General features: G+C 42.4%; 3 protein-coding genes and 1 long non-coding RNA gene across 5 annotated transcripts; 2 read left to right on the forward strand and 2 right to left on the reverse strand.

Moving 5' to 3' along the window:
- The first annotated feature begins 7,219 nt into the window (after positions 1 to 7,219).
- On the forward strand, positions 7,220 to 23,381 carry GARIN1B (golgi associated RAB2 interactor 1B). Its single transcript, XM_061165739.1, has 7 exons — positions 7,220 to 7,465; positions 8,671 to 8,855; positions 10,387 to 10,639; positions 15,068 to 15,189; positions 18,238 to 18,275; positions 21,515 to 21,685; positions 22,617 to 23,381. Exons 1-7 carry the CDS (start codon positions 7,220 to 7,222, stop codon positions 22,628 to 22,630), a joined length of 1,029 nt encoding a protein of 342 aa, XP_061021722.1. The 3' UTR covers positions 22,631 to 23,381.
- Positions 14,646 to 30,569, reverse strand: LOC133072460 (uncharacterized). Its single transcript, XR_009696740.1, has 3 exons — positions 30,341 to 30,569; positions 26,620 to 26,786; positions 14,646 to 18,901 (listed from the first exon to the last, which is right to left on the reverse strand). It is a non-coding gene; the product is annotated as an uncharacterized LOC133072460 (long non-coding RNA).
- A 172-nt stretch (positions 30,570 to 30,741) lies between these two features.
- On the forward strand, positions 30,742 to 53,566 carry CALU (calumenin). Of its 2 annotated transcripts, none has more exons than XM_061165742.1 (7): positions 30,742 to 30,848; positions 37,935 to 38,166; positions 43,001 to 43,194; positions 47,196 to 47,362; positions 47,566 to 47,626; positions 49,458 to 49,657; positions 51,170 to 53,566. In XM_061165742.1, the coding sequence occupies exons 2-7, from the start codon at positions 37,946 to 37,948 to the stop codon at positions 51,272 to 51,274; spliced, it is 948 nt and encodes a 315-aa protein (XP_061021725.1). In that variant the 5' UTR covers positions 30,742 to 30,848; positions 37,935 to 37,945; the 3' UTR covers positions 51,275 to 53,566. The 2 variants fall into 2 exon arrangements, with proteins under 2 accessions (XP_061021725.1, XP_061021724.1); XM_061165741.1 differs by lacking the exon at positions 43,001 to 43,194 and adding an exon at positions 43,268 to 43,461.
- Positions 53,567 to 54,583: 1,017 nt separating this feature from the next.
- On the reverse strand, positions 54,584 to 57,677 carry OPN1SW (opsin 1, short wave sensitive). Its single transcript, XM_061165740.1, has 5 exons — positions 57,323 to 57,677; positions 56,859 to 57,027; positions 56,378 to 56,543; positions 55,720 to 55,959; positions 54,584 to 54,790 (listed from the first exon to the last, which is right to left on the reverse strand). The coding sequence occupies exons 1-5, from the start codon at positions 57,675 to 57,677 to the stop codon at positions 54,671 to 54,673; spliced, it is 1,050 nt and encodes a 349-aa protein (XP_061021723.1). The 3' UTR covers positions 54,584 to 54,670.
- Between the last annotated feature and the right edge of the window lie 3,271 nt (positions 57,678 to 60,948).

Consider the following 60,948-nt stretch of genomic DNA (forward strand, 5'->3'; position numbering starts at 1 on the left):
TTATTAAGGCTAAGGGCACTTATTGGAGCTATATCTTGAATGAAAACAACCAGAAATGCAACAATCTAGAAGTATACCGAGTGTTCAGTTCAGGTTTTTGAATCTGTTTCTGACTCCTGTTTTGACTTAGAACAAATCAATTAATTTCCCCATTGGAGAGATACATTTTTCACGATGCTCCCAAACAAAACACTGTTCTTGAATGTTAATAGTTGCAACAGTAACTGGAAACACACCATGTGTCTTCGACAAACAAGTAGTCATAGTTTATTCCGAGTTGGTCTTGTTGTGGTTGTTTAGTTGTGTCCAACTCACTTGCAGTTCCATAGACTGTAGCCCACCAGGCTCCTCTGTCCATGGGATTTCCCAGGCAAGAATCCTGGAGTTGGTTGCTATTTCCTTTTCCAGGGGATCTTTCTGACCTAGGGATCAAACCCATGTCTTCTGCATTAGCAGGCGGATTCTTTACTATTGAGCTATCAGGGAAGCCCTCTTATAGCCCCCTAAAGTCTCCAGTCAAGCATGCTGCCTTGCACAACAAAGGAAAGGAATTTCTGTCACATTCCTCCCTCCCGTCAAGGGCCACATCTGGATGCAAGAAGAACGTGGCCCCTAGTGGTATGAGATCTTCACATACCCATCCTCAGGATGTTCCGTTTGTAAATGCTTTGGATTTTTCAAAAAGTGTCTCCACTTCTACAGTCTAATGTAATTTTCCCAGTTGTGTGAGATGACAGCTGTTATTTTGAACTATACCTTACAGATGAGAAAAGTGAAGCCCAGAAGAGCTTGGCATGAGCTTTGGGCAGCTTGTGAGTCTCAAAGTCCAGAGGGCAATGGGGTCAATGGCCTCTGGGCCTCTTCTCATGAGTGTCAGTCCCTGTTGCGCCTGTTTCTGTTAGTCATCTTCACTGAGACCTTCGGTTGCAGGCTTAGCCCAGCCTAGTTGCTAAACCAGGGGCCCAACCCGAGCCTAAGCCCTGGATTCTTGCCTAGGTAAGCAGGCTGTCACCAGGTGGCACCACACCGCAGCCGGGACCCCAGGGAATCAGATCTGCATCTCCCAGCCCCTTGGCTGGGCAGCCTAGCCCCAGGCATTTTATTAACTTCAGAATAATGCCCCACCACCCAACTGACTATTTGGGACCTCATTTGTCTGTCTATAGTGGAGTTCTACTGCTTTTCAGTACCCAGTTCAATACATCTTCAAGGGTATTTTTTTTGTTGTTACAGCTGCATTCTAAGTCTCTGATTAGATTTCATTATTTTCTGAGTAAAAGTTTCTGATTAGATTTCATTGTGACTTTTGCAAGTTGTATGTGAGAATTTACATATTGGAATATATATTTTTATTATATATTTTTTCCTTTTACATGACAGGATAACACATTGATTTTTTTTCTCTTTTTTTTTTTTTAAGCTTTTTATTTTGAGTTGGAATATAGCCAATTAACAATGTTGTGATAGTTTCAGGTGAAAAGCAAAGAAACTCAGCCATATATATGTATATCCATTCTCCCCCAAACTCCGCTCCCTTCAGGCTGCCACATAAAATTGCAGCACATCGATTTCTTAAAACTACATATGTATATATTTCTATAAGGATATAATCACTGAATTTTATTTGAGAACAGCAAAAGAGGTATTATAAAATATTTACCATGAAAAGGGAACTTGAGTCTGACATGGTTGAGACCATCCTACTGGAATATTGACCTTCCAGATATTTTCTGGTTGACTTGATGATACTTGAACAAATAACAACTTTTAGCTTACTTTGCTATCTCCACTTTCTCCTGCTCTCTCCTCACCCTGGGGCTGCTCCCAGAGGCTCCTTTGCTCTGCTGGTCCCACACCTTCTCTTTACCCATCAGAGAAGCAAGCTCCTGACAGCGTCCCTTGCTCCCTGGTACAATCCCAGGGGGCCATTACTCCCTCCTAGGCTCCCTCCTACCCCTTCCCAGTCCCCCAGCTCCATCTTGCTGGTTCTGCCCTCACTTCAACACACTTTATATCTCCAGTCTCTTCTGGACTGTCTGTCCAGGTGAGATCCTGGACTGTGCTCTCTCTCCTGATGGCCTTTTCAACGTTCTTTTCTCTAGCTGGAGATGCACCCTGTTCTCATGGAACAATCTTTGTCAGTTCAGCCTGGAGATCTGAAAAATGGTGAGCCTAGCTGAGCTTTTCTGCCTCTGCAGAGGCAGTGCTGTGATCCATAAGGGCTTCTCCTCTTGAAGATTTCCTTATTGCTGTGTCCCCTAAGTTTATTACTCCTCTCTCTGGTTGTCTCTCTCCTGTTGGGGGTGGCAGATAATCTGTGAGAACACACACAATCACATTCACTTGCTTTCTTTATTATTAGGCCATACCCAGATTTTATGTTTTCCCTATCCTTTGACCACCATTTAACCTCTTTCCTGGTTAGACTGTCAATAGTTAAAATTTTGCTATTAGAAAATATTATGTATTTACTGTGGGTGTCAGAGGGAGTAATTCTGTGACATGGCTTCTTTGCAGAGGTTGCTGATAATCCATCAATATCCTTCATCTTTAAATAATAAGTAATAGAACTTTCCAGTTCTACATGGACTCACATCCACTCAGCTAAGAAAATCTACATTTCTCAGCTTCCCTTGTAGCTGGGTGTGGTCATGTGACTGAATTCCAACCAATGGGATGTGAGCAAAAGTGATTATGTCATTTCCAGGTCTTGCCCTTAAAAGGAATGAGTGTACACTCCCCTTTTCTCTTCCCCTTCTCAGTGGCCAGGATACAAACATGATGGCAGGAGCTGAAGCAGTCACCTTGGAATTCAGAGATGGAAGTCACCTGTTGAGAATGGCAGAGATACTCTACCGGCTGTAGGCTACATCCCTTTGGACTACTATGTAAGAGAGAATCAAAATTCTACTCAGTTTAAGTCACTGTATTTTGGGGTCTTCTAACTACCTGTTTTATGCTCTAAGCTTCATGTTACTACCATTACCCAGGAACCTGTCCTTCTTACTTATACTTATTTGTGTTTTCTTAGTTCAAGTTTTATGATTTCTGTCTTCTTTTCAAAAATTTAAACTGTTAGCTAGTAGTTCATCTAATTTTTTTTTTTCAAAGAATCAGCTTATGGTTTCCCTTATTCTAGTGTGCTTAGAAGTTTTAAGATTATTTTTGCTACCTTTACACTTGAATTAATTTCTAGCCATTTATGGAATTGTTGAGTCACATCCTTTCCTCCTCAACATTCTTTCTACATTGTTCCATTGTCCTATGCCACCTAAAACTGCTGAAAAGAAGTCCTAGGTCAGTCTCATTTTATTCTTCTTGGTAGACAGTCTGCTGCTTCTGCTGGGATGTTTATAGTAGGAAGATTTTGTTATGCCTAAGATTTAGGAACTTCACAAGAGCTATTCTGATTTCAATGGTTTCTTTACTCAATTTGGTGGACTATAGGAAATTCTGTTCATTTGCCAAGCTGAGTCTTTTTGTTTCAGAAATGGCTTTTCTTTTATGCTTGTGACTACCTTTTCAATTTCATTTGTTCCCTCTTCATCAGGACTCTAGCTGTATGTTGGATCAATATAAACATCTCACAGTTATCACTTTCTTTCTAATCATTTCATCTCTTTGTACTTCTTTTTTGTGTCTGTGTGATATTCTCACACCTGTTATCCATGGCACTGACTCACTTTTCTGTTATAGCAACTCTACTTCTTGTGGTTTCTAATGTGGCTTTCAGATATTTAGTGTGTTTTTCTTCTATTTCTTTCCTTACCTTTCCAAGTCTTCTTTTCATCTAATTTTGGTATCTCTGAAATTTTGTTCCATAGGGTCTCATATTGTATTCAGTTAGAGTGATACTTTTCAAAGAATTTATTCTATTTTCTGATATCATTTTTCTTCTGATGTGTATTCTTTATATGTATTTTTCTACTGACATTCTTTGGGAGAGGAGAATAGTATCTCACGTAGATCCCATGGTAGCTCTTTACTAAGAAATAGTGACTAAAAAAAAATTAAAAAAAAAAAAGAAACAGTGACTAGTACTTTAATCCATCTGCCCTTGAGATATAACTTCTATTTCATAGGAAATACAGTAGCTAGCTAACACAAGGGAAAACCAGAGAAATACAGAAGGGGGACATTCTGTAGGACAACTGACTCAATTGCTTCCACCAGTAAGTGTTCTAAAAAAGGGGCTGGATGAGATTAAGCTTAACAGGTATTATGGTCCTTGACTGGATACTGATATGGATAAACCAGCTAAGAATAACTGGAAAAAATTTTAAATGGTCTGGAAATTAAATGAGATGAGATAAAATAACTAAAACACAAAGGTAGAAAGTGTTGCCTAAACAAAACAGGTGTAAAAATGTTATAAAACCATTTTTATAGTATGATCTCATTTTAGTACACACATAGGTAGCTGTTACAGTGAGTGATGTTCTCTGGGTGGTAGGAATATGCTATTTGTTTTTAAGCTTGTCTGTATTTTCTAATATTCTACAAGTACGTATACTTTTTATGTAATACAGTTTTTTTTTAATAGGGACACATATTTAAAATTGGAGAAGGGAATGGCTACTCACTCCAGTATTCTTACCTGGAGAATTCCATGGATAGAGGAGCCTGGCAGGCTATAGTCCATGAGGTCACAAAGAGTCTAACACAACTAAACAACTAACGCTTTACTTTTATATTTAAAATATTTACCATGAAGATAATAAAGCTTAAGCTTCAAGATCCCTTCTCATGTGCCCTTCCAAGGTCTAGGAGGCCATCCCTCTAGCAATTTTGTACTATACTTCTGTGGGATTTTAAAATTTCATTTTTGATTTCTCTAGCACTTTTAAATTGTGATAAAAGACACATAATGAAAAGTTCACTCTTTTAACCATTTTTAGGTTTACAGTTCAGTGGTAGTACATACATTCACATTGTTGTACAAATATCATCACCACTCATCTCCAAGGCTTGGTCATCTTTCCAAACTCAAACTCTGTACCCATTAAACAATAACTCTTGACTCACCCCTCTTTCCAGTCTTTTTATTTTTAAGAGTCTCCAAAACTGTATAAGCTTTAAACTCCACAAAACCTGGGCCTAGCCTCAACTGACAACCAGATATCCTAGTCATTCTTGAGAAAGCTTTTGAAATGATACCTAACCCTTACAAGGTGACTTTAACCTCAAACCAAAGGACAATCAACACACTCAAGGAAACTCTCACCAAAGTGCTCATCAGTAAATGTGCAAAAGTCAATAATTGTCACAACATCAACAACAGTGTATACACATAAAAATAAAACCAGTGAATGTTACTAGAATATATATTAAACAACTTTTCCCAAAAGTTACTTGTTTGTCATTCTTAAGGTCCAATTTTATTGTAAAGTTAAGCCTATTTTCTCCATTACTTAGAATTATTGGTAAATAATATCATAACTTCCTGTAAAATTAGTCCAGAGGAGTATATAGGCATTTTATATAGTTCTATCAGCTAGTTTTAAGCCTGACTTAAAATCAAAGAAACCTTTATTTCTTTCATACTTAGAAGAACTTCAAGGTAAGAATCCAGCACTAGTATAATTTTATGATCCTCAAGGAACTGGAGCCCTTTTATCTTGCTATGCTACCATCCTTAGCATGCCAATTCATGGCCCAGTAGGGTTGCTCAAGCTCCAGCCATCAAGTCTATATTCTAGTCTGAAGGGAAAAATAAGGAGTGAAAAAGAGCATGCCCCCTTTCCATGATGATTCCTCACAGAAATTTCATCCAACTCTTGAACTTGCATCATTTTTGCCCTATAGCCTTGCTAGCTGAGAGAGAGGCCAGGAAACACAATCTTTATTCCACAAACCTGTGCCAACTAAAAACCAGACACTCTATTACTAGAGACCCAGTGGTCAAATATATCCAAACCATACATCTAAGCTTTACTGCAGCATGGAAGCTTTAGCTGTGAAAAGCATCAGTGTATTAATTATCATCACTTTTTACAGTGTGTTGTTTCCAGGGAAATGGAAACCACAGGATGTGGTCTCTGACTCCATCCTTAGAGAATGTTACCATAGAAGACATTTCCCCAGATGGTAAACAAAGGAAAACAAGGAACGTGAGGGTAGAAGTTGTGCCCACGAGAGAGCTATCTATAGAGCCGGAGCATAATAGAAACAACCAGAGAGGGGGGTGATGGAATCAGCAAAGGAAAGCCTCGTGACCTTTCAGCCTTCTCCCTGACTTGATAATGAAATACAGAAATAAACCTCCCTGCTAGTACTTTGCATATTTTGGTTGTCATATTGCTTTTCTAAATTGATTGCATTTGACCTTGATGGGGGAATTCACCTTGGTGCTTAATAGAGTCTGGAATTTTGTTCAAACTAGAATAGGATTTCTCCCTGAAATAGTGGTAGTGGTCAGTAGGAGTGGTGCTCAGTCTGCTGGGTTCTTTGCCTCTCATCCAGCTGCCCCAAGATCTGGGCTCTTTTTTCCTCTGGCTCAGGGATGAGGCAGACTCACTCTCTGAGAAGAAGCAGGCCGTGCTGATCTAGCAGAGCAGCTCATTGAGATTCTGTTCCTCTCAGCTGGCACCCCCACCCACCCAGCCTCTGGATAAGAAACCACTTATTCCTACTGTTCTTCAGTTTGACTTCCTTAGGGAAATTAGCCCTGCAGAAGTAGCCAGCCAGTGGTAGCAAAGTATAGAGCAGGCACCTACAGTCCTGCAGCTTCTCCCAGAACCAGCAGAGGCTACTGCAGATAGACCAGGGCACATGGGGCCCACACGGTACAGAGCTCAAGAAAGCTGTTTTAAATCAACCACCACCCTTAAAAGTCTTTGGGGGTAGGTCACATTTGGAGTAAGGGAGGCTTGAAAGGCAGGGAGGGGACTTTCCTCTTAACAGCGGAAGGAGCTTCCTAACAGCCTTCCTTCTCTGCTTTGTGCCTGGGTCAGCAAGTTCTAGGGGACCTGTGTCCTCAGGCCCCGAGGGGGGCTGGGGCCTGTCAGGGCACTCAGCAAGCTGTGAAAGCACTCTGGAGGAAAAGGGAGGCTCCTCTACATTTCCCTTTCCCACAGGCCTGCCCTGGTTTTTCATGATGTCATCCATTCATCATTGTGAGCTGATTGGCGGCCCCAGGCCTTGGCTGGCTGCCCAAGGCCAGGAGGGAAGAAAGAGGACCCAGGACAAACGTGCAGCAGGCCCCTGAGTATGTGCGGAAATGTCATCAGTTCCACATAGAAAGACTTGGAACAAATCGAAGAAGACAGCAAAAGTCACAAGATCCTATCCAACCTTCCCTTCCCTGAATGCCTGGGAAGAATTCAGGGGCCTCTTTCCTGTGGATGGGGAACCAAATCCTGGAGTGGGCCTGGGTGTGGAGGAGGGACTGCTCTGCCAGATGGTTCATTCTCCAGAATTCAACCTGTTTCCTGAATCAGTGGTGTTTGAAAGCAACTTTGTCCAGGTACTCTTGGGCCGCTCCGAACGGCACTCCTTGATTCCTCTAAATCTCTTCCCACAATGTGACGGAGAGTCTGTCCCCGGAACTGGAGTGGAGTGACAACTGAGGCAAAGAGAGGAACCGAAGGCAAGGCTACCCACACCTGACCCTGACGTTGCAGAGCCCCAGATAGGCTTTCTCCTGCAGTCACTCTGGGGAGAGAGGTCAAGGGTTCTCTGCTCTGAATGGACGGTTTGATCACTGAATCCCTTAGGTTACTTTAGCCTCCAGGCTGTCAGTTCAAAGCAGATGAACAAAAGAGGCAGTCAAATGAGATGCTATTTAGGGGTTTGGAACAGAAATGCTGATGGGTGAAAGAATAGAAGTCGGGCACCCAGAGTGATCTAGGCTCAGAGTCTGGTTACTTTTTTCTCGTCAGAAGATGTCATGGTGCAGGTGACCTGCACACCAGTTTTCTCTGTTGTAAAGGAGGTGGGACTGACCTGGCTGTTCCATGAAACATGGGGAGCAAAGGCCCCAGTACAGGAGCGCTTGGTGCATTTTGTTTCCTTGCCTGGGCTCTCCTTAGGCCAGACGGGACCCAGAGTAAGCAGCACTTGGGGGTTACAGGGGCCTGACAGTGAAAAAAAAAAAAGATGCAGGAGATAATAGGGCCCCTCAAGAAAGTGCCAAAGGACAGGTTTTTAAAATAAAAGCCAGGAAATAGTCTGGGGAGGATTCATGGAAGTGTGACACATGTCATGGAACTCTTGTGGGCAATTGCTAATATTGGGTTGGTCAAAAAGTTCATTCAATTTTTCCACATCAGCCTAAAAAACCCAAACGAACCTTTTGGTCAACGCACAATAGGCAAAGTAAATACTGTTACAGTTGTTTAACCAACATAGGTTTAACTGTGGTTCCAAACAAGTGATGACTTTGCCCCCACCAGTGGTGGAGCCAAGTCTGAAGCCATTGGCCATGTCTGAATGAAGCATTTTGGACTGTCACAATTTGGGGGTGGGGTTGGGGTGGTCACTGCTATCCGCATCTATTGGGCAGAGGCCATGGATGCTGCTAAACACCTTACAGCACACAGGCGAGCCCGCTCCCCCCAAAGAATCATCCAGCCCCAAATGTGAACAGTGCCGAATTTGAGAAGCTGTCATGTGAAACATGCTGCTGCTCCTGCCAAACGCTCAGACTGTGCCTGGGGGACTGCTTTGCAGGTCAGAAAAGGCAGGAACTGGAGAGACATCTACAAAGCCGCCAACACCATGGCCCTGGGGGTGACCTCCTCCGTGCCCTGCCTGCCTCTTCCCAACATCCTCCTCATGGCCAGTGTCAAATGGCACTACGGGCAGAACCAGACATGGAACAAACCATCCACAGCCCCCAAGATCAACCTGAAGAGGTGAGCATCCTGAAGTGGGGCAAAGGGGGAGGCGCGTAACATGGACAGGAAGGAGGGCCAGTCTACATCCCCACTTCCCTTCTTGTTGCATTCACTGCACTGAATTCCTAGGAAGTCTCTCTATTTGGGGGCAAGGGATAAGGAAGCCAAGGGGTCTAGGAGATGAAGCATTGGTTGGGAGATGCAGGTTCTAAACCTTATGCAACTGACTAGACTCAAAACAATTTTTGAGTCCCAAGTTACTTGATGCATTTCAGTATTCCTACCGGCAAAGTGAATTGAATGAAGTCTTACTTGGATCTGTAATATTATGCTTGTCCAGGATGCAATGGCCCTTTTATTTATTTATTTTTTCAGATTTCCAACTTTTTATTTTGTATGGGGGTATAGCCGATTAACAATGTTGTGGTAGTTTCAGGTGAAGAGCAAAGTGACTCAGCCATACATATACTTATATCCATTCTCCCTCTATATCCTCCTCCCATCCAGGCTGGCACATAACACTGAGTATAGTTCTATGTGCTATACACTTGCTGGTTATCCATTTTGAATACAGCAGTGTGCAATGGCCCTTTTAGATGCTTGAGCCTCTTCAGGTAATTTGCAGGGTATCTCAAGAATCTCTAGATATTCCCAGAAGCCCAAGTTAAACTTTCATTGCTCCATGTTGCTTCAATAATAAACCTCTCCATTAACTTCTAAGCAGCCCCTACAGCAAGTGCATCTCAGTTCAGCTGACTAATCCCAGATCCAAAGCAAGCTCCCTGAACTTTAGTTCCTTTGGGAAGAGTAATTGAGGCCTTAAGGTCAATGAATGGGACAAGCTGGACAGTGGGGCCCAGCTCCCGTTGTTCTATCAAGAAGAAAATTAAAAATCCCTATGATCCCAGCTATCTTACTCCCAGGCTGCCCCTCTCAAGCAGGATTCAGGGAACACCAGCATGAGAATCGTGGCAGGATAGGTGGAGGTTAAAATGCAGATTCCAGGGCCCCACCCCAGACCTACTGAATCTGAATCTTTGGGGGTATCTTCAGGTGTCTGCATTTTAACCAAGCTCCCCAGGTGAATCTGATCTCCCTAAAGTTTGAGAACCACTGTGCTAATTATTCACTCTCCTGCTGCTGCTGCTGCTACTGCTAAGTCGCTTCAGTCGTGTCTGACTCTGTGCGACCCCACAGACGGCAGCCCACCAGGCCCCACCATCCCTGGGATTCTCCAGGCAAGAACACTGGAGTGGGGTTGCCATTTCCTTCTCCTATGCATGAAAGTGAAAAGTGAAAGTGAAGTCACTCAGTCATGTCCGACTCTTAGTGACCCCATGGACTGCAGCCTACCAGGCTCCTCTGTCCATGGGATTTTCCAGGCAAGAGTACTGGAGTGGGTTGCCATTGCCTTCTCCGATTCACTCTCCTACCCACCCACAAAGCCTTGGTCCTAAAGGAGACAGTCTTCATTTTAATGAAGACAGGGTTGGACCATGTGCGTTGTCAATGTGGGGTTGTCAATGTGTGTCTTCCCTTGAGCTTTCAGGATTCTCCCATTGAAGTTTGTGGAGCTTCAGGTCTCTGACCGCCTTCAACGTGTCTTGCGGTTGAGGACAGTCACAGAGAAGATATACTATCTAAAACTCCACCCTGACCATCCTGAGACTGTCTTCCACTTCTGGATCCGGCTCATTCAAATTCTGCAGAAGGGCCTGTCCATCACCACCAAAGACCCCAGGATTCTTGTCACTCACTGCTTGGTACCCAAGAGTAGGTGCAGTCCCTCAGGAGACTCACAGGTAAGTGGACACTATGGCCTCTTCCAGCCAAGGCCAGAGCTGAGCTGTAGAGCTTTGGTAAGCTGATATGGGCGCACCCTGGGAAGGCGATCCCTGCCTTAGGCCTTTTCTAATCACTTTATTGATTAAAATTCACCCAAGTGTACAGTTCAGCAATTTCAATAAATGTATAGAGTTCTGCAACCATCACCATAATACCTATCACCCTAAAAAATTCCCTCATGCCCATTTGCAGTCATTGTGTTCCTACTTTCTGCCCTAGGCAACCACTGATCTGTCTTCAAACTCTACTCATATTTCTGAAACATTTCATATACATGGAATCCTATAATATATAGTGTCTGGCTTCTTTCACTTAGCATAAGGTTTTTCAAGTTCATATCATAGCATGAGGCCAACTCTATGTTAGAGTCACAGATTATCAGTAATTTCTTCCTTTTATTGCTGAATAGTATTCCACTGCATGGATATACCACATTTTGTCTAGTCACCAGTTGGTGGACATTTGGATCATTTTTGTGCATGCATGCTCAGTCCTGTCCAACTTTTTGAGACTCCATGGACTGCATCCCACCAGGCTCCTCTGTCCATGGAATTTTCCAGGCAAGAATACTGGAGTGGGTTGCTCTTTCCTCTAGGGGATCTTCCTGGCCCAGGGATTGAATCTGCATCTCCTGTATCAGCAGGAGGATTCTTTACTGCTGCACCTGGGAAACCTTTGGATTATTTCCAGTTTGGGCCTATTATGAATAATGCTGCTGTGAACATTTGTGTACAAGTTTTTGTATAGATGTATGTTAGGGTTGGAGAAGGCAATGGCACCCCACTCCAGTACTCTTGCCTGGAAAATCCCATGGACGGAGGAGCCTGGTAGGCTGCAGTCCATGGGGTCACTAAGAGTCGGACACGACTGAGCGACTTCGCTTTCACTTTGCACTTTCATGCATTGGAGAAGGAAATGGCAACCCACTCCAGTGTTCTTGCCTGGAGAATCCCAGGGACGGGGGAGCTTGGTGGGTTGCTGTCCATGGGGTCGCACAGAGTCGGACACGACTGAAGTGACTTAGCAGCAGCAGCATGTTAGGGTATGTTTTCATTTGTTGTGGTTGGATTCCAACAATTTGGAATTGCTGAGTCATATGTTAAGTTTATGTTTAAACAGGCAAACCTTTTTCCAAAATGACTGTACCATTTACATTCCCACCAGGAATGTGGGAGGGTTTCACTTTCTCCACATCTTCACCAACAATGGTATTATCTTAATTAAAGCCATTCTAGGGGATATGTTGTGTTTTTAATTAGGATTTCCTGTCAAGGAACTTTTCATAGACTTGTTAACCATTTACATATCTTCTTGGTGAAATTTCTATTCAAATCTTTTGCTTATTTAAAAAATTTTTTTTTCTCATTGAGTTGTAAGAGCTCTTTGCATATTCTGGATACAAGTCCTTTATCAGAATATGACTTGTAAATATTTTTTCCCAGTCTGTGAGTTGTCTTTTCATTTTCTTAATGATGTTTTCTAAGGAGCAAAACTGCTTCATTTTGATGAAGAGCAGTTTATCAATTTTTTCTTTAATAGATCTGACTTTTGGTGGTGTATCTAAAAATTTTGTTCAACCCAAAGTCACAAAGGTGTTATCCTATATTTTCTTCAAGAAGTTGTATAGACTTCATTTAAAAAAAAATTTTTTTTTTTTTTTTTGGCCACATCACGTGGCATGTGGGATCTTAGCTCCCCAGCCAAGGATTGAATCTGAGCCCCTGCCATTTGAAACATGGAGTCTTAACCACTGGACCACCAGGGAAGTCCCTAGACTTAGCTCTTACATGTAGGTCTTTGATCCCTTTTGAGTTAATATTTTTGTATGATGTGAGGTAAGGGTACATTTTTAAGTAATTTTTTTTTTTTTTGGCATGTGGATGTTATAACTGTTCTAGTACCATTTGTTAAAAGACTATCCTTCCCATATTGAATTGTTTTGTCATTGGACCATAAACATAAGGATTTATTTCTGGCTTCTCAGTTCTGTTCCATTGATCTGTTTGCCTATTCTTGTGCCAATACCACAATGTCTTGATAAATGAAGCTTTATAGTAAATTTTTTGAAACTTCTGAATTTTAATTTTTGAAATTGGGTGCTGTAAACCTTCCAATTTTGCTCTTTTTCAAATTGTTTTGGAATAGCCAATTCCAGATCCTTTGCATTTCCATGTAAATTTTAGGATCAACTTGCCAATTTCTGTAAAACAAACAAACAAACAAACCTGCTGGAATTTTGATAAGGACATGTCGAATTTATACATCAATTTTGGGAAAACTGCCATCTTGACAATATTGAGTCTTTCAGTACATATGCATACAAAGTCTTTCCATTTATATCAATCTAATTTAATTTCCCTTAACAATGTTTGCAGCTTTCAGTTTATAAGTTCCGCACTTCTTTTGTTCAATATATTCCTAAGTAATTGATTGTTGATATTACTGTGAATGGAACTGTGTTGTCTTAATTTTGTATCACTTATTGAAAGTATATAGAAATACAGTCAACTTTTGTGTATTGTTTATTAGCTGTAGTAGTTTTCATGGATTCCTTAGGATTTTCTACATATATGCATACATTCTTGTTATCTGCAAATAAATATAGCTTAATTTCATTTCTCATTTGGATCCATTTATTTGTTTATTGCTTACTGAATTAGTTAGAACCTTCAGTACAATGTTTAAAAGTAACAAAAGCAGACATCCTTGCCTCATTCCAGGTATTAGGGTGAAAATATCCAGTCTTTCATTAAGTATGATATTAACTCTGGGATTTTTGTAGATGCCCTTTATAAGATAGAGGAAATTCCTTTCTATTCCTTGTTTATTAAGAGTTTTTATCATGAATGGTGTTAGATTTTGCCAAATGCTTTTTCTCTGTCTACTAAGATGATCATATTGTTCTTTATTCTATTAATATAGTATATTATTGTTTAGTTGCTAAGTTGTGTCCAACTCTTTGCAACCCCATGGACTGTAGCCTGCCAGACTCCTTTGTCCACATCCATAGGATTTCCCAGGCAAGAATACTGGAATGGGTTGCCATTTTCTTCTCCAGGGAATCTTCCCCACCCAGGGATGGAACCCAGGTCTTCTACACTGGCAGGCAGATTCTTTACCATTGAGCCAACAGGGAAGCCCATATATTATATTACTTTGATTTTTAGATGTTAAACCAGCCTTGTGTTCCTGCAATAAATTCTGTTACCTTACGATGTATATGATCCTTTCTATATAGTTTGATTTGGTTTGCTAGCATTTTGTTAAAAGAGTTTTGCACCTACATTCATTAGAGATATTGGTCTGTAGTGTTCTTGTGAGAGGCTGGCTTTGGTATCAGAGTAATACTTGCCTTATTGAGTAATTTAAAAAGTGTTCCCTCCTCCTCTGTTTCTGAGTTTTTGAAGAATTGATGTTACTACTTCTTTAAATATTTGATAGAAATCAGGGAAGCCACCTGGGCCTTTTTGCCTCAGGCCTTAGAGTCTAACTCTGAAGCCTGACGTGAGCTACAACATAAGCTCCACAATGGCTGAGATTTTCATCTGTTTTTTTCACTGAAATTCCCCAGTGCCTGGCAAATAGTTGATATTCAGTAAATATTAATATTAAATGAACATGAGCAGCATGCACAACTAGGGGGCATCCCAGGTGGTGCAGTGGTAAAGAATCTGCCTGCCAATGTGGGAGCTGCAAGAGATATGGGTTTGATCCCTGGGTCAGGAAGATCCCCTGAAGGAGGAAATGGCAACTCGCTCCAGTATTCTTGCCGGGAAAGTTCTATGGACGGAGGAGCCTGGTGGGCTACAGTTCATGGGGTCTCAAAGAGTCTAACATGACTGAGCATGTGCACACACACACACACACACACACCCGCACAACTAGAACATCTGAGGGGTATCACAGGCAACAAGCAAAAAAGGCAATTTTACTGTAGCATAAAAAGCATCTCAGCACAGGATATTTCTTAGAGAAATGAATTTTAAAAACATTAAATTTCTACAATAGACATTTAACCCCCTCTATGTAAATATAAAACCAAGTATGGTAAGTTTTATTAAAGTTTATATTAACAGACTGTTCAATAACATAGTAAGGTATGTTAAGAATAGCTTAGGTACACTAAATTATGTTTAAAGTTTTCAATAACAGTATTATTCTTAAAAAAAACAATATTATTCTTAGGACATCAAAGGAAATTTATAACAATAGAGATCAAAACGAACAGATGCAGCCTCAGAATTGCCTCTCTCAGCTGCTGGCATGGCTCTGTCTGATGGAACACTTTAGGTTCTAACACTTCACGGTCTAGACCATGATATTAGGAAAATGCAGAGATGCTAAGACCTTAACAACCTGGCCTTGTTTTTCTTTCCTCCATCTAGTTAGTACAGAAGAAACCCCAAGCTTCCCAGCCCAGCGAGAGCCTCATGCAGCTGATGGCCAAAGGGGAGAGTGAGGCCCTCTGTCAGATCTTTGCGGACTTGCATCAGCACAACCTGTTCAGGTACATGACTCAAATCCAGCCAGCTTGATGTCCCCAGGTGGTCTGTCCCAGAGACCCAGAAACCAAGTAATCTGGTTAAGGGGCACAAGGAAGTACATGAAATACTGCCCTTCCATATCCAATCCAGTCTGTATTCTTGACTCAGGGAAACCTTTTCCTGGTCTCTTTGCCTGATTGTCCTTCTCCACAAGCACTGTGGGCTTGACTTCAGAGGAGGATATTCATAAAAAATGAAAAGTAACTTCTTTAATATTAAGAATAAATTAGTAACACAGTGGAAAAGTAAAACCTAATTTCTAATCTAGTTCCTAGATTTCCTACTGAGAAATAATCAAGACATTGTTTAAAACATCCTCTATCACTGAGTTCCTTTACCTACATACTTGGCCTCTGCTTGGACTTTATGGAGCTTCTGTGGTCACTTTTTAAGTGTTTTCTGGAAAGCTCCCTCATGTAGGCCTGTCTGCTCCATGTCTGAGGAAATGTCATTGTAGGTACAGATGACTTAGGGTTGACTCTTAGGACTGGCTGGTATTAGAGAGACAAAAGTAGAGAGCACTTAGACATCAGGGTACCATGGCCAGAGAGCGAAGATCCAGTGGGAACCAGGGTCCTAGTGAACTTGACATGTGGTTTCAAAGAATAGGGAGAACAGAAATAAATTAGTAAATGTCACCAGAAGAGAAAAACACCAGAGAAGGAGATTTTGTCATAACAGGGACCAGCAACTCAGAGACAGAATTTAAAAAAAAAAAAAAAGAAAGTTTTTTTGTGTGTATGAGGGCCAGTAATAAGCTGAAAATCAGGAGAGCTCAGAGGAGGCAAAGTTTCATAGTGGGTAAGTACTCACATAGCTTTGGACCCAAGTCACCGCTCTGACTATGAGCCCTTGGGCACATTGCTTAACTCTTCTGGGCCTCAGTTTTCAGATCTGTAAAGTGGAAATTATGATAATGCCAAGCTCATCCAGATAGTGTCAGTATAAAATGAACCATATGCATCAAGTGCTTGGCTGGTCCTCAGCAAATTTAGAGGCAGATAAGTTAACTCTCAATAAATATTAACTTGTATTCTAACTTGGGCTGAAAGTAGAAAAGTGATAACACAAGAAAAAGACTCATTAGTTGCCCACTGTTGAAGAATTTTTTATACTGGGGTTGTCACTTGGTATATCACACAGAGATCTGTAATGAAGAAGTTCCAGGGTGTAAGATATCACATTCTGAACAGGAGAGCTCTGGACTTAATACAGCATTTTTTTTTTTTTTTTTTGACCACGCCACTCAGCTTTCGAGCTCTTAGCTCACTGACCAAGGGTGGAACTCCCGACTCCAGGCAGTGGAAGTGCAGAGTTCTAACCATTGAACCATCAGGGAATTCCCAGAACAAGATATTCTGAAGCAATTTTTAGATTGTCTCAAAATGTTAACTCACAGATTTTATTACTCTTAGGACAGCCTCTGTTTATACCTCATTAGCCACACCTATATTTAGTCAAAGCTATGGTTTTTCCAGTAGTCATGTATGGATGTGAGAGTTGGACCAGAAAGAAAGCTAAGCACCAAAGAATTGATACTTTCAAATTGTGGTACTGGAGAAGACTCTTGAGAGTCCTTTGGACTGCAAGATCAAACCAGTCAATTCTAAAGGAAATCAACCCTCAATATTCATTGGAAGAACTGCTGCTGAAGCTGAAGCTCCAATACTTTGGTCACCTTATGTGATGAATCGACTCATTGGAAAAGACCCTGATGCTGGGAAAGATCGAAGGCAGGAGGAGAAGGGGTGGCAGAGGATGAGATGGTTAGATAGCATGACCGACTCAATGAACATGAATTTGAACAAAGTCCAGGAGATAGTGGAAAGCAGAGGAGCCTGGTGTGCTGCAGTCTACGGAATTGCAAAGAGTGGGACACGACTTAGACACTGAATAACGATAGTCACATCCGGTTGCAAAGGAGGCCGGGAAATGAAGCCTCCACTCGGCATAGCCATGGGCCCAACACAAAATTAGACGCTCTGCCTTAGCAGGAGAAGGGAAGAAGGGATGCTGGGGGGCTACTGGTACTGGCACAGAGAGATTTTAACATCTCTGAAAGGTCAGAGAAGTTGAAGACCTGAAGGAAAAACTCACAGAAGTCAGATAAAGGATGGGGAAAGCTGTGCAGGCTAAGGGAACAAATGGGTATAAGACTGAGGCTTCGCCCTGAGTAAGAAGCTTACTGAGTCAGTGTAAAGAAAGGGACAGAATATCAGTGGGGAACTGGGGATGTTGGTAGGAGGACATATGTAGAAGTGGGCAGGGCCCAAGCCAGGCAGGGCCTGGGAAGCCACGCGAATGGATTTAAGCTTTAACTGTAATGGGAACCTTAGCAGCATTTTAAACAGGGAAGTGATGTGATCCCATTTACATTTTTAAAAGGTCAAGCTGGCTGCTGCTGTGACAAAGATTTGAAGAGAGGGAGGCTAGGTGTGGAGGGACCAGCCCGGGAGCCATGGCAACCGAGTCCAGGCTGTCATATGCAAGACGGATCAGAGGGATGCGAGAAACAGGGAACATTTAATTTTTGCTTCCCTATCTCAAACAATTACTTTGTACAGACGTTTAGTTTCTTTTCTTTCATTTCCCAGCATGAAGCCCTGGAGTGATGATTTTTGTCCTCATTTAGGCAGGTTCTGGTCTGGCTGCAGTTTTAGCACATCAACAACAATATGCAACTTACAGCAAATAAAATAAATGGCTGAGATGCCAAACAGATGGAGTCACGCCCACTCCACCTCAGCAAAATCAGCATCAAGGGTTCTGCTCCCCAAACCCCTACCCCATCCTACCTCCCCCTTCTTTAGTTTTCCTTCTGGTGCTTTAATATGGGTCACATCCACCCAATATAGCCACAGCTGTCCTTTTTCATATTTATATCTGCCTCTAAAGCTTTTGTTGCATCAGGAAAAATATAACGAGAAACAAGATTTAAAACAAGAGTCTCATGCTCTATTCTTTTCCTTCTGACCTTCATTTCCTTGATCCTGAAATGACTGGAGTTCCAGGAGCAGCAAAAAGACAGAGAACAAAAAGGACAGCTCAGGTAAGGGAGGGCACAGGGTACCTGCATCTTGGAGAATTTTTCTGCTCTGCAGACATAGGAATAAAATTCCCTCCAGTCCCCCACCCCAACTTCCCTGAGCTGTCAGAATCACCATTATCCTCCTGTACCTTGGTTCTAGTTCTTCTGGCATCTGTGGTCACCATAGTCTATTTGGCACCACATCACCCCAGTTTCTTTCTTTGAAATATTCTTTACATTCTTGAGTTCATTTCCAAGCCCACAGAACCTACTCTAATCCACTTTATCATCTCTTGCCTGGGCCACTGCAGCAGTCTCCTGTTAGTTCATTCATTCATTCAAAAACACATGTTGAGCACTTGGTAAGTGTCAAACACTGTTGAAGGCTTTGGAGTCACAGTGAAGAAAAACACAGTACCCCATTCAGGCGTTTATAGTCTTTGGAGTCAAATGGGTAAGTTCCCAAATCACATAACCTCTCCTTCCAGGCAACATTCAAAGCTCAAGACTGGGGTGCTCCTGTCTTGAGGGCACAAAGGCAGAGCTCCCTCACTCCTTCCAGGAAGCTGTCCCGGAAGACCTGGGGTCTGTGCTGAGTCACAGAGGATGAGTACAAGTGGGCTGGCGAGGCAGATGAGGCAGGGATCCTAGAAAGAGACACAGAGTCTGTGTGAGACAGCGTGACACATTCTGGAAACAGCAGCCAGTTCCCTATGTATTCTCAGGTTCCAGTTTACCTCAAATCCACTCATTTTGGCATGGCTGATCCTGCATGAACTTTCCATCATACCCATCTCACCTGATTACTCTCTCCTCCTTAATAGGGAGCTCTTTGCCTCCTTTTCTCCAGCTCAAATCTTCTGCTTTGGTCAAACCTCAGCTATCCTTCACCATGACTTATTTATCCTTCTCTGCTCCCTTCTTCCTGACGCCATTCTAAATCCTGCCTAATCATACAACTGGGGATTCCCCGGTGACTCAGCATTAGGAATCTGCAATGCAGGAGACACGGGTTCAATCCCTGGGTCAGGAAGGTCCCCTAGAGAAAGAAATGGCAACCCACTCCAGTATTCTTGCCTGGAGAATTCCATGGACAGAAGAGCCTGAAGGGCTACAGTCCATGGGGTCGCAAAGAGTCAGACACAACTTAGAGACTAAATGACGACACTCACAACACCTTCCTGTCCAGGCACATCTTGCCTTGCTCATAACCTCTCTTTTATAACATAAGTTCCCTAATTGTTTCATAGGTTTAAGTCTTATTTCTTCAACCAATACTAAACTTTTTTTGTGTGCCTCTGAATTCCTACAGTGGGAAGCACAGGTCTGAGAATGCAATAGGAGCTCAATAAATATTCATGTACCACCTCCCTAAGAAATCATTCCTCCAAATCAGCTCATAAGGCGGCCAGAATATCATGTTATATTTAGAAATTTGGAGGAGTATGTAGATCCTAGAGGAGCTGTGCCAACTTTTATCCAAACCAGGGACTCAAACTCAAACATCTGCAGGTGTTATAAAGGAGTAAAGAGTCCATGTGTCATATATATAAGAAATGGCTAATTTTTCTCCCATCCCTGTTATTCATAAAACAACAGCTGGGCTGACACAGTTTAGCACTGAAGAGACAGTAGCGAGTGATGGGGACTGTGGCAATGAAAAAGTGAATGTTTCAAAGTTTCATTAATGGTTGCCATGCTGCAACACAGGCCTGGCATTGCCAGATAATCTGATTTTTCAAGAAAAAAACAAAAATCTGAATTTTTGTATCACATACACCCCCACCCCCCACTTCATAAAAATCTAAAGTGTGAAAGTGATAGTTGTTCAGTCGTGTCTGATTCTTTGTGAACCCATGGACTGTAGCCCTCCAGGCTCCTCGGTTCTTGGAATTCTCCAGGCAAGACTACTCCAGTGGGTTCCTACCATTCCCTTTTCCAGGGGATCTTCCCAACCCAGAGACTGAACTCGAGTCTCCCGCATCACAGGCCAATCCTTTACCATCTGAGCCACCAGGGAAGCCCAACAAAGTACCGTATAGGCCAAAACTTGGTGGGCAAACAAAAGGTACCTGCAGACCAAAGTGAGCCTGGAGGCTGCCAGTTCTCAGCCCCTGTTCTCTATGGTAAGCAGAGGTGACTGCTGGCCCACATTTTCCGCAAGTCCAGGATTGCTTTCTCATATTATGTGACTGCTAATAACAGTGGTGAGTCATTAATGTTTTTACACATACATTCAAATACACATACATGTACATACACTCAAAACATATCCCATGAGATTAGTGTTGAAGAAGGCAGAGCTAGAGAATATTTCAAACTTATTTTAGGACTTGAGAAAACAGCTAGAATTTCAGAGTCACAGGACATCTGTGTCATGGGAACTGTTGCTCCCGAGATGTCCCTAGGCTGATTGCAATTAATGATCCTGGGATTTCCTTGGGACCCTGTTCTTTCCTTGGACCTGAAGAAACCCCTCTTTTCTCTTTGGGCCAAGTAGCGTACACTTTCAGTTTGGAAGGATGCTCACACCCCAGACTCTTAAAACTTTTGGATGATGAGAGGGAGAGAGAGAGGGAGCTACATTTGGAAAAGCCAGCGTCCCCAAGTCTACCTGTGTTGTTGAACATGTCACTTCCCCATTTGTGGGTGATGTGATCTATATGGTCCTTCCCAAACTTTAATGTGCAAATGCCCCCCTAGGGATCTTGTTAACATGCAGATTCTGATTCAGAGCATCCAGGCAGACCTGAGACTGCATTTCTCACATGCTCTGGGTGATGCCAAAGCTGCTGGGCTGTGAGCCACTCTTAAGTAGGCTCTGGCTTCAGGCCATCTGGGTTCAAGGGCACTGCCTGTTCAGCTAGCTGAATCTCCTGGGGACATTCACTCGGTTAACCTCTCCAAGCCATGTTGGTTGCCTCGCTTGATGGGTACTGCCTGTTGACATGATGTAATGGTAAAAACACAGGCTTTGTGTTGCCCGGCTATCTGGCTTGGGATTCTGGCCTTGCCTCCTCACGATGTGACCATGGGTAAGTGACTTCACCTTGCTGGGCCCCAAAATCCTCACACATCAAATGGGGACTATGGCAGCACTGACCTCTCGGAGGTTGTTGTGAGGGTTAAAAGAGCATTAATGCATGTAATTGTTTGGAACAGTGCCTGGCCAATAATAAGCACCTTACAAATGTTGGCTGGAACCTGTGAGTGTGCTCTGTGAATTAAAGTACAAACAACTGCATTCCTTTCTGACCTAGGAAAAAAAACCTCTCTGAATGAAGACTCCATCCCTTGCACCCGTGACCTCAGTTGGAGGGATTCGTTCACCTATGGGGAGTGGGAAAGAGAGAACCCCTCTGGACCGCAGTCCCTCTCACTCCTCAGCACTCTGGCAGCCTCCACTGGGCCCCAGCTGGCCCCACTCATAGGTATGGTGACGGCATTCATCCACTGCCTTCCTGGGACAGGCCTGGGTTCAGGTTCTAGGGTCTTGGGAATTATTCCAGGAGGCTGTGGTTTGGGAGTGGGGGACTAGCCACAGCTACCTCAACCCTCTTTGTTCTTGCCCTGTTCTTCTCTACCTCCAACTGGGCTGAGTGAAAGCCTGGGTGGCACCTCCAGAGCTACCAGAGGCCCCTGGGCATTCCTGCAAGTGGCTCAAAAGAGACAGATACTGGCAGGACACGGATGTCACTAGAGCTGCCTCCTTCGTGCTGTGCAGGAAGCACGACGGGCTGCCTCTGCAGAGGGAGGAGCTCCTTTTCCTTCTCTGGCCTCCACGGGAGTCCCAACCTTCTGCTGTGTAGAGTGGGAAGGAGGAAGTCCATGAGGAGTCAAAGTGAAAGTCGCTCTGTCACCTCTGACTCTTTATGACGCCACTGGGCTCCTCTGTCCATGGGATTCTCCAGGCAAGAATACTGGAGTGGGTAGCTGATCCCTTCTCCAGGGGATCTTCTTGAGCCAGGGATCGAACCCGAGTCTCCTTCATGGCAGGCAGATTCTTTACCATCTGAGGCACCAGGGAAGCCCGGGAGGGATGAGGTGTGGGGATCAAATTTCTCTGAGGCCCAGCCTTTATCTTTCCATGCACCAAGGCTCATCTGTCCATCCATGTATTCATTTAACACTCATTAAGTATTTCCTGTGTGCCTCTGTTTGACCAGAGAGAGATCCTTAAAGAAGGTACAGTGGTTTATGTTTTCTAGAGTAAAATATAATCAATAAGCCACTAACTCTTGTAAGTTACCTATTATCAATAGTTGACAATTTAAAAAACTAACAGAAGTATCTAGGTACCTATAGAAGAGCTCATAAGGCAAGCTATATCTTATTGAAAGTTTTTCTCTCCTATATTCACAGGAAATTCTATTTGAGCCACCCTTTCACAGTAGAGAGAATCATACGACCTTTGCCAACACCACTCTGCAGCATTCAGCTTTCTGTGGGATACTGTCCTTATGGGGGGGAGGAGAAAAGCTGCACCTAAGGAAAAACTAGAATCATCTCACGCTGACAGCATAGCCTTTCCCTGGAGAATCGCTTGGGAGCATGGCTCCTAGACAAGAAGCATTATTCCAGCATTATTCTGGTCCGTAACTCTGCATCCTCACCACCACACATCACCACACCTCACCTCCCTTCCAGCACAAGAACATATGCTCGCAGAAGGACCAGGATCGAGAGAGAGAGCGAGAGAAGGAAGGAAAAAGAACCAGAACCAGAAAAGAAGTGGAAGAGAACAAAACGGGGCTGAAGAGGAAGGTGGAGGGCAGAAATCAGGGAAGAGGGGAGATGCAGAAAAGTGGTAACAGAAGGAAACAGAAAAGAGGACAAGAGAAGCACACTAGAGATGCATCGCCAAGCTTCTATTTATCTAATTTAAAACGTCAAAATAAGGCCATATACCAAAAGAGACATGTGTTTTCCTCTCTGCTCAGACTCCTCTGGACAAGGATACGGGGACAGAAATGAATTCTAGCCAAAGGCCTCTCCTTAAATGTTCCTTTTTGCCAATTTTTCTCCTTAGTCCTTCTGTTTTGATTCAAGCCTTAGACCTTCTTCCTTAGTGCATTTCCTGACTTGGACCTGCTAGCCTGGCCCTGCTGTTCCAAATGGTGGTTTGGGTCTGAGGCTACACAAGTTTCCTGCGGGAGGTTGTAAGACAAGGTGCGTGTGGTAGGGGGAGTTTCTCTTTCTGAGTTTCAGAAATAAGGCTTTCTATTGTCTCAGCCCTACAAACACTGGCTCAATTTCTTTTGCATACCATACCCCCTTGAAATAGAGTATCTTGTTAGTACTTATTAGATATTCAAAGAGAGGAGACACAGGCTCAAGCTACAGGTAAATCAGAGGTTCCAGGCTCAAAGTATAGGTAAAATCAAGGGTTCACAAATTATAGATGAAGACAGTCACTAAGGTGGGTCTGCTAGAGAGACCATGGACTGGTCTCTATTTAAAATGCACAATATTGCACATTCAATAAAAGCCAGATAATGAGTATTTCAGAAAAGGTACCCAACCTTCCAGTTGGAAAGCTTTTCTGGACATCTTGCTTTAATTTAGGCTATCCTAGGGGAGGGTATTTTTCTTCACTGAAGTGGTTTTCAGACTGAAATGGTTGGAGGGCTAAAAAGTAAGTTCCTCAATCATCATTGCTCTTGCCAAGGATGAGTTATGTCCTAATTCTTGGTGATTTCAGTATCCACATAGATGATCCTTCCCATACCCTAGTCGCTCTCTGACCCCCCTCCCCAATTTACCCTAGAGTTTGCCATTAACAACTGCACCCCACCCCATCATTTTTATTCTTCAACTATATACCATCTCCTATCTTTCCCTGAGTCTGATAATCCTTCGACCCCACCAATCCTGCAATTTCTTGCTCCTTCTGGGTTTTTATTATCCCTTCCTGTCCTCACATCTTCATTCCCTCCCCCTCCAGCCTAGATTCCATGATCCATCCTGAATATCATCACTCTCTTGCAAGTACCCTCAGCGCCTTTGTACCTCTCCCACTTTATTAACTGACCAGATCGAACTCTCCACCAACCGCACCATGACACTAAACTTTTTTTTGGTTGCACTAGGTCTTAGTTGTGGTAGCTGGGATCTTGGATCTTAGTTGAGGCATGCAGGATCTTTAGTTTTCAGCATTCAGACTCTTAGTTGCAGGATCTAGTTCCCTGACAAGGGGTCGAACCCAGGGCCCCTGCATTAGGATCACGGAGTCTTAGCCATTGGACCACTAGGGAGGTCCCCACACCACTAAACTTGCCTGGAGAAAAACCACATGACATACTATCCAGTTTCACCTCAACATTATCTCAGTTCTCAAGAGGGTCCTTAATATTGCCTGGAGCTCATACTATGTTCCCCTCATCTGCTCTCTCTGCTGAATGGCTATTCCACATCTTCTCCTTCTTTGGGTGGAAGGCTCCCCCAGTGCCTCCTGACGACCCAGCTTCCTATTTCACTGGGAACATAGTAGCAATTGAAAGAGAACTCCAAGTTCTCATGACCACCCCTACCACTCACCTAGAACCAGACCAGTAGATCTAGATTCTCTCCTTGTTAATATAAAAGAACCGCCTAGCTCTAAGGAAAGTCCAAATCTTCCTCTTTTGTACTGGGTCCCTTCCCACCTCACCTACTCAAGGCCATTGCTCCAGCAACTCTCCCTTCTCCCTTCATCATCAATTTGATTCTCTCTCTTAGAGGCTTCCCATCACTAACAAACACGCTGGTATTTTTCCTTAATATAACTGCTATTTCTTCCATTTAAAAATATGAAAAAAATAAAACAAAACAAAACCTCTCTTGGGCTCTCTGCCCACTCTGTTCCCCTTTAATAAACTCCCTAAAAGGGTTTCCAATGTCTTGCTTCCCATTTTCTCTTGAACACTTCCACTAAACACCAAACCTGATCTTCACATTGCTAATGCCAATGGTCAATGAGTCCTCACCCCTCTGTTAGCATGTAACATATGTGATTTCTCCTGGAAACACTTCCTTCACTTGGCTTCTAGAACATTATTCTCTCCTCTTTCACTGGCTTTTCTTCTCAGTTTCCTTTGCTAATTCATTCTCATCAACACCCCTCCACCACCACCATCACCACCATCTCCAAACACTAGAAATTTCCAGGACTGAGTCTTGGGTCTCTTCTAATCAAACCTCATGGTTCATACCACACATAAACCAGTTACTCCTAAATGTATCTCTCTAGTCCAGAACACTGATCACCAACTGCCTACTCGACAACTCCATTTGAATTTCTAATAGGCATCTCAACATGTCCAAAAAAAAAATCTCTCAATACTGACTTGCTCTTTTCTATCCTTGACTTCTATCCAAGACTTGCTCCCCACAAGGTCTTTTCTATCCTTGACTTCTATCCAAGACTTGCTCCCCACAAGGTCTTTTCTATCCTTGTACATGGAAGCTCCATATTTCTACTTACTCAAACCTTGGAATCATCCTTGACTCCTCTTTCTCTCCATCTCATTTCCAACCCATCAGGAAACACCTTTAAATTGCTTTCAAAATATACACACAATCTGACACTTCTCAGAATTTCTACTGTTATCACCCTGGACCAAGCCATCATCATCTGTATTGTTGTAAAAGTCACCTAAATGAGTGGCTTGTTTCTAATCTTACCCTTTTCAATTTCATGTGACCCCCTTTTTTTAAAGGTTCGCTTGATTTTTTTTTTTCTTCTATTGATGGTAACCTACTTTTCCATGACTCAGATGGTAAAGAATCCGCCTGAAATACAAGAGACCCTGGTTCGATCCCTGGATCAGGGAGATCCCCTGGAGAAGGGAATGGCTAACCATTCCACTATTCTTGCCTGGAGAACCCCATGGACAGAGAAGCCTGGAAGGCTACAGTCCATGGGATCACAAAGATTTGAACACGACTGGGTGACTAATGCTACTATTTCTACAGAACGTTATTTTATTTTTTAAAAACGTATCTATTTGGCTGAACCAGGTCTTTGTTGCAGCACACAGGATCTTTAATCTTTAGTTGCAGCATGCGGGATCTAGTTCCCTGACCAGGGATGGAACCTGGGCCCCCTGCATTGGGAACATGGAGTCTGAGCCACTGGGCCACCACAGAAGTCCCTAATGTGACCCTTTTAAGATCTTAGGCATGTCACTTTTCTGCTTAAAACCTTCAAATGACTTCCCATCTGCAGTAAGGTAATGCTACTTCTGTAAGAAATAAGCCCCAATATATCAACGGCATAAAATAATCAACAGAACTTCATTTCTCACAGAAAAAGTTCAAGAAGGGTGTCCTGTTCAGGGAGTAGCTCTTTAACAGGACCCTGGGCTCCTTCCATCTTGTGACTTACCACCTGTGCTACTCGGCTCCCAAGGTTGCCATAGAAAGAGCAAGAGCTTGGAGAATGGCTTGTGGCAGGTTTGCATGGCCAGTACTGGAAGTAGTGGACGTCATCTGGCCCGAGCTCTGTCACATTGCCATATCCCGGGAGGGGGGATGCTGGGAAATGTGGTACAGCTGTGTCACAGGATGAAGAGAAAACAGTTCGGTAAACAGCCAGTCTTTTCCACATTACTTCAATCATAGTAGCAGCTAAAGACTTTAAAATGGTCTAAAGCCCTCCATGGTGTCCCTCTCATCTTCACCCCCATCCTTGCTATGACCTCCCTGACCTCATATCCTCTACTCTCCTAAATTACTTTACCCAGCCACACTGACTTCCTGCTGTTGCTCAAACACTCCAAGCAGGCTTCAGCAGCTCAGGACCTTTGCTCTCACTGTTGCCTTTTCCTGGGATGTTCTTCACCAAATTCAGATGTTCACTCATACTCATGTGTCATCCTCTTCACGAGCCTTCTCTGGCTACCCCCTCTTGAAGACTGCAAACCACTCCTGATGGTCCTAACGTTTCCTTTTTCCTTTCCTGTCTTATTTTTTGAAAAATAATTTATTTGGCTGCATTGGGCCTTAGTTGCACCATGAGGGAGCTTCCATTGTGGCCCACAGACTCTCGAATTGTGGTGTGCAGGCTCTGGAGCAACTGAGGCTCAGTAGTTTCAGCAACAGGCTTTAGTTACTCCTCAGCATGTAGGATCTTAGCTCCCTGACCAGGGATCGAACCCACATCCCCTGTATTGCAAGATGGATTCTTAACCACTGAGCCACTAGGGAAGTCTCCTTTCCAGCCTTATTTTATTCTAAGGCATCTATCACCACCTCTCATTCTATATATTTTGCTTTTTTATATGGTTTATAGGCCACATTCCAGAATATAGACACCATGAGAGAGTTTGGGGCTCCCCTGCTGACTTAGATGGTAAAGAATCTGCCTGCAATGCAGCAGACCTGGGTTTGATCCCTGGGTCAGGGAAGATGCCCTGGAGAAGGGAATGGCTACCCACTCCAGTATTCTTGCCTGGAGAATTCCATAGAGAGAGTTTTGTCCATTCACTGCTGTACCTCCAGTGCCTAGAACAGTGTCTTGCATACAGGAAATAATACATTTGCAGAGTGAATGTTCAGTAGCACCATATGAGAACAGCTAGGATGTTTGAAGAACATTATCAGCCTTCTGAGGTTGACATTATTCTATTTGCCATAAACAGTCCTTTGGTGCTTCCCCCCCAGTTAGATGGACCTTGGGTATGGCTATGGTGATATTTCTTAACGTGTGTCAGCCCTCCTGTCCTTTTCCTCTTCTACCTGCTTTCTAACTCGAGGGCTCCCCGGAGGCTTAATCTGCTTTTCTCTCCTCAGAAACCTCATGTGTTCTCATGGCTCCACCAGCTGCTGCCTGGCCAATGACCTTAAGCATCTCCTCCAGCCTACTGGTTCATTCGTTTTAGCTGTTCTCCTATTACCTTAGATTCATCTTGTCTTTAATTCAACTCTGTTCCCCTATCATCCATGTACCTAGCTCATTCTCCCAGTTTCCTACAATTAAAACTTTAAATTTTCAAGTGCTCCTTTTTCATTTCTTTCTTCCAAGCAGTCACCAAGTCCAAGAAATTCTTATTCCCACTTTTTAAAATTCTTTTGTATACAAGTGTTCATTTGCATTTCTCTTGCTCTGCCTAGGCCAAACCCTCATTCACAGGGAACCTCAGGGTTAAAGAGTGCCCCATCTCTGGCAGAGTCCCACTACCTTATCCAGCCTCTTCTAGGACACTTCCAAGATGGTGGCATTTCCACTAGGCAGCTGTTCCTTGAGGGCAGGGGCCATGTCCTATTCTTTGTGGGTTTACCAGCACCTAGTACAGTGCCTGACTTCAAGGAGGCATTTTCAAAATAATTTTTAAAGTGGCTCCTGATGCAGCCTATTCCATAGTTAACCTGTATGGAGATGCATCTCCCTGAGAGAACACTTTCAACCTCATTCCACTTGCCACAAAGGCACAAGTTTAGAAACCTTCAGAGGAAGACCCACAATTCCCACTGCCTTCAGCTCAGGCTCCTCAGAACTCAGGCTCTCCCCTCCCCATCCCCTCTTTTAATCTCCCTCCTCCCCAACCTGACCCAAGAATTTACCTCCTACTCGGTCCCCCACATGCCCTTTTCCGGTTATTCCTTTTGCTAAATCGTGCTCAGGAATTTTTTAGTCCAGCCTGAGTCACACCTTCTTCAGAAGCCCTCTCTGGCTGTTACCAAGGGTTATGGCCACGCCTTCCCAAAGCATTGGTCAACCTCTCACCTTGATGTTTAAAGTAAACTAAGTTGCTTTGTATTTAACTTTCTCATGAGCACACTACTTGTCTCAACTGGATTTTAAACTATAGAGGCTATATGTGCTAAGAACACAGTAGGTTTATATTCCATTGACATTGCAAAGGTAGTAGCCCTTAGAGAAGCAAGTGAAAGTCGCTTAGTCATGTCTGACTTTTTGAGAGACCCATGGACTGTACAGTCCATGGAATTCTCTAGGCCAGAATACTGGAGTGGGTAGCCTATCACTTCTCCAAGGGAACTTCCAAACCCAGGGATCGAACCCAGGTTTCCCGCATTACAGGCAGATTCTTTACCAGCTGAACCACAAGGGAAGCCCAAGAATACTGGAGTGCATAGACTATCACTTCTCCAGGGGATCTTCCCAACCCAGGAATCGAACTGGGCTCTCCAGCATTGCAGGTGGATTCTTTACCAACTGAGCTATCCTTATTTAATTCTAATTTCATGACTTGAAAATGAATAAGTTCATGGTTTCCTGTGTTCTTCTTCAATTGGGGACATCATATGGGTTCCACCCATTCAGTTCACTCAACATTATTAAGCATTTACTTTGATCTGGGCAGTAAGCTGAAAGCTTCAGGTACAAAGATGAATAAAGGCAGATCTCTCTGATGGAGCTTAGTCTGGAGGACAAACGGATAAACAGCGTTTTATAGCAAAATTTGTTCTTACCCGGTGGCTCTAGTGGTAAAGAACCCACCTGCCAATGCAGGAGGTGTAAGAGAGGAGGGTTCCATCTCTGGGTCAGGAAGATACCCTGGAGGAGGAAATGGCAGCCCACTCCAGTATTCTTGCCTGGGAAATCCCATGGATAGAGGAGCTTGGCAGGCTATACTCCATGGGGTTGCAAAGAGTCCAACATGACTGAGCATGCATGAACATACATACCAAAGATACAAACTGTTTTAAGGTAAATAAAGGAGGAATTGCTATGCCTAGCAAGGTCAGGAAAGGCTTCCAGAGCTAACATCAAACTGGGATTTCTGTGAACTGGGGACTTGTATTGTCATTCACAAGGCAGAGGATTTGGAAAACGAGCTCACTGTCGGTTCATGATGAAAGACTGTAGAGATATGAAGGGCTTCCCTGATGGTTCAGACAGTAAAGGATCTGCCTACAATGCCCTGGGCTCGATCCCAGGGTTGGGAAGATTCCCTGGAGGAGGGCATGGTAACCCAGTCCAGTATCTTGCTTGGAGAATCCCCATGGACAGAGGAGCCTGACAGGCTACAGTCCATGGGGTCGCAAACAGTCGGACAGGACTGAGCGACTAAGCACAGGACAGAGAGATATGAAAGGGCGGGTAGTTGGAAACATCTAGATGATGGTAGTCACAGGGTACGTACCCATCTAGGCGGCAGAGCTGAAGGGAAAGAAGTGGGCCTACCCACTTGGCGACTGATTCAATTAATTCGGCCCTGGTTTCTTGTGGGCATGAAGATAACTAGGATAATTTAAGAAGCCCTGCGGAGGCCGAGTCATGCTCTGCGAACCGGTACGTAGCGGCCAGACAGCCGCGCCCACACGTCAACCTGAGCAAGGGGTTACAACCCGCCAACTGCACCCGGCCCAGGACAGGAGTTGGGCGGGAATCCTGTCCACGCAACCCGGCGCGCTCGCGGAGACGTGGCGCTTTCCAGCCAATCCCCACTACGCAAACGTGGGGCCAATGGCCGCCTGGGGAAGCTGCGCGTAGGCGGCGGGCTGGCTGATGATTGGTCTGGAGGCTGCCGTCGTGGAGGACAGCGGCGGGGCGCGGAGCCGCTTCCGGTTGGGCGGGGCTTGCGCGCCAGAGCTAAGCCGGTGGCAGAGCGGCGGCAGCGGCAACCTGGGCTGTGGGTGCGACGGAGGGAGGTAGGTACCACGGTGCACAGTCTCTCCGCCGCCGCCGCCTCCCTTTTCACTTTCTTTCTGTCTTTTGGGCCTCGCTCCCGGCGCGGCAAGGCTTCTTTGGCGCGGGGTCCCGGTTTCTGCCCTCTCGGGGTTCTGAGGCCTGAGACTGCTCGTGACTGCCCGGCCTTCGGCGTGCAGCCTGGGTTGGAGGCCGCCGCTCGCCTTCCCGCGCGCTCTGGGAAGGGGCCAGGGGCCCCGAGAGCTCCGGCTTCCCTCGCTGCGTCCTGTGGGGGTAGTGTTTTGTTCCTGGCTTGCCACGTCCTCTGGCCTTGAGCCCCGCCAGTCACCAGGTCCCTCATCCTAAAGGGTCACGCTTGTTTGTCTCCTGAAGGTCGGAGGGCAGTCACATAGCGTTATTGTTACAGCTCCCTGCCACTTCCCACGCTTGGGCCTGCTTGTGTCCGCCAGCTCCGCCCCAAGGCCACATCCCGAGAGGACATCTGCATCTGCCAAGAAAGTCGTGTTCGCTGACTTGGAGGGTGTAGAAACGAGGGGGGAAGAAAGCATGCAGACCCTATGTGATTTTTCTAAAAAGTTGTATATAATTTTAAAGAAAAGACGGATATCTCTAGCATGTTTGGCTTCATGCCTCGGTCAGCGACGGAAAATAGTTTTAAAAACTCCAGTAAGGAACTGTATTTTTACATGGTTTCGTTGCTTCTAGCCCCAGATCCTAGTTCTGATTTTTAGCATGCTGAGTTCATAAGTCAACTTAATTCCCTACAGCTACCCTTATCGAGTCGAGTGATTTTCAGTTCCGAAAGCTGCTTTTGCTTCAAGGCAAAAAGCTCCCTGGATCCCCTGCTAAAACTTTAGTAGGAGTTTTGATCTGAAGTCCTAAGTGTATAAAGTCCCAGAATAATGTCCTTGAGAATTGAGTTGCAGTCACTTCCTGGCATGAACCATAAAATAAGCATGAGTTGGAAATAAGGTTTCTTGTGATTTGTTTTTGTAGCTTAGAGATAGAGAACCATAGGATTTCTGACACATAGGATTGTGACACTTGACACAAGGCAAATGCACGTTTGACATCATTTGGTAGATTTAGTTAACCAAGGACGAAACGATGGTCATTGTTGAAGAATTTATATATATCTAGTACTATTGCGGCTCCACAGATAACCTGTAAGTTGTATTTGTGTGGAGAGAAGATGAGTTTGTTTATCTTAGCCTAAATCTGAGATTTACAGGGATTCAGGGGTATCCAACAGGACTGTTTTGAGAATCACTAGGAGAAATACGAGCTAACAAAGATGAATTGAGTATGCCTGAATGGCTGGTAAACTTATAATCATCACTGTTAATGTAATCACTTGCTTCCATTTATCCAGTGATGTGTCAAAAGATACTCAGAGTATTTTCTGTACATTGCATTGGTACAAGAGATCAGTACATTGATTTTAACATACGTTTTCCTCTGTGTGTGGCACATGCATGGTTGTGCCAGGGGTGTTGGAAGCACAGAGGTGTAGCCAGGAATAACCATTGAAGATGCTTGCTAGGCCATAAGGTCCTAGTTCCAGTCTTTCTATGAACTCTTAAATATGGCTGTTGTTGATGTTGTAATTTATGTATTAGAGTTAAGACAGCTGAAATAGCACTTTTTTTGTTGCTGACTGATGACCAGATCCAGTAAGGGGAATTGGGGAATGGGGAGCACTGGTGGCAGGCAGGGGCTATATTGCTGCCAAGTGCAGTCCAACTAGTGCAGTAAAATGTGTTAGTGTACGAACAGCACAAGACACAGTGTTCAAGATTACGATGATGGATGTCTGACTCTTCAGCTGTATCCCACCAGGCTCCTCTGTCCTTGGAATTTTCCAGGGAAGAATTCCAGAGTGGGTTGCCATTTCCTTCTGCAGGAGATCTTCCCGACCCAGGGATCAAACCAGCAACTCCTCCGTCGGCAGGCAGATTCTTCACTACTGAGCCACAGGGAAGTCCATTAGGGATTATAGAAGAGTATTAATTTATATTTAGCTGAGGTCCCTGCCTTCCTAAAGTACATCCATAGAGGAGCTAAGGAGACAACTTAAGATAACCTATGATCATTATTGTGGAGTGGTACAAAGAAGTTCTGTAAAGTTCTTTAGAGGCCTATATACAGACCACTTGCAGCTGGAGTGATCATAGTAGATAGGTCTTTTCATCTAGGATTTTAAATTGTTTATTTACATTTGGCGCTAAAGGAAGATTGAGCTAAAATAACTACCAAATTCCCAAGAATTTTGTGTGTGTTACATATGCACAGCAAAATTACAACCAGGAACCAAAACTCTTGCCCCTACATTTTACATAGCTTTCCTTTGGCAGTTAACAATTTATTGAAGTTTCATCATCCAAAAGGAAACCTTTATTCTCCCAGGGTTTCTCAAATTTATTTCTTAAGGAAATTTTTGTTACTCTGTAGCAAGAAAAATTTTAACTTTGCACTGCGTTGCTTTGGTTATAGAATTAATGAAACCTAAGTAATAGCCATTTCAAAGCTTTTCTCCTACAGCCAAATTTTGCACTTTTATATGCTTGGCTAGCTTATAAATGTATACCCTCAGTCACACAAATGATTTAAATTAGAATGTATTAATGAACAGTTTGTTCCATTGATTGCTAGAGAAATGCTGAATATTAGTTTGTCATTATTATAACTCGCATCAAATCATGAAAGGTGCTGTTATTAACTTAGTATGATCCATTGGTGGTACTAAAGTCTGGAAGTGAAGAATGTCAGGTAGATCCCCAGGTGGCTTTAATTCCTAGACCTTATAACAAGAACTTTTAGTATAGTTAAATTGCTATCAGACTCTTGCCCTCAATTCCCAATTGAAGTAGACACTTAAGCATTGAGATTCCGCTTTTGCTGCACTATAGAGGAATGCTTCCCACCCCGCCCCCCCCAATATCCAACTCACAGAACTGGAATTTTACCACCACGCCCATTTCTCCTACTGTTAACACTGAGCAATGGGTCTTTGGTCAACTGGAATAACTGTGGGTTCACTCATTGTTAATGTTCTTGAGAAGCTGAATTTAATCCAGACCTCTAAATTTCCCTGAAACAACTTACTTTTAACTGTTCTGTGACCAGTGCATTTTTATTAAAAATGATTGGGAGGGAAGGGAGAAATGGCAAGAATTTAAAGCTCTCAGGAAAATTTTTGAATGGGTAAAACTGATTCTTAAGGCTTATCATTGTTACTGAAAGAAATTCAAGTTTATGCTATTACCTTTCCCTCCTTACAAATTTACTGGAACAATTCATGAAAATAACTTTGTAGGAGACCATTATGGCTGATATGGTGCAAAAGTATGGTAATAACTTGGTACCTTTTCTGTTCTAGCCCTTTATTTATGTCTCTAACATGGCACAATGAAATAGAAATATATTACAAGCCACATATGTGGCTTAAATTTACAGGTGAGGGACTTCCCTGGTGGTCCAGTGATTAAGATTCTGCACTTCCACTGCCAGGGGGCATGAGTTCAATCCCCGGTCAGATTCCTGAATATTTAAAACAAGGGCCTTCCCAGGTGGCACAGCAGTAAAGAAGACATGGGTTCCATCCCTGAGTCGGAAAGAGTCCTCTGGAGGACGAAATGGTAACCCACTACAGTATTGCTGCCTGGAAAATCCCGTGGACAGAGGAGCCTGGTGGGCTACAGTCCATGGGGTCACAAAGAGTCAGGCATGACTCAGCGACTCAACAATAACAGTTATTAATAAAGCATGTGAAATTAATTTTAATAGTTTCTTTAATCCACTACATACAAAAGTACCATTCTTTTATCATAAAGTGTAACACACCACATCCTTAATTCACACTAGCCACATTTTTTAAGTGTTTGGTAGCCACATGTAGCTCTCGTCCTGGACAGTGTAGGTCTAGTTTTCTGGTTTTGTTTTTCTTTTAAGAAAAAATATTAAATGTAGTCAGACATGACTTAGCAACTGAACAGTATCAACAATTAAATGTTACCCTTGGTGAGAGAGGGGCAGAATTTGAGTGAGAGAAACTTGCAAGTTATTTGAAAAATGGAAGTGGGGAGATGTATTTTTCACAACCATTGATTTACCTTTAGATCATGTGCTACAGTCCTTTCTCAGAAGAGAAAAAACAAGAAAAATCTCAAGCAACCTAACCTACCACCTAAGATAAGTTAGAAGAAAAAACAAAAGTTAAAGTCAGGAAAGAAAGAAAGAAAGAGTCGATCTGTCGTGTCTGACTCTTTGCAACCGCATGGTCTGTCCTTGGGATTCTCCAGGCAAATATACTGAAGTGGATTGCCATTCCCTTCTCCAGGGGATCGTCCCTGACCCAGGGATTGAACTTGTGTCTCCTGCCTTGCAAGCAGATGCTTCTTTACCATCTGAGCTACCAGGGAGGATGGGTAAAGTCAACCAAAAGGAAGGATATAATAAAGATCAGAGGAAATAGAGATTTAAAAATAGAAGAAACCAAGAGCTTTTTTTTTTTTTTCCTATTCTTTGAAAGGGTAGACAAAATTGATAAACCTCTGGTCAGGCCCATCTAGATCATGCGGTAAAAAGTCATACAAGCAAGCTATCATGATGGAGAAAGAGAAGGGTCTGTTAGCTTTCTATTGGTTTCAGTTTGGTTGAAAAGAGAAAGATGCTTCAGAGATAACTGCTGATGTAGTTCTTCAGGAGCCTTGTATAAGTTGTCCTATACTTTTCTCACATCTTTCGACATTATATGTCCTTTGTCTTGGGAGTTACCCTTTGTTTCTATTTGGACATTTTTATATATATGGATTTAAATAAATTTGGTAGTCTTTTTTAGTGTCTGTATTCATAAAACAAGAGTCCTTTTGTTAAAGTTTCTAACCACCAGTGGGGGCTTCCCAGGTGGCACTAGTGGTAACGAACCTGCCTGCCAATGCAGGAGATGTAAGAGACACAGGTTCAATCCCTGATTTGGGAAGATCCCCTGGAGGAGGAAATGGCAAACCATTCCACTATTCTTGCCCGGAAAATTCCATGGATAGAGGAGCCTGGCGGGCTATAGTCCATGAGAGTCAAATACTACTGGCAGAGTCAAACTCTAGTAAGCACAAGCACGAACAGCCAGGAGTTGATATACGTGGGCACAAAAAGTATATTTTTAAATATCTACTAAAGTACAGATTTTTCATTGCCCATTGCAGAGAGATGAAATTGCTTTGGTAGGTAGTCCTTGGTGATGTTTTTAGGCACTTTGATCAATAGTAGGTAGAAACCCAGATTGCGGGGAGACAGTAGGTGGTGTGGAAACAGAGACAAGTGTTCCTGGACACCGTGTGAGTGAAGGAACAGGGAAGAGCAGACTTGAAGAAACAGTGGGGTCTGAGAAAGACTGATTTTGGATTACGAAGACCTGAGAAGTATTGATTGACAGAATGAAGGAACCTGTTAGGGGGCAGGGTTGAGTTTAATTGTAAAGGGAAAGGATAGAGAGATGGATACATGATAAAACTGAATCACTTGGCTTTTCCTCTGACGTTCTTCTTTTATCACTCTATCAAGATGTTAAGTCTCAATCTTAAATGTAGTTTTTCCTCTAAATCACAGTGAGTCAATCTGTTACATTTCTATATGTTACACAGTATCCCTCCCAGGCCCTGATAGTGTTCCCAGGTTTAAGCATTAATTTATATTATAACAATGGGGGTTTGCAAAAGTTGTCGGGGCATTATGCAAGAATTGGTAGGCTATTATTCTGGGGATGTAATTAGTCATTTATAAAACTTTCCTAGATGTGAGGTCACCTTGTTAATAGGCATAAGGAAGATACTGTTGCTATGACTGTTGATTTTTACTTGATTCTGTAAGCCTTTAACATTATAGATATCATTTGGATATGTCACAATAATAGCATAAAACTCATTTCTTATCTCTAAAGAATTTTATTTATCTAAAGAATTATTTGTAGTTTGCAGTGAAAGTTTCATTTTGTCCTGAAATAAAGACATACTTACTGTGATGTTTGAGAGAGCCACTAAATCTAATTTTGTCTCTACTGTTCCACTGGTCTGATTGATTAGCTCAATTATTGAAGTAGCTTGGAGTGTTTTTCTCCTTGGGCAGTGTTATTTTACTTGAAAAATAGTGTTTGTGTCTTAAGAATAAATATGTTTTTTCCTTAAGAATAAATATGTCTCCTTTTCCAGTCGGGAGAAATGGCTTGAAAATGTATGCTACCTAATAATGAAAATAATTTTTATCATATTGTTTAAAAAAGTACACACAAAAAGGTAACGTACTCATTTAGAAAAAGGAAGATTGCACCACAGAGCACAGTATTAAAGTTCACTTTGTCCCAGCCTCACCACCCCACCCCCATCTCTTCTTCAGCCTAGGGGGTTGTTGCTATTTATAGATAGATGTTTATCTTTCCACACCATTTTCATGCATATATGTTATATTTTATACAAATATAAGCAACCCGGAGAGGTTAGTTGATTTTTGCTTTTTATATAAATGAAATCTTGACATAGTTTTGCAACATGCTTTTGTTGTTTTCATAAACTTTTCTGGAATGTAACAGTCACTATATCTACTTTGTGGTGTTCGTGGTGGTTTAATATGTATTTACTAATTCTTTGATTTAGTTCCTTTTTCATTTTTTAATCATAAAATATCATCATTGATTAAAGCATCTTTGTATATGAATTTGGGTGTTTTGATGGAATAGCGTGAAAAAGAACATTGATAAGCTTTCAGAAGCATGTGCATGCACGCACGCTCAGTTACATCCCCTCTGTGTCCACAGGTTCATTTTCTGTGTCTGCATAAAGGGAGACTGCTTATAAGATGGATGTTCCTTGTAATTCCTTGTTCCTATAATTCCTTGTCAGCCTACAATCAGATGAAGGAAAGTGGTGAAAATTTCTCAGAGTAAAACTAGAAAGTCTTATATTCTAGCATACTTTTTTATGGGTTAAATAATTATATTTAGGATAATGTCAAATTAATAATTTTCCTGGGTCTGAGCTTTTAATTTCCTGTTGAATTATTGCGCATACTGAGGGAACTCCCTTTGTTTCTCTAAGGTTTGATCACCATGGACCTGCGGCAGTTTCTTACGTGCCTGTCCCTGTGCACAGCCGTTGCCTTGAGCAAGCCCACAGAAAAGAAGGACCGTGTACATCATGAACCTCAGCTCAGCGACAAAGTTCACAATGATGCTCAGAGTTTTGATTATGACCACGACGCCTTCTTGGGTGCTGAAGAAGCAAAAACCTTTGATCAGCTGACGCCAGAAGAGAGCAAGGAAAGACTTGGGTAAGGTGCCAGCTCTCAGGGGGCTAGTTAGAATAATGACCTTTCTTTATAAATCAACTCATTCTTTTTTTCTCTTCTATCTAAGTCACCCAGTAAAGCTGTACTGAACTACATCTGCTGAAAGCTAACCACAGAATTGCTACCACTAAAATTTAATCTCTTTCCTCATTTCTCCATTGAATAACAGTTCTTACCTCATTCTACAAAACAAAGTCATTAAAGTGCCAGATACTATAGGGCTCAGCTTAAACCACATCATCTTGATCCCAAAGGAACATTACATGGGGATTTTCTCAACACTGTTGCTTTTAGTTTTTAAAAGCAATCTGTGACCTCTATGTTGTTGACCATGCCAAGTCTTTGAGTGGATAATAAACTGCGAATTAGACCCCTGGACTGGCTAATTTTGGTAGTTTATGATTTCCAAGGATGTCCTTCACCCTGTTTGGTTCATTCTCAGGTATTTGCTTAATGAAAAGCAAAACCAAACCAACCTTGGCTTTCAAAAGGTTGTATTAAGCTGTGATCTTAATGTCAGAGTATGCGTTGCTCTTGGAGTGAACAGCTGGGCCATCGTCAGTTTCTGTGGCTCTCTCCCAAGGCATCTTTTTACCTAAATAGTTGATTTGGTAGAATTCCAGTTGATTATTTCTAACTGAGGGTCTGAGAATGTCTTTTTTAGTTCTTTCAAAGCCTTGCTTTTTAAGGAAATGCAGGTTAATTGGTGAACATTTTCTCCTCAATGAATAGTGACCATCTGTGTCGCTTTCTGAACTAAATTTAACAGAGTTGTCTGAAAAGTTATACCACATAGGAATTTCCAGAAATATTTTTCCCATGGATAGTGCTATGATTAGAAGACATTATAGGGTTTGCTTTGAGTGGTACTTCAAAATAAATTTATTCTTTCAGTGAGTTATCTGCCAACTGAAGGATACAGTATTCTTAAACACTGACAGAGGTAATCAAAAGATTTTGCTGTGTAGAATGAGAAACTTGTCCAAAACGTTGAAAATAGAGAAAACAGGCGTATCAGTTAGTCTTCTGCTAGGTTGTTTTTTGCTGTGAAGGACTGTGCTCACTTTTAATCTCCTAACTGTGCTAACATTCCAAGCTGAAAATAGGGGTGCGTGAGGGTGTTCTCAGTCTTCATGTCTTGCCTGTTAATAGCATGCATGTCCAGCCTAGATTTTGGTCTGCACATGTCTTTGCAGAATTACTGTCAAATGATGAAGGGCCTTTAGGTTTGGTGTCAAGCGGTGTTCTGGCCCTGTGCAGGTATTGGAATTCCTCTGCTAACAGCCTTCAGTAGAGAAAAAAATTTTTCTTTTTAGTCCTCAGTAAACATCAAAAGTTCAGCACATGCACAGACTCCATATTTGATAAGAATAAGATGGTTAAAATGATGTTTTTCATGGAATGTGTGAATGAACCAAGTACTGTTTGCTTCTCCCAGATTTGGAGATAATAACAAATAGCCCGTTAATAAGGTGATATACTGTTGAAAGCAAGAATTCCAAGTGAACTTTTTTTTTCTTTTAAATTAGCTTACTGTGGCATTTTTGAACGTTGTTTGGTATGTGACTCTACACCAGAGGTTGAGTACGACAATTTCCCCTTTCCATCTATCTAGGAGGCCAGTAATTATTAGGAAATAAGATCATTGTTTATACCTCTAGTTGCAAAAATTCACTACTATTTTTAAATCTTTAGTAATAATATCTAAAAAGCTATGGGAAGCACTTAAAAACAATTTTAACATCCAGGTTTTAGTTTCTTTTCCTTATGAATAATGTTGACAAATAGAACATTTTTTCTTGTATGTATATTCTCAACCTTGCCCCACTCCTAAGCAGTTTAAATATACTTAATTTTCATTTATGTGTTCTTCAAATGTTGATTTATCCGTTTTGAGGTGGTGGTCCTTAGTAAAATTTTCATTTATTTTGATACAGAAATGAAGTAGAGTGGTTTTTTGGGTCACAGGCCCAATTCCTTTGGCAGTCTAATGAAAGCTAAAGTGCAAATGTATGAATATGTATAAGATTTTGCATGCTGAAAATTTCTGGAATATTTTGAACCCTCCTGGAATCCTTTTATTGACCCAGGTTCTTAAAAAGCCAAAGGATTTGTTTGGCTTTACGCCTTTTGAAATGTAGAGGCTTATGTCACCTCTTAGAAATGACATAATACTCACTTAAGTGCATAGTGTCTGTCCTAGAGTAAATGCTTATTTAGTGGCATCATGCATTTGTAGGGTTCTCCAGTGTCATAGAAATACCATACCATTAGCTTTATAAATTAACATGGAGTTTTTTTAAAGATCAGAGTTTAGAGCTTCATGCCAAAAATAAGCCGTGCCCATTTCCAGTGTACTTTGACAACTGCCTGCAGGCTGAATAACTAGAAAGATAAGGATAGCTTTTTTATATTTAAATGGTTGCGTGGTTATTTTTATTGTTGTTTTTAAAATATGAGACAGACGATATGTGGCCCACAAAGTGAAAAATATTTATCTGACTCTTTCAGAAAAAGTTTGCTAACATCTGAATTGAACCATTTGGGATATTTCTGTTGGTATGAATAGAATAGTATTCAGCCAACTTCATTAGGAAAAGCCCATCTTAAAGAGTCATATGCCTTTTTATCTAAGTGATCCTTCTCTTTAGGCTATTAATAATAGTTTAAAATTTTCTTTTGGGAAAAAGTACCTTGCCTTTTTTTTTTGTCTTAATAGGACAGTGGAACTCTTGGTAGCCAATGCCTTTCAGACACAAACTGGATTCTATTATAGATAATGCAGAGGTTTTTGAACAGGTAGAACTTAATCTGTTGGGGCTTCCCTGGTGTTCCTGTGGTTAAGATGTCACACTCCAGTGCAGGGGTCATGGGTTCTATTCCTGGTCAGGGAACTCAGACCTTGCATGCTGCACAGCACAGCCCCCCAAAAAGTAAGAAAAGCTGATTTATTAGTATTGTTAAGAGTCTACAGATTCAGGTTGCAAAAAAATTTTTGTCCCATGTACATGTAGATACAGAAGGACATTTGAGGTAACTTCTTACTATTTTAGGGGGCTTCCCTGGTAGCTCAGACCATAGTCTGCCTGCAATGCAGGAGATCCAGGTTTGATCCCTGGGTCGGGAAGATCCCCTGGAGAAGGGAATGACAATCCACTCCAGTATTCTTGCCTGGAGAATCCCATGGACGGAGGAGACTGGCAAGCTACAGTCCATGGGGTTGCAATGAGTCAGACACGACTGAGTGACTAACACGTACTTACTGCTTTACCTTTTTAAAAAAATATTTTAGAGTAAAAATTATAAGATTCTCTGAAGGGAAATGCTTGTTAATTACAGGATTTAAGTAATAGACAATCATGGCTAACAATGTATCAATCAATATCAAAGTGAATTTGTGTCACTTATATTCTCTGATTCTAATCACTTTCCAATGTTGTATTCATAAGAAGAACACAGACTGGGAAACGACATTAGCTACCAAATGACAGTCTTTTTCAGTCCTACAAATAATAGAGCATAGGAGAATCCCAAGATTTCAATTCCATTAGAAGTTTTTTTTTTAACAGTAAAAAAATTATTTATTAATTCTTGACCCTTGAATTCTTTCTAAAATATTCCATGTGATGAAATAAGTATGCATAATGGACTTCTACTGTGTCAATTCCATTAGAAGTTTTGATTTAAAGTTCTTGTGACTTGATCCTCCCTACAAAGGGCCAAGGGGCATTTACCTGATCTTTTCCTGGCTCTCTTAAAGAATGTAGTCAGTGAATGTTGCTGCTCTTAGGACATTAAATAATTGGTGTGTAAAATTAAAAAAAAAAAAAAAGTTCTTATGACTTTACATAGGCAGTCTTAGCTTCTATAAGTAAGCAATTGCATCTTTAAACAGAAGTTTTCAATCATGCACATATTTTGAAATCCTTAAATAAGTCTTTTAAAAATGTCTGTCATTAATATGACAGCACTGGAAGAAGCTTATGAAGAGCAAAGTATATTCATTCTTTAGCTTTGTAGTTTGGTTTATCATCTGCACCCTAACCCTCTCAGCTTATTAACATTCTCATAATCAAGGATGTACATTCTTACCACATTACTTCTTCAGAGCTCTCTGTTTTTGTGGTTATATGTAAAAATCCAATTCAATATAGTGTATAATAACTGCTAGCCTTTTGTTTTTTTAAATATGTATAAGCATGCTTATGTCTCTGTACCTATTTTGGGGTTTAAAAAAAATCTTGACTTTAGGTTTAAGTGATCCTGGAACTATTTTTGATATCTTTATATTTTTAACAAAAGTGTTTTGGTTGTTTTTTGGAAAAAAAAAAAAAAAAAAACTGAACTTTTTAAAAAGTCTGGTTACAATTTCTGAATTTTTAGAAAACCAAGTCAGTGGTTGTGATTATTTACCCAGAAATCGAGATTCTCCTAAGAGCAATAAAGAACAAATATAAAAATTTGCATGTTGTTTGATACTAAGAGTGGAGAACGCAGATAGGAGAGGATATTCACTCCAAAATTCTGACCACTGGCTGAAACCTACGTCTAAAGGGATAGTCCGTAGTTTGCTTTTGGTTCCAAGTACACCAGCCGTGGACTGTGCTTGTCTTATCTGGATGACTCATTTCAGACCAGCAACAGGCACTCAAGAGAAAAATTTTCAGTTGCCCTTCTGGCAGTTTTGTTTTGGAGACAATTTTTATTTCCATCCTTTAGCCCTGGGCAACACCCGTGGCCAGCAGCACACATCTGGCTAAGTCCAGAGCCTTGTGTCCTTTTAACCTCTTGCTGGATTTCTCTGCATTTTCTACAGAAAGATTGTAAGTAAAATAGATGGCGACAAGGACGGGTTTGTCACTGTGGATGAGCTCAAAGACTGGATTAAATTTGCACAAAAGCGCTGGATTTACGAGGACGTAGAGCGGCAGTGGAAGGGGCATGACCTCAATGAGGACGGCCTCGTTTCCTGGGAGGAGTATAAAAATGCCACCTACGGCTACGTTTTAGGTAGGTCCCTACTCTCTGGGGGAAAAAGCCTTGTGGAGCCGGCACCTTGAAACGTAACTGTTTTGTCTTGTAGAATGATTGTAGATAAAATAGACGCGGATAAAGATGGGTTTGTGACGGAGGGGGAGCTGAAATCCTGGATTAAGCACGCCCAGAAGAAATACATATATGACAATGTTGAAAACCAATGGCAGGAGTTTGATTTGAATCAAGACGGCTTAATCTCCTGGGATGAGTACAGAAACGTGACTTATGGCACTTACCTGGGTAAGGGGCAAGGTGTCAGCCTGGTGGAGACCATGGTCTTGAGTCAAAGAAACAAATGGGTCAAGCAGTGAAGGAAAGGAAGAAATTATGCTTATCTTAGTTTGCTGTGCTGATTCTCCTTCACTTTATTTATTTTGAATTTGTATATTATGTATTTTTTAAAATTTGTTTTATTTTGATTTTCTAAGGTCTGACATCTTTTATGTCTTTTAGCATTTCAGATATATTTCCCCATTTTTTTCCTGCTGTCATCCCTCAAAGAGACCATTTTTGGAGTAAATTCTCGTTCAAAAGGCTGCATTGTCCCAACAATGCAAAGCAGGAGGCTTTGAGATGTCTCTTGACATGGTCACATTAAAGTGTTGGACCTGAAATTTAAAGCAAATTAGATTTCTTTGTAACTGGTGAGAATAGGAGGAAAATTACTGTTTTCCCTTGCTAAAGTAAAGATCAAATCTAATGGCTTTCCTTGATGAAATTTAACTATTTCAGTATGTCTGCTTACTGAAGTTTAGAAATGAGTATTTCCCATTTGTTTTCTCTGACACATGAGTTTATTAGCCTGCTTTGCAAATACTTCGAGGCAAATCAATGTGACTTTGATTGCTTTTTGTTGATTTGGTAGCTTGTATGCTTGGGCCACCTGTTAGTAATTTTCTTTTACTTATTCCACTTGCCTGCTGTTAAATGCTAGGTGGCGATCTTACCGAGTTGATGACTTAGGGTGTTTTTGTTAGTGATAGTCCTCTTTTGTACGTGGTCACAGTTTGAGATGAGATAAGAATGTATAAATGTTACTTCTTGCGTTTTTATTCTGGAAATTAAGTAAATTTCTGGGTGGAAGCAGGCGTTCTCCATCACTGACTAACAGGCAATGAATGTATGGTGGTCTGTTCCCCCCCACTGGATAACCAGCTGTCCGTGTTAATTACAGGACTGCATGCATTTCTGGTGAACAGATTTTTATTTCTATATGGGGCTTGTTCTCATTCCTGAGACTAGAGTGGCCATCTCTCTCATGCTTGACACTTAGCCAAGAACCAAACATATCCTTCTCCCAATTAAGAACATGTGTATTAAAAAGTCAGTGCAGATAGAGAGATACCCATGCTTCTTGCTCTCTGGCTGAGACCCAGAGCTTCCTGATTTGTTTGGAATTAATTATAAATACAAAGCACTGGGTAGGCTATTGGTGATCTCAACAGAATGATGTGTTAATAAATCTCAGCTCAGACCTAGGCACTCACTGCCCAGAAGGAGTTTTAAACTCTTTTTATGATTATGTGCATACAAATCTGTTGAGAACTTTGTTACCTCACAGGGCCAATGATTCAATGTAATGAGTATTTCTACTCACTGAGACTCTGCATAAGCTGAAGCACTGGCTGGAGAAACAATGTCTTTATAAGGCATCTTTCCCTGGCGGCCTAGGGGTGGACAGTGCTGGGGTAAGGAGGCGCCTTCCAAAAGTGCTGAGGAGTTTTTTGTAAAAATGTGTTCTCGACTCAGTTGAGTTAAGGTATAAATCAGCTTCTACTTAGGGTCTACCTTAATGAATATCTGCTTTCCACAAAAGGAACATTAACCCCATCTCTGCCACAAGTAAAATATGAGATGCTAAGATATGCCCTGCCTACACCAAAACCGAAACTAGATCACGAACCTACCCTTCACTGTGTGCAAGCCAGCTGGCCCAGTAAACTGGTGCTTAGGATAGATAGGGCACTCTGAGCAGTGATGATAGGCATGCCAGTTTAGTCATTAAATACAGTTCTGTAGCTTTCTTCTTCATCCTTATATATGTGCATGTGATTCTAGTCACCAAGTTTTACCTAAGGAAAGAAAGGCTCAGCTAAGAATCTACTCTTAATATGTAAGTTGCCTTCTGTTATCTTATTTATGTTACATAGTTTGTATTGATTATTTGTTTAGAAGAAATGACTTAGTATCTGAGTAAGGTAGTATTTTCCTTAAATTCTCTGTCTCTAATCTATTATGGCTTTGAGTATACACACATAGGGTCCCCAAAGCCCCAGTTTAATCAGTAAACTGTATTATTGAATTTTGACCCTCATCAAAGAATGAAGCTTCAAGTTGCTCAACTCTCAAAATAGAGCAGTAGTTTATTGTTGTTGTTTTTTTTACTGTACTTAAAAGTATGGAAAGATTGAACTACAATATCAAAAGTCAATAGTGTAGTGTTAGTAAGGGGCCCTGTGGGTTTGTTTGTTTGTTTGTTAATAAAAACTAGTGCTATATCCTTTTTTATTTGATCAATATGTTTTGAGAACAATCATTTCTTACCTTTAATGTGGTGTCTTTTACTTTTCAAAATACCTTTACATGTTATCTTATTTTGGTCCATATAGCAACTCAGATTGAAAAGTTGTTTTGTTTTTTTTTCCCCCCTTTTTGCCATTAACTCCTTCACATTTTTGGCAACTTAAAGTTCATTTTTCTAGATTCTTATGAAGTGAAGTGAAAGTCGCTCAGTCGTGTCCGACTCTTTGTGACCCCAAGGACTACACAGTTCATGGAATTCTCCAGACCAGAATACTGGCATGGGTAGCCTTTACCTTCTCTAGGGCATCTTCCCAACCCAGGAATCGATCCCAGGTCTCCCACATTGCAGGCAGATTCTTTACCAGCTGAGCCACAATAACTATTGCTTGTGCAGTTCAACATCTTAACAGATAGGTCCAAATTCAATTTGGTTGTAATCTAATATTTATCTTCTGTAACAGATTTATTGAAGTATAATTGACATACAATTTATTGCACTGCACATATTTAAAATGCACAGTTGATGAGTTTTGTCATATGTGTATGCATCAGTGAGCCCCTCACTGTAATTAAATACTTCCATCACCCACAAAAGCTTCCTTGTGTCCCTTTATAGTCCTCACCTTCCTCGTGCCCTGTCCCGTGGCATCCGCTGATCCCTCTTCTGTAACTTGATTTGTTTGCATTTTCTAGAATTTTATAAAAATGAAGGAAGTGGGGGTAGTGAACAGAACTTGTATCTCATGGTATGTTTCTGAATTTACCAAAGAAACTAAAATGTGACCTTTCAGAGTGGCACTGTTCTGGTATTGAATCCAAATGGCTTGTAATGGGATAGAAGGCCTTTGATATCTGGCTTCTTAATGAGAGCCTAAATTTTAATAAATATTTAAATAATGTTTCATAAACAGCAATAGTTAATATATATTAAAAGTCAGCTCTGTGCCAAGCACTGTTTGAGGCACTTAACTTCTATTTATTTGCTTATTTAACCTCGTAACAATCCTGTGAGGCCAACTCTGTTACTGTCTCCATTCTGCAGATGAGTAAATTGAAGCACAGTTAAGTTACTTGTCCAAGGTCACATGACTAAGAAGAGGTAGAGTTAGGATTCAAACCCAGACCATGTGACTTAAGAGCCACCACTGCCCCTTGGATATAACTAGAAAACTGAATCCCTCTACTAGCCTTAATATCAATAACAATAAAGCATTTATGTAACGGATCACATAGTCCAAGAGCCAGGGTTCCATGTTGAATTTACATTCAACTCAGACCTGACTTTGTAGTCTTTGATCACCAAACCTGAATGTCTTTATACTGCTGTAGTTTTCCTGAGTAACCAAGTTAATTCTTCCATGCTAGGTTTATTATTCTTGGAAATTTATTTCCATACATTTTCATGTTTTCTGGAAGTCTTTTAAGATTTGACCTAAATTTTTGTTTCCTAGATGATCCAGACCCTGATGATGGATTTAACTATAAGCAGATGATGGTTAGAGATGAGCGGAGGTTTAAAATGGCAGACAAGGATGGAGACCTCATTGCCACAAAGGAGGAATTCACAGCTTTTCTGCACCCTGAGGAGTATGACTACATGAAGGATATAGTAGTACAGGTGGGTGAGAGCGAGGATTCTCACTGGAAACTTTCTCTTTTTGTTGCTTACACGCTTTGCTATGGTTTAACCATACTTGATTGTATATACATAAACACATATATGTGTGTGTGTTTACTTTAATGAAGCACAGTTACTTGTCCTAAATTATTGCCTGAACTAATTTATCCAGATATCAGATCTAATTATTCTCTTCTGTCTAGGAAACAATGGAAGATATAGATAAGAATGCTGATGGTTTCATTGATCTGGAGGAGTATATTGGTGAGTCTGTTTCTAGTGTTTTTCTTAGAAGAAGCTGGGAAACTTTGAAAGATATGTTCACCAATAAAAACAATCTACCCCATGGGTCAACTCTTAGCACATCATTAACTCAGACCAGCGTGGGGAATGGTGGGTCATGATAAAGTATTGAGTAGCACTGGCCAATCAAAATGTGAATGTGAGCCCCAAATGTAATTTTAACTTTTCTATTAGCCACATCAAAAACAATGAAAAGAAACAGATGAAATTTACTTCAGAAGTGTATTTTATTTAATCTAATATTCCAAAATACTACAGTTTCCACATTATCAAGGGTTATTTTTTTTCTTTTTTCACACAAGTCTTCAAAAGTTTATTTGACATTGTAGCACATCTCAGTTTGGACTAGCCGCATTTCCTTTCCTCATAGCCTGATGTGGCCAGCGGCTGCTGTAGTGGACTGCACTAAAATAGTGCATCCCAGAGGCCCTGTGGAATTGACACTGAGGAGTTGTAGGGAACCTAGACTGGTATTAGGAAACTAGGGAACAGAACAGAAGAGACACTTGGGTGAATAAGTAACCAGGAGTTGCTGATTCCTCTTAGTCTTTCCTTTTCACTGTATTCTATTCATATTTTCTGTTGAGGTTTTTAAATTTGTTTCCTTTTGTCCTTTTTTTTTTTTTTCAACCATGCCATGCAGTTTGTGAGATCTTAGTTCCCCAACCAGGGATCGAACCCCACCCTTAGCAGTGAAAATGTGGAGTCCTAACCACTGGACTGCCAGGGAATTCCCAGTTGTTTGTTTTAGATGCTGTACCTTCAAGGCAGTTTCTCTCAAATACAGCTTTTTTCTTTTTTTTTTTTTTGCCTTGCTGTTGTTGGCGTGTGGAATCTTAGTTCCCCAGTCAGAGATTGAACCTACATCCCCAGTATGGAATCTGAACCACTGGACCACCAGGGAAGTCCCTAAAGTTATTTTTATTATCCTCAAAAATAATTTCAAGATTTTCCCATTGCTTTAAAAAAAAGAGCTGCCTCTTACCAAGTAGTTGACCAAATTGTTTCACAGTTCATGTGATGGGAAGTAGCATAAGACAATGCCCATCATTTTAAGAGATACATTATAAAGTATACTTAGACATTGGTTGTAGACAGTTTGACTGTTATACATTTACAGACACTTTTACATCTCTCAGGTTTTCCTGAGGATTTACAACCACATCTTTCTAAAACTAGTGGTCAGGTTAATTAGCTGCCTTGTAGTGAAGTGGAACACAGGGAACAGCTGTCTTTATCAAAGTTGGTCTTTACCTTTCTTGACGCTAGTCATCTCCCTTTGTTTCTGCATTTTGAAAAATATTTATTTATGGCTGTGTTGAGTCCTCACTGCTGCACGCAGGCCCTCTCTAGTTGCAGTGCACGGGCTTCTCACTGTGGTGACTCTCCTCCCATTGGGGAGCACAGGCTTTAGGCAGGCGGGCTTCAGCAGTTCGGCTCTCAGGCTTAGTTCCCCCGTAGTAGCACATGGGATCTCAGGAGTCAAACCCACGTCCCCTGCATTGGTAGATGGACTCCTAACTACTGGACCACCTGAAAATCCCAGTTTCTGCCTTTTTTTAAAACAGTTTTCTTTGCTTATATCATTCAAGACCAATAGCTTGAAATATTCTTTCTGTAAGATCATCAGGAAAATGCCTCACTTCATAAAGTCTCTCCAACCTAAAATACCCGTATAACTTCTGTGAGGTTCCAAACTAATGAGTGAGGAAGAAAGGTCAGATCAGCTTTGCATGGGGCAGGCTTTGAGAGAAGACACACCCATCTTATGTATGGATGTCTGTTCATACAGGTGATATGTATAGCCACGACGGAAACGCTGATGAGCCAGAGTGGGTCAAGACGGAGAGAGAACAGTTTGTTGAGTTTCGAGATAAGAACCGTGATGGGAAGATGGATAAGGAAGAGACCAAAGACTGGATACTCCCCTCAGATTATGACCATGCTGAGGCAGAAGCCAGGCACCTGGTCTATGAATCAGACCAAAACAAGGTAAGTCTGACCAGGCCCAAGCAATCTAGCAGTGGTCCAAGTCTGTCTCTAGGGGATTGCTTAAAAAATTCCTATTAATGTACATAGAGCATGTAAGATTTTAATTAGTCTAAGCCTGCTATGGAGTTAAGTTGGCGACTTAAACTTACAGGGCAGCACTAGCTCTGTGATCTCTCATTTTAGAAATCCCTTTGCCCAATGTTCTTAGCATTGGAGGAATTTAGGCCTCAGCAAGAGCCTCTGGATATAGCCTGTGCCCAGCATGCTTCATCCACTATCTTTGGAACTCCAGGAAATTTTCTTTGCCTTTTTGTTGTTATTTCCTTTGTTCTTTTACCTTTTACAGGCTCACTTTGCCTACTCAAAGCTGATTATTTCCTTCTTAAATTAAGCATGCTTGTTGTAGCTTATAAATCATTTTTTCTCTATTATAATTTCTCTATTATAATTCAGTTCAGTCACTCAGTTGTATCTGACTTTGCAACCCCGTGGACTGCAGCACGCCAGGCTTCCCTGTCCATCACCAGCTCCCAGAGCTTGCTCAAATTCATGTCCATCGAGTCAGTGATGCCATCCAACCATCTCATCCTCTGTCGTCCCCTTCTCCTGCCTTCAGTCTTTCCCAGCATCAGGGTTTTTTCCGATGAGTCCATTCTTCACATCAGGTGGTCAAAGTAATGGAGCTTCAGCATCAGTCCTTGACCAGTTATCTCAGATGGCATTTGGTTCATTGAAAGAGTGTTGTTACTACCGAGCCCTGTCACCTTTTTCAGAGAATGTTGTCCTTAAAGCAGACTGAAAATCAGTCTATGGGGGATTTTAGAATTCTGATGTCCTTTTATTTAGATTAATCTTTGGTTTTTATGTAGTTTCTTATCATTGACCCTTTTTAAGGGTCAATCTGTTTTGAGTTCTTGCTCAGTCTCTTCAGTAGCCAGGTGCTGAGACATGAGGAAAAAAAGCTCATATAGTCATCCTTTGGGAACCTGGCCTAGATAATTCTTGAGATAAGATCTGGACCTCCATTAGGGGTTCTGTCTGGAATCTGATTGGTAGCTAGGGCATTTTGGAGTTGAAAACTGTGCTTGATAGTAACAGATTTCATTGTCCCTGTTAGACAGTGACTTGATTCACTTTGAAGTATTTTTCCTGGCTCTTATTAACTATCTCTTACCCGTATCTGGGAGGTGTCCCACATTTTGCTGAAAAGGGAGCATTTTCTTCCCAAGAAATAAACCCATACTGCTGGCATTGACCTGTTCAGCTGTATTATTTTCATCCTTTCAACTTTCTTGATAAGGAAATAGATTAATTGCTCTTTTCTTCCATGTGTGTATATGTGTGTATTGGGGATGGGCCATGAGTACTGAGTTCAGATTTAATTAGAATTAAATTAGAATTAGAATCTTAAACCTTGGCAAGTCTTAGATCCCCTATTATATGATAGCAGTGTTTCTAAATTTGAAGTGGGAACTTTATTTTGCCTCAGTTCACTGTTCTTTCTGCTTTCAGGATGGCAAGCTTACCAAGGAGGAGATTGTTGACAAGTATGATTTATTTGTGGGCAGCCAGGCCACAGATTTTGGTGAGGCCTTAGTACGACATGATGAGTTTTGAGCTCCAGACAGAGGAACCCACATTTCTTCAAAAGTAATTTATTTTTACAGCTTCTGGTTTCACATGAAATTGCGCTACTGAGACTGTTATTACAAACTTTTTAAGACATGAAAAGTTGTAACAGAAATGATCCCGTCCCCATTCCTCCTCCTCTCTGAGGGACAGGAGGGAAACCGTGCTTCTGAGGAACAACTCTAATTAGTACACTTGTGTTTGTAGATTTACACTTTGTATTATGTATAACATGTGTGTTTATTTTTGTATTTGTTCTCTGGTTGGGAGTATGATATGAAGGATCAACATCCTTAACTTACACTTGTAGGCAAACATTAGCCCTTCACTCTTTCTCAACCCTTACCATGTAATTTTTTTTTATAATTTTGACTTAAGTTTAAGCCTGAGATCAATAAGAAATGTTCAGGAGAGAGAAAAGGGAAGAAATATTCCCCACAATTTCTATTTAGAGAGATAACACTTAAACTTGCCTATTGAAAAGTATATTTCATAAGTAGTAGGGGCCATATGTTCTATTCAGTTGCTTCATGTCCAGGTCCTAGCGTTATCTGGGCAAAGACAGATCCCTATGCCATAAGAAACCTTGACTCAACTTGACTTCATTCATCCTTTTTTTTTTTCCCTCCCCCTCCCTGTAGGACTAGCTGTTTGCTAATTTTGTCAAGCACAGCTGTGGTGGGAAAAGTTGGGGCCAGTGTCTTGAATATCAATCAAGTAGTGAGTGTGATCTCTTTACAGAGATATAAATAGAAACAGCTGGAAAACTAAAGAAAAAATCCAAGTGTTCTTAGGGCACATGACTTTTTCTGGGTGTGCATCTACTGAAGTGCTCAAGCCTGTCTTTATTCAATCAGTAAGTGCCCCATTCAGCTCCTATTTCCCCAGGTGTTCCAAGGAACTAATCTTGCTTTCACTGCAGTCAAAATGTGCTCCTTTCCTATCATGTCATTGAAAGTGCCTTTAATGAGAGAAACGGTCACTGAATGAGGATTCTCTTAAGAAACCCTGAGATAAAGTAGATGATTTGGACCACCCTAAAGCTTAGAACCTCCTGTTGTGGTGGGGATTTTTTTCTTCCCTTTCTCTTTTGGACAGTGGTTCAATAGCAGTATTAGTTAGGGGCTTGGTTGCAGTGTTCTTATCTTGTGGGCTGATTTCTGAAAACCACATGCTGCTGAATTTACCAGGGATCCTCATACCTCAGAATGCTAACCACTTACTACCAGGCCTGTTTCTGTGTCAGCTGAGGAGGCCGAGCTAAGGCTCAGAGATGAGAGGGCTCTTTGGTTTGAGGACCGTTGCTCACCCTTCCTGCCTTTGACCCATCCCTTCCTATGTCCCCATCTCCCTGCTGCCAAAAAACGTTTATCATGGATCAACATTGCCAGTCCTTATCAAAGAGAGGGACATTGTAGAAAGAGCTTAAAGAAATCACCTCTGTTCCCAACTCACCTATATTTTACATAACAAGAAACTGCCTTTTTTTTTGGTCCCTTTCATACACATGGACCTCTTTTGAGAAGAATTATGTATTCCAAGTTTTTAGCCCTCAGGTTACTAAGACAAATATATATATATATATATATAACCTTTATTATTTCATATATCTTTCTGGATAATACATTCAGGTGGTGCTGGGTGATTATTATAATCTGAACCTAGATGTATCCTTTGGTCTTCCACAATCATGTTAAGGTGGGCTGCTTGGCCTGGTAAAAAGCCAGATATCATGTAACTCCACCCCGGCCTTTGCATTGAGCTCTTGAGAGTGGATACATTCTTTGAACCCCAGTATAAGGAAATGGAAAATCTCTTCCTTCCAGATTCCCCATTTGCATTGTTAAGAAGACCAGGGATAAATACTAATGCCACCAACCCTGGCTTGGAGAGGGCACAGCACAAATCGTGTGGCAGGAGAGCCTTGCAGGTCACTAGGTACAGAGAACCCAGGCCTTATGTTAAAGTCATGCACCTAGAAAGCAAACCTCCATCTGCTAAGATAGCGACTTCTGGATGCTGGGTGCTCATCAATTATCATTTGTATTCTAATGTCTAATGACCCTCCTGGATTTTTTTCTTTTCTTTTTTTTTTTTTTTTTTGTTTAAATCAAGCCTGAGGCTGGTGAACAGTAGCTACACACCCACATTGTGTGTTCTGTGAATGCTAGCTGTCTTGAATTTGGATACTGGTTATTTTTTATAGAGTGTAAACCAAGTTTTATATTCTATAATGCAAACAGGTACCTATCTGTTTCTAAATAAAACTGTTTACATTCACTGAAGGGTATGTGTGTCCTTTATTTTCTTAAGAAATGGAACTCTTGCTTAGAATTATAGCGTTATAAAATGTCACAGAAAATGGAGCTCTCCTAGAAGGTTTACCCCACCCCAACCCAGAGAAGTTGCTACCTTCTCCCAAATTGGTTACTCTTTCCTTCCTATTCCTGAAATCTTTGAGCATCCTTACACAGCTGTAACCCTTCTCTGCTTCTCTTAGGCCATATAACTGGAGAGGAGCCCAGCTGCTCATTACATAATTGTCTGATACCAAACACAGCCATTTCTGAATGTACACACATTTATCTTGATTTTTATTTCAAAAAGACTCTTCTTCCAGAGGGTGGGGAGACAGAATATAAGGTAAAACTTTTTTGAACATTTTGTATAGTTTATAAACAGGATTGAGATGTGCCAATTCATTTTGAGAACATGACGGGAGTTGAACTATTGACTTTAGTAAATACACAGCTTAAGACAGATAAATCGGTTTAGCCAAATAGGAGGTGTGGGGACAGCAGGGAGGAAGCACCTGGAATAATTCATGCTGGTGCAGGCATTTATGGGCATGACTGTTGCTGTCAAAGTGATAGTGATTACTGGCAGTGACAGCATAACAAAGTTCTTGCAAACTCATATTTAGGACCTACTAAAGGGTTTAAAAAAATTTTTTTTAATGTCTCATTTCTAAGGTGTTTTCCTAAGTTCTGATTCAAAATGTATCATCTTTGAACGGATCCCCAAGAGGGAAAAAAAATTACTGAAAAGGAAAATAATTGTTGTCTGTACACTGAAAAATTAGCCATGCTCCTTTACAATTGCCTTGTACGTAGAAATCTGTTCCCCAAATGCTATAAATTGTGACACTTAAGAGTAGAAACTGATGACTGTGGAAATGGCCCTCGAGGTGATCTGGAGTAGACCCAGCTGGAACAGTTGCTTTTTAGGTAGGAAGGAAATAGTAGGAAAATGGAAAACTGACCCCTCAAGTTGCTATCACTCCCCTTCCCATTTTCTGTGTTGATAGTGGTTTGGTTTTTGACAGAGAAAGTAGAAATGTCCTCAAGTGTAAAGTCCTCACTGCACACAGGCCAGTATGGCTCATTAGTTGGGGCCAACTTGGCTAGAAGAGACAGTAGACACTTCGGTTTTCTGGGAGCTAGACACTTCAGACTCATCTGTCATGGGTTTTCCACACACCATCTCCATGATACAAGCTCGGAACTAGAGGGAAAGAGCAGAGATAGTCTCCTTGGCAGACGAGTATAGAGGAGGTAATATCAGGAAGCATGGGAGAAAAAAGATCTTTGTATCCCCATAGCCTCACACAGTGCCTTATACGTGGGATCTCCTTGAGCAGTCTTGATTACGTCTTCTCAATCCTGAGAGCTGGCTATTCCGGGCTAACACTACTAACTCTTCCTGGATCTACAATAAGAATCCCTACACGTTCTGGCTAACCCCGAGGCCTCACTGTTGGGAAACCTCACAAAGCACCCTGTCCCAGGAGAGTGAAAGTGAAAGTCACTCAGTTGTGTCTGACCCTTTGCAACCCCATGGACTATACAGGCCATGAAATTCTTGAGGCCAGAATTACTGGAGTGGGTAGCCTTTCCCTTCTCCAGGGGATCTTCCCAACCCAGGGATCAAACCCAGGTCTCCTGCATTGCAGGCGGATTCTTTACCAGCTGAGCCACAAGAAACCCAAGAATACTGGAGTGGGTAGCCAGGAGAGCACTGTCAGAAGTCACCCTGCAGTACCCCTGCCCACCCACCATTACTAGAAAGTGCTCCCAACTAGGAAAGGACTGCCAGTTCTGTTAATATCCAGGAGCTTCCTCATTAGTTTTTAATCCACTTCTGGAACTGAGGAAACAAAATAATTCTCAGAGTTTTGCTCTATAAGACAGGAACCCTCCTTGATTTGTCTGAGTTTGGGTTATTAGCTTCAATTCAGGATTTGGGGTAGGCAAAGCAACTAAACCCACATGCCACAACTACTGAAGCCCAGGCCTAGAATCTGTGCTCCACAGCAAGAGACATGACGTGACCGCAGTGAGAAGCCCCCTGCTCACCACAACTAGAGAAAGCCTGTGGGCAGCAACAAAGACCCAGAACAGCCAAAAACAAATTTTTTAAAAGGAGAACTTTACCTGCTTATTCATGAAGCAGTAAATGATGGGATTGTAGACACAAGCACTCTTGGAGAAGAAGGCAGGGATGGTGACAAGCCGTAAGTCCACCCCATGGTTTCGGTTGTTGACTATATACATGGCCAGGGCTGCATAGGGAGTGTAACAGAGACAAAAGGATCCCACCATGACCACCACCATGTGGCTCACCTCCCGCTCAGCCTTCTGGGTCGAAGCTGACTCCTGCTGCTGAGCTGCAACCTGGAAAGAGCACAGAAAACATCACGCCCTCTTCTCCCTGGCCCTGAAGCCCCAAGTCTCTGGACGATTTTCAACCAGGGGGCCATCTGCTCTAATTGTCTCTCTGCCATCCCACCTTCTGACCTAGTTCCTCTGTTCCCCTTTCTTTGAGGAAGGCAAGATGGAGCCAGCTCTCTCCGGTGCATGACACTGGAAGGAATCTTCCATGCATCTCTCGAAACATCTGAGCTGGGATGACTCCACCTCACTCTTCATCTCCTCATCTCCCTGTCCCTACTTCCTGCACTGCTTTTTGATACCCGTCACCCTGGCTGTGGACATTTCTGGGTGTTTTGGGTTCTAGAGCACATACCCACTCTTCCCTCTCATCTAGAGCCCTGTGACCCCTTCCTCCCTGACCCTCACAAAAGCCACTCACAGCTCTGAGGGCCCCCAGCAGCTGAGAGTAGGAGAAGCAGATGAGGGAGAGAGGCACAATGTAGCAGAAGATGAAGAGGAACCAGGTATAGTACTCGCTGTAATATTTGGTGCCCACGGTGTACCAGTCGGGACCACAGGAACACTGCAGGCCCTCAGGGAGGAATCTGCAAGGGACCAAGCACTTGTTCACTGTGAGGCTCACAGCAAGAATTGGCAGAGTGGGATCTGAGATTCCCGGGTTGTGTTCTCTGCTTAGAACCCAGAGTTACCTCAGGCAGAGGGTATCTTCTGTCCTCACCAGCCAACCTTTAGCAATTCCAACCACAGAGTAAACCTTAGCACTTGTCTCCCACAGACCTTTCCCTACTCTATTCCTCCAACTATTTAAAAATTAGAGGTCAACAACCATACCCAACTCTCTTCCCACCCTGACAACCTGAGCTTCTAGCTAAGTCAGCATAACTGCCCTGCACTCTCACCGGCTCCAGCCAAAGAAGGGTGGGATGGAGACACCAACACCGATGATCCAGGTGGCCACGACCACAATCAGGGCATGCTTGGAGCTGAAGCGGAAGTTGCCGAAGGGTTTACAGATGATGATGTAGCGCTCAAAGGCCAAGAAGGCCAGTGACCAGCCTATCACCAGACCTGTGATGAAATGGGAGGATAATAGGGTAAACAGCTCCACTCATCCTGGCAGGCAGAGTGGAATACAGGCGTGTGGAGAAAGCACAGACAGGAAGGGTTGGACTGGTGAGTGAAGCAGAGTTTGGGACTCGCTCAGACCTCTGGGTGGCTCTCTACCTCAGCATTCAAAAGAACACCAAACTTCCACCCCCTGGACTCCTCTTTAGGGGTCGACTCTAACCCAACAGCCTGGCCCCTGGCCCCCATCCTGAAGCAGGGTCCTTCCCGTCCCTCCAGCTCCTTTCGCCGGCAGTACCTGCTGCACAACCCAGGAAGGCCTCCAGGGCACAAACATGGCGGCCGAAGACAAAGTACCCATAACAACTGTTGATGAAGACGATGAAGACAGAGAAGATGCAGTAGATGAAGCCCCCCAGAGACACGTTGACCAGAATATAGTTGAGTGGCTGCCGCAACTTTCTGTAGCGCAGCGTGGCCACCAGCACCGTGGCGTTGAGTGGCGTCCCTGCAAAGAAGACAAAGCCCATGAAGGCTGCCTGGAGGTGGAAGGCCCAGACAGGGGCAAGGTGGTACTGAGGTCCACCCCACGGCCCCACCAAGGAGATGTTCTTGAACAGAAAAAACTCCTCCTCCTCTGACATCTTGCTCATGGGATGTCCCCCACCCCCTCTGATTGCTCTTATAGATCATCCTCCCCCACCTCTCCTCCCCCACCCTGCCAAAGACCCTCTCCTTCAAAGCCACTTTGGGGCTCCCTGAAAGATCAGTACTGATCCTAAGCCTCCTAAGGACAAAGTTTGAGATTAGAGACCCCAAACCCCCACCTAAACCTTTTGTGGCTTCAAAGCCGATTGTGTGTTCTTCAGAGGATAAAAGATTGGGCTCACAGAATCCAGATATGCAACGCTGTGGGCTGGAATGAATAAGAGTGGACTCACTAGGGAGATGCTGACCCATATTTAATGAAGACCCTTCCACCACTCTTTTTCCCTTTGAGTGGAACTGTTGAAGGCAAGCCTCTTTGTTTGGCTTCAGGCACTACTACATCTCTGTAGGTGTATGCACGCCATCTGCCCCATTGTGGAAGGTGCCCCCTAAGTCTCCCTCTCCAGGGGTCTTGGGCTCAGCCAGCCTCAGGCTGCAGGAAGGGGTAGGGGGTGGAGAGTGTTCTTAAACAGCCTTCATGGAACAGTCCAGGGGCAACTTGACAGTGCCCAGAGGTCTAAGGCATCCCAGGCTGCCAGTGTCTTCACGGCAAGTCTTCCCAGAGACGAAAACTTTCCTGCTCAGACCTCCCCCAGCCAGGTCCGGGTTGGTGTGCTGTGGTTCCTCTCATACCATGTTCACACCTGCCCCTGCCGTTAACTCAGCAGTGCCTAAGCTGCCAGACTTCTTCCTGTCTGCCCATCCCAGACCTGCCCAGCTCTTAGTCTGATTTGCTGAGAAGCCCACCCCAGTGACCCCAGCTCCACTCTAAACTCTGCTTGGGGACTTCCCTGGTGGTCTAGTGCTTAAGACTCCGCACTTCCACTGCAAGGGGCATGGGTGTGATCCCTGGTTGGGAAACTAAGATCCTGCGTGCAACATGGAGTGGCCAAAATAAATAAAATACTTTAAGCTCTGCTTGCACTTATACTCAACACTACACTTCAGCCTTTATGAGTGTATCTTCTTCCAAATCTCAGTAGGCTATAGATCTATAGATAACAATGACTATAGGTATATAGATAAGTTAAAAGTGAAAGGATGGTCCAGTAACAGCAGTCATTTGGATCAGATGAATCCCATCATAGATAAAAGTTATAAACTCTGGACAAAATGTGAAAAAAAAAAAAAAAAACTATTTGAAAGCACTATAAAGTACCCTCAAAACAGGCAGAAACTAAAGGGGACTCAACCCTTGAGTGAAAGGAACCACCTACCATCTACATTCAAATGGTTTTTTCCTAAGGACAATCACCACCTAAAGGGCAAGGACCAGCTAGGACTCCTCAAGCAAAAAGTCCAGCCTATATTGACTTGGAGAGTCACGAGACAGAGCTTGGGACTCCAGAGCAGCTGGAAATTGAAGGTGAGTTTCTGGGAATGAAGGAAGCCATGACAGGAGAAGCCTTCAAAGCTGCATATAAACTCCCCTCAAATCCTAAGATGACTGCTGAGCTATGCCTGAAGGAATCTCCAAGGAGCCCAGCAAAAGGCAAGAGCTGGAAGTCTGAAAGCTCAGCAGAGATGTAGGCTGCTACCTGCAGGAGAGAAAGAGTTTATGTTTGATTCCTTCCAAGTTAGACAAGTTGAACAAAGACTTCAGCTTCTCCAGTTGAAACTCCCAGAAAACCACACTTTAGGATGAAAATCTGTACCTTGAATCCTGAACTAGAAATATTAGATGGAGACACGTCAGCCATTTCTGAAAGGCTGACATTTCTAGGCACACAGGGACACGTGTGCGTGACACACACACACACACGCTCCACACAGACGCTCACCCACAGGTAGGATTCCTTGCAGAGGTTCCTGGTGAAAGCCAGCTAACTGTCCAGGAATTGCAAGGCCAGTTGGTTCCCACTAGATTGCCCAAGTTGGCATATTCCGTGCCCTGGGTCCTTAAGACCAGGGCCAGAGGCCCCCCTGAAGGGAGTGTTTTAAGTGCCCATCCCTGGACAGGGCAGGTGGCAATGTGTCAGCCTGGGCTGAGTGGACTTAGTCACCTCAGCTGTCAGCAGGGCTCCGCTGAGGTGCCCACCTCTACAACTGGTCTGACAGGAGCCCGTGAGGGCAGCCCCTGGGCTTGGGCTGCCAGTCCGGCCGTTAAGGGTAAGAGACACCCCAGGCCTCTTACTCCACTCCTCAGGCCAAGTGGCTGCATCTTTAGCCTCTCCCACCACTGTCCTGACAGCTTCCCAGACAGTGTCTTCCTCTCTATTCCACCCCACATCAGAAGATGGGGCAATGCGCCCCAGCTAAGAGCAACCCAGCCACAGTTAAAAGGAGGCAGATGCCCCTGTGGGACTCAGGCCGACCGAGCCTTACTCAAGCATAGAGTCTCACTGGCAAGGGATAAAAAGTTTCCAGTCATTGAAGCCATGGAGTAGGAGGAGGGGAGATTTTAAGGAGAGGACAAGTGGTAAAGGAGAAGGGCAATGATATAAAAACTGGAGACGTTTTAGCTACGGTGGACCCTCCACTTCTGCAAGGGTCAACCAAAATATTTAAAAATTCCAGAAAATTCCAAAAACCAAAACTTAACATTGCCTTATGCAGGCAACTATTCACATAGCATTTACATTGTATTTATAACTATTTACAAGGTAATATAAGTATTAGGTATTGTTAGTAATCTAGAGATAATTTCAAGTATCCAAAAGAATGTGTGAGATTATATGCAAGCACTATGCTATTTTATATAAGGGACTTGAACATCAGAGGATTTGGGTGTCTGCAGGGGGTCCTTACCAATGCCCCTGTATATTTACAGGGCAACTCTATATTTAATATATAATACTGTGCCCTTATCAGATTTAGAGTTACTTTATTAATTTAGGAACATGACAATACACTGAGGCTTCACAGAATATCACGTTAGGTACATTTAGACCAGGGTTTTCTCAGCCTCAGCACTACTGCCACATTGGATCAGATGATCTCGGGGGATCGGTGTTGGGTGGTTGTCTTGTGCAATGGAAGATGTTTAACAGCATCCCTGGCCTCTGGGTGATAAAAGCACCACCGTCACCCCTGTGATAATAACCAGTCATGTCTCCAGACACAAGTGGCCCCCCGAGAGGCAAAATTGCCCCCCTGCTCCTCTCCCCTCCAATTGAGAACCAGTGGTTTCAAGTTGAACTTATAAATGCCCAGAACCAAATGGAAAACAGTCAAGAGAAGTTATGTTTTTCTAGTACTTCTAATTATCCAGAAAAA

The sequence above is a fragment of the Dama dama genome, chromosome 18 (assembly GCF_033118175.1).
Source record: "Dama dama isolate Ldn47 chromosome 18, ASM3311817v1, whole genome shotgun sequence".
Lineage (NCBI taxonomy): Eukaryota > Metazoa > Chordata > Mammalia > Artiodactyla > Cervidae > Dama > Dama dama.

What these genes read in the sequence shown, in the direction of transcription:
- OPN1SW (XM_061165740.1), bottom strand. Translation starts at nt 57,677, where the DNA reads ATGAGCAAGATGTCAGAGGAGGAGGAGTTTTTTCTGTTCAAGAACATC. An exon ending in CCCTTCTTTGGCTGGAGCCG is followed by an intron (nt 56,544 to 56,858) that starts GTGAGAGTGCAG and finishes GGTCCCTTGCAG; the next exon opens with ATTCCTCCCTGAGGGCCTGC. An exon ending in ACTGCTTCATGAATAAGCAG is followed by an intron (nt 54,791 to 55,719) that starts GTAAAGTTCTCC and finishes CTTTCCCTCTAG; the next exon opens with TTCCGAGCTTGTATCATGGA.
- CALU (XM_061165742.1), top strand. Translation starts at nt 37,946, where the DNA reads ATGGACCTGCGGCAGTTTCTTACGTGCCTGTCCCTGTGCACAGCCGTT. An exon ending in GAGAGCAAGGAAAGACTTGG is followed by an intron (nt 38,167 to 43,000) that starts GTAAGGTGCCAG and finishes CATTTTCTACAG; the next exon opens with AAAGATTGTAAGTAAAATAG. An exon ending in TGAAGGATATAGTAGTACAG is followed by an intron (nt 47,363 to 47,565) that starts GTGGGTGAGAGC and finishes TCTTCTGTCTAG; the next exon opens with GAAACAATGGAAGATATAGA.
- GARIN1B (XM_061165739.1), top strand. Translation starts at nt 7,220, where the DNA reads ATGTCATCAGTTCCACATAGAAAGACTTGGAACAAATCGAAGAAGACA. An exon ending in CCCAAGATCAACCTGAAGAG is followed by an intron (nt 8,856 to 10,386) that starts GTGAGCATCCTG and finishes TTGAGCTTTCAG; the next exon opens with GATTCTCCCATTGAAGTTTG. An exon ending in GTCCCTCAGGAGACTCACAG is followed by an intron (nt 10,640 to 15,067) that starts GTAAGTGGACAC and finishes TCCTCCATCTAG; the next exon opens with TTAGTACAGAAGAAACCCCA.